Genomic DNA, 60,948 nt, shown 5'->3' with positions numbered 1-60,948 from the left:
CGAGTAGAATAGAAAGAAGATGGCCACAAGCTTAGATATGGCAAAGGAGAAACGCGAAAAGGTCATCACTCGCATCGCAACCTACCAGCAGCAGCTCTTCTCTACCTATAACAAAAAAGGCCAAGATCCGGCAATTCCAGCCTGAAGATCTAGTCCTAAGAAAAGCTTTCATCACTACCCGCAGAGAAGGCTCCAAAAAGATGAATCCCATCTGGGAAGGTCCGTATAAGATTAGCAGAGTAGGCGGCAAGGGTAGTTACACCCTTGCCATCATGAATGACAAAGAGATAAAAAACAGTGGAATGCTTGCAATCTGAGGAAGTACCTATGTGTGACCTCCTGCTACATCAAAGCCTGAAGACTTAAGTAGCTCGACGGACACCACCTCGCAAGCCGATGATTAGTTAGGTGTTATGCAACTCCTACCTTACAGCTAAGTTTCCGTTCATTTCACTTATTTTTCAATGAGGAATTCAAAAGTAATTTACAACTTGGCTCGGCTGCATGCTTACAACAACTAATCACTTATGTACTTCAAAATAAAACCTCGCCTTTCTTAAGGACTTATCGCAGGAATTGCGCCCTATTGGGGACCAACTATGCTCTCTTTGCCTAATTTTTGAGCAACCGGGCCTCAGAGATGGATAAGGCATATTACATAGTACGCCCTATAGACGGTTGTCCTGGAACCCCAAAGCTGCTACTGAGTGCACTAAGGTAGCCTATGATTTCCGAAAGACTACCTACGGCTTCCCTTCGAGTAGTAAGCCACGCTAAACTTATACAACTGCACATTTTTTGTGAAAGGTTAAATAGTTAGCATGCATATATAAAGCTCTATCCATTGCCGACATGCTACGCAGTCGATAAGCTTCCCTTCTGCCAAGTGCGGAATGATCATTTAGATCTACACTAATTCCTAAAGTGTTGTGATACTTGCTACACAACCCACATAATTGGTTACATAAAAAGTAATGAGTTCTCTCGGACCTTTGCTCACAAAATTTCATACAATTGCGTACTTTTGATAAGAAAGGTTAGAGAATTTCATGACCCAAAAATCTTTAGTATGTTGTGATGCAGGCCACACGGCTCAAAGGATTGAAGAAAGCCAAGGTTAACACCCCAGTGGTCATGCGGACTCGTCTGCTTTTGTAAGTAAGGCGTCCAGCTGCTAACCCTATGGCTAACAACTCTACAGAAGTTCTACACCAATGCCTACGGCTGCATAGGCTACGTGGGCTTGTCTACTTATAGAAAAGCAGCGCACATGCCGCTGGTCTAAAGGTTAAAGGTTAGGTGTAAACAAAATAAGCTAAGATGAAGAAAAGCAAAGGAAGCAAGTTTATTAAATTTTCTAGCAAAAATGATAAACAAATAGCAAAGTCCGAATGAGTTCAAACAAAGCAAAAAGCAACAAGGAAAACAAAGAAAATCCTAAAGGCTACCTAGAAGACTACTCTTTAGCAGCTTAGACATCCCACAACTCATCGGTCACCGCACCTTTAGCAATCGCAACACTCTCAGCAGTTGCATTATCCAGCGTTTCACCCCCGTCTGCCCTGGCCTGGGAACCAACTTCTCCAACTACTTCACCAATGGAAGCCTCAAAAGTAAAGGTAAGCAAGTTTTCCAGATTAATAGAAGAGGTCTCAAAGTCTTTCCCAGCAAACTTAAAGTCAGACAGCCTACTAAAGAGATGATTTACATAACTCAGCTAGTAAAAATCAGCCTAACTTTGAACAAGTGAAGCCTTGAGCCAAGCCTTCTCACCCTTCAGCTGCTCGTTCTCCTTAAGCAGATCAACACAAACGTGTTGTAGCTCATCCACTTCCTTATTTAGATTTTCGTTGCTTTTCAGTGCACCTTGGAGTTCTAACATTTGGGGTTCAAACCTATCAACAACCTTTTTGAAGTGGATCACTTGATTATAAGTAGTAATTAACTTTTCATCCTTTGCGTGAGCAGCATAACAAAGCTCAGGAACGACACGTTCAGTATCTTGAATTTGAAGTATGTAACATCTAATCTCCTTCTATGCACTTTCATACTTAACTTGGATCATGTCAAGCCTAGTCTTCAAGTTAATGATCTTTTGGCGAGTGTTCTCAAGCTACAGAGGAATGGGGGCAGAGATATTAGACCCTTTCCAAGCGACGAGCTCAGACTCCAACTTTCTGGTATTCTCAGTAGAAGAATAAGTTTTAGTTGCCATAGCTTTGCCATCTCATTGGCAGTCTTGGTATCTTCTTGGTTAAGAAGCATAGACTCAGCTACCAAAATCGTTAGTTTCTGCATCATAGCAAGCAGAGCAATCCTTCTATATTGGGTTGTATGCTTCACAAAGGAACTTGGGCAAATAATCTCTCTAACGCCATCAATAAGCTTGGCACATGCATCCATGTCTTCAAGCATATCTGGCTTCAAAAGTGCACATATCTTAACAGCCTCTTAAAAAACAAGCTTGGTGGATTTCTCACAACTGCCCACGCGAGCAGTCTCATTTTTCTTAGCAGGTGAACTAGTCTCAATAGCAAGAGGAACATGCCTTGGTGCCACTTTAGCAGCAGAGTCCACCTTATCGCTATTCATAGCAGCAAGCCTCTCCGAAGGTGAACTACACTTAGCTCCCAACTGACGTTTTGGCACAAATTTGGGCACTGGGGGCACGACGAAACCTCTACACTGAGCAATTATATTAGCAATTGCACTAGCTACCTTTGGCATGGAAGGCATCATCGGCTCAGATCTAGCGACCTCATCTTTCTTCCTATTGGAAAAAGTCAAGTCAATCACAAGCCTATCGGTAGCAAGCGAACCCTCACTAGCAGTGGAGGAAGTCTTCGACTTCTTCTCAACTGGCATCTCTTGAGAAGGCGAGGAAGATCTCTTCTTTCCACCTTCATCCACAGCAAGCTTCACAACAACGATAAGATGAGCTAATGCCTCTGCCTTGATCCGGTTTATCTCCTCTCTCAAGGGCAGCCCACCTTTCTCCCGGCGAAGAGGACTAAGCAGTCAACGCCATTCATAATACTCAGCTGGGATGCCTAAAACAACATGCATGTTCTTCATATCTAGGGAAGTCTTGGGAGTTAAGTTGAATTATGAATTTATATACACAGAGGAGGACAATTAACAAATCAGAGAGCAACTCAGCAAAAACACAAAGTAGCTTAGAGACTAAGTAGTCTACTTACTGGTGATGAAAATTGTCAGAACGCACAGCTCAGAGGAAAAATTAGACTCCCACTCTCCATTTATCTCTAAAGTCTCATTGGCCTAGTCATGATCTCTCTTACTTGAACGATCAAATAGCCTATGGTGGGATCACAGCTGCCCAACTCCATCAATATGGCCTATGTCAAAGAAGTACCAAAATTCGTTGACAGTTAGATCCAAGTCAAAGAATTGGCTTAGATTGAGGAATCTCACCATCACACGGACCGCATTAGGAGAACATTAAGTGCAGGCACACTTTATGAAGCAAAGCACTTTTGGAAGAAAAAACGCATAGGAAAAGTAAATCCCAACATGAAATAGTAAGGGTGAAACTTGATGGCTTTTCGAGCCCTACTACATGGCTCATGGATGCTACCCTCCTTGACACGCTTCACACACACCCTAGAAAAAATGACGTGTCTATATGCTTCAAGGAAATCTCCAAACGAGTCATCGGAGCTAATTTTGAAGTGAGCAACCTTGAAGTAGCCCATTTTACTTAAAGACCCACCTTGGTGATACAACGGTGACACACCATCGTAACTCTTATGGCTTGAAGAAGACATACTTCAAGAAATTCTACAAAGATACAAGGAAGAATTATTAGACGGCTATAAAAAAAAAAAGGGTAACGCACAGGTTTTATGGCCTAAGGACCAAGCCACAGCCCAAGACCACAGGAGCCCAACAGCTGTGCCTGGCTCTACGGCTTGGTCCATCTCTCATCTAGGCCCAAAAAGCCTTTCAACCCAAGTTAGCATGAAGAAGGGGTAGGCGTCCCCATGGCTCTCTTAGTCTATCACTCACATAAGCCAAACCCAGCGGCCCGCAAGCCCAAGGCCTCTTTTTCTTCTTTCTGCATACGAGCCTGAGCCCAGCAAAACAGGAGGCCCGTGCCTCCTTAGCATCACCATTGTAGGCCAGGCCCAAAGCCCAAGCTGCTGCACTCACACGCCTGGCCCATGCCAGGCCTAGCCCAGTGCCCCAACGCTCCAATTAGCTTCGCCTAAATCGAGCTACACCTGGCCCAACCAGCCACCGCCGCACCGAGCTAACATCAGCTTGCCATCCACAGTAACAGTACCATAGCCTTTCCAAGCCACATTTTCACACATCCTTGACCCTCGTCGAGGTAAATTTCATGTCTCGAGGCTCCCAAAAATTAAGAAGACAAGGAAAATTAACTTTTTCTTACCTTGGTGCGGCATGAAAGACGAGGAAAGCAATGAAAGACGTCCCTTTGCATGGGCAAGTGTAGAAGATTGCTAAGACCACCTCCAATGATGGGCTAAATGCTAAATTGCCCGCCTAACCATCTCCAACCCATGCTAAAACATTGGGCTAAATGCCAAATGTTAAAGCTGGGCCAAATACCCCACCAGAATTCCCCTCCCCCCGGGGCGCTACTGGACTCACTGGCCATTAGGCCAGTCTGGGCCCATTCATGCTCCAACGCGCCCCACGCGGAGCGCTTGCAATTCGTTCCTGACAGGGGTAGTCCCGCTGTCAGCGGTTTGTTGGCCACCCAATACAGTCCAACGGCTACATTTTCAATCCGATGGTTGGTTTCATGGGCCGTCGGTTGATCCAACGGTCCAGATTCAAATTTGATTTTTTTAAATATGTTATTTTAAAATACATTGAATCCAATGGCTGAGATTGAATATAATCAAATCTAATGGTAAAAAAAAAATTCTAACGGCCCAAATTTAAATCCAACGGCTAAAATAGTTTAAAAAAATTGTTTAACTCAAAATTCACCCAAAACTCTATAAATACCTATGTATTTGTTCAAACATCCACACAAAACTCAATTTTCTCTTACCATTCTTCCAATTTATGTTTCTACCATTTCTTTCCATTTCCAAATTGTTCAATATGGCAAGAGAGCATATTAGAGGTCGTACTTGGACCTGTGAGGAAGATGTTGCTCTATGCTTGGTATGAGTTTTTGTTAGCGAAGATGGTGCAGTTAGCACAAATCAAAATGAGAAGGTTTTGTGGGATAAAATCATTGCAAAGTTTCAAGAAAACTGCAATGGCGGCGGGCGGGATGGTGGTGGTGGTGTTTATGATCGGTGGAAGACTATCAACAAAGCATGCACTTTATGAAAGGGAAGCTTGGAGAGAGACGTGGTTGGCATGGCTAGTGGAAAGAGCCCCACATAAATTGTGAGTTTTGTTCTTGATATTTTATTTGTCATGTACATAATATTATGTTGCAACTAATTATTTTTATGTATTTTTTGCATAGGGTGACAAAACAATGGAAATTTACAAGACAAGAGTAACACCAAAAAATCAAGTTTTTAAGTTGCAACATGCTTGGGACGTCCTCAAGGATTGTCCGAGGTTGGGAACCGATGTGGACCAACAATGGGGAAGATTATTTCAACGTGAAGCTGCACAGACAAATGCCGGAGATGAAGGTGTCGATGAAGGTGTCAATGAAATGACCCCATCTCCTTCTTTTGCAAGGCCCCTGGGAAGAAATTAGCAAAAGGAAGCAAAGAAAAAAAGGGAAGTCCCAAGATCCAATGAGTGGACACTTTGGTACCAGAATTGCAAAATTGAACGAAACTCATAGCACTCGCCAAGAAGAAGCAGCCTGAATGCGTTTGCAAATGAAGGAAATCTCAGATAGGGAGGAAAATAAGTTTGAAATTGAATTCATGATAAAGGACCTCAGCAAATACACTCCAGAGAAGAAGAAGTTCTTACGTGGTAAGTAAAAGGAAATTATGCAAAAGTCTGCCTCAAGGAGTATGTTTCAAGATGATGAATCCTCTGAACCCTATATCCCAACATTTAAACTGAAGTCCATCACCAAGTGAAGATGGTGGATATGATTGTTAAGTTTATGTAGTGTATGAATTATGTGTTTTATTAATTAAGTTTATTAATTGTCGTTTGTATTAAGTTTATGTAATTTATTAATTATGTGGTTTATGAATTATCGGTTATATTAAGTTTATGTGGTTTATGTACTTTATTAAATTTATGTCTTATTAATTATCCAATAATTTATGTCTTATTATTCCACACTTTGATGTAGAATAGATGCCTTCAATAATTCAACCTCCATTCAATAATTTTTCCAACATACTAGACAAAATACTTTGCACAAGAAGACACTTAAATTTATTACTAGAAAATAACAACATAGTACACTTAAAATTTTTACATAAATGCTTAAGCAACATCATCAACGTTCACCTTCTTGGCACCATACATGCTCAACCAAATTCTTGCAGAGTGTGTCATGACATTGAGGAGCTTGAATTCTATTTAAACGTCTCATATACTCACTCAAGGTGACCCTATCTTGTCAGGTGTCATATGTGGTTGGAGCGAGATATTCAACATCTCTTGCAATAGCTCTCACATGTGTTGGTTGGTCATCATCTACATTTTCGTCTGAATCTTCTTCAATTTCGATGTATTCATCTTCCACAATCATGTTGTGCAAAATTATGCATGTCATCATGATCGAATGGAGGTCTTCGGATTGCCAAAATCGTGCAGGCCCTCTAACAATGGCCTATCAAGCTTGTAGGATCTCGTACGCTCTTTCCACATCTTTCCTGTAAGACTCTTGCCTCTGCGAAAATAATTTCTTCTTTGCACTATTGGGATGAGAAAAACTTTTGATAAAGGTAGACCAACTAGGATAAATACCATCAGTTAGGTAGTAACTTAGCTCATACCTATTACTATTTACCTTGAACTGAAATTCTGGTGCCCATCCATTGACAACATTATCGAACAAAGGAGAAAACCAAAGAACGTTGATATCGTTGTTTAATCCAGGAGTGCCGAAGAAAGCATGCCAAATCCATGTGTCGTAAGATGCCACAGCCTTGAGCACAATGGTTGGCTTGTCATGATAGCCTTTGAATTGGCCAGCCCAAGCAATAGGACAATTCTTCCACTCTCATTGCATATAATTGAGACTTCCTATCATGCCAGGGAAGCCTTTTTTGTCTACCTTGCGTAGAAGCCTCTTCAAGTTTTCACGATTTAGGTTACGGAGGTATGTGGCTCCATATATGCCTTCAATTGCCTTACAAAAACGCTCCAGGTTCTCAATAGCAGTACTTTCTGCAAGTCGGCAATACTCGTTAGTTGAGTTTGCAGAGCACCTATTAGCTAGCATGCAAAAAGCAAATGTGAGCTTCTGACAAGGTGATATACCTTGTCGGCCTACGACATCTAGCCTCCTTGCAAAGTAGTGATCATAATTGACAACTGCATTAAAGATACTTTCAAAAAGCTCTCTCCTCATCCAAAACCGCATCCGAAAATCATGAGCAGGAAATCTCAGACGCTCGATGAAATAATCTTTCATCATTCGATCATGACTCTTCTTTATCACACTGCACATATGAACGCTCCGTGACAGAACCACAATGGCTAGATTCGCCATGGTGGTCAGATTGCATAAACGAGTTGATAAGTTCAACTTCGGCGTTGAACAATTCTGCATCCTCAATCTCGATCCTTGCTTGGTATTTTGCCATCTGCATTGTTATGCTACACCTTCTTCTATCACCCATTGATGAGATATTGAGGATTTTTAGGAAACAAAAACTCTTTGAAATTTGAAAGATTGTGAATATAAAGGATGATTGAAGGTTGAAAGATTGTGTAATCAATAAATATTGGACATATGTTTATATAGATGATGATTGATGAAAGTTGAATGGTTGGTGAAAGTTGAAAGTTTGGTGCTGAACGGTTGGTGAATTGAAAGTTGACCAAGGTTGAAAGATTGGTAAAAGTTGAAGGCTTGCTTTGTGGAAAATTTAGTGATTTTTCAATATTTATCGGAATTTAAATTTTTTTATATTAAAATGTTCATAAAATTAATTTACGATGCTCTACATATTTATTTATTTTTTAAATTTAATTTAAGAAAAAAAATAGCCTAAGTTCATTCTTTAATAATCCCAGGCTAAAATTTTAGGTCAGAACAGTTGGAGTATAAAAACTGTTTCTAGGCTAAAAGCTAAATTTTCTGGGCTAAAATATTTGGTTTTTAGCCCAACCATTGGAGATGGTCTAAGGGAGGGGAAACAAAATATCCTCTAGCTTTATCTCTCTTATAAGGTAGAATAAATTGCTCTTTGAAGTTGATTTAATCATCTACTTACGATAGACTCAAATAGACTTTGGAATTGATTTATTTCTCTTTCCTAGAAGGATCTAATTTCCAATTAATGTGGGAATCTACATCAAAATAGGAAACAATCTTATGATTCCTAAAGCAATTGAAGATATTTACACATGCTGCCTTTTCTTGCGAGCAGCCCAATAAGTGTGGGGGTATTTGTGGAGCCAAAAATAATCAAGAAAGTTATGGAGGCGAAATGTGGACTTTTGGGTAAAAGGACAAAATTACCCTCGAGGCACACTGGGATTCCTACGCACATGCAATGGACAATAACAGCTTAATCAAGGAAGAGTCAATGGTGATCAAAATGGTATTTATTCAAATCTCTCTCATCACTCCTCATCAAATCCTTATTCAAAAGGTAACTCCCAAATTTCCTATTTAATTTAGGATTAATTGCCATGTTTATTGCAAGATATTATTTCACATAATATCTTGCAATTATTCACACAATTTCACCATATATGGCCGGCCACTCCTCTATAAATAACCCTATTCTCCCACCAAAAAGTTAAGCCATTTGCTACCCACAAATTCGTAGACACATTCTTTTCAGAATTCTAACTTTGACATCGGAGATTCTTCGGCCAAAGCCCCCCATTTATCATGGGCGTGTGAGGCTTTTGGCCTTAATCTTAGGTGTTATTATTTTGTAGGTGCATTTTCATCAAAGAAGAAGACGACGAAAATTTTCATCAACAAGTTTGTTTAGGGTTTAGGTTGTTTTGGGTTGCGTAGGTTTGGCGAGAGATTTAGCTTAATTTTTGTAATGTGAATTTCCAAAATGCTAGTGCAACTTTTATTTGTGTCAGATTTTTCCTTTAGAGCTTGTGTTCTTTGTTCATGTGTCATGGCGGTGTTAAAAGGTGGGTCCTCTGAGTTTTGTCAGCACTTAACAACTTGTTAAGAGAGAACTAATGACTACACTTAGATTGAGCTAATTTCGAAAGGTCATTGTACTAAATTTGTGAAAGTAAGATGCCATAAATACCAGATTAAAAAAAAAAAAAAAAAAAAAAGAGCTTTTAGTTTTGTAATTACTAAATAAGTTTTCAGTTAAAAAAAAAGTGAATAAAAAATTGAAAAAAGAAAACAAAATCGGTATCAAACGCCGAAGTGCTTCTAGAACTAAAAGCGCATTTTCTGATCACATTTGGTAGAAAATTTTTGTGTGATAAAAAGCACTTGAAGTGATATGTGCTTTTTTCAAAAAGTACTTCTAAAAATATTTTTATTAAAAATTTCAATATATTTCTAATTGAAATGCTTCTAAGAAGAAGTATATTTTAAAGAAGTTAATTTAAACGAGCCCTAAAGAGTAAAACACAAAAGTGAACATTTAATTAGCTATAAGCTTGATCCCTTCAAAAATAATTTTAAAAAAAAGAATTAACTTGGCTCCTCAATGGATGAGGAGGAGTTCCACCCAAGATACTTTGTTACTAACTTCATGCTCTTGATTGGAATCATTCATATATAAATCATTCTATAAATATTTTTGCTCAAAAACAAAAAAATCATTCTGTAAGATATTATTTATGCTAAAAATCAATATTGTGCCTTTATTGGCGTCCAACTTTAAACTAAATTCACCCATAGCAATAAGTTCACCCAATCATGTTTTAAAAACTTCTAAACTATTATAAGTTAACCCCCCACAAATATCCTTATTGAAAACCTAATCTCATGAACCCTAAAATATGTAAGTTCACCCGCTGAAGACACCCACATGTTCTTTATCGCATGAACGTTGTGCATCTCTATTTCAAGTGCATTTCCCAAGCATCTTGATGAGCTGGTCCAATAATATTTCAGCTCTCTAACCCCATCACAATCATGAATATTGCTTCTCTTGCACATGGAAAACCCAATACTGCCGGGTTGGCTGAATGCTACTATTTGGAACTTGTCGTGGACATTGTCATCATATATATTTTTCAGCTCTCTTGAGTATTTTGTAGCTCCATCTATATTTCAAGATAGTCAGTAACAACCGAACATTGTCCTCGTATATTCAGTCAGTGACCACTGACTTTTATTTTTTCATTCAGTGGATAGGCACCGAACGTCTGTTGTGTTTAAACATTGTTCTGCGATCTACTCAGATTATGCTAGATTCATCCCTCATCGAGCAAATTAGCAAGAAACTGTAAAATATATTAAGGAGGAATTAACTTCACATCCTTCATTTTACTATTATATTGATTAAAATCCTATTCACTTTCAATTTTTGATCAAGGTCCTTGTGTCACATCCCGGCCCGGGGGGCACCACTTCCCGGGCCCGATCCACCACCGTAGCACGATATTGTCCGCTTTGGGCCCCAACCACGCCCTCACGGTTTTGTTTTTGGGAACTCACACGAGAACTTCCCGATGGGTCACCCATCCTGGGAATGCTCTCGTGCGCTACTCGCTTAACTTCGGAGTTCCTATGGAACCCAAAGCTAGTGAGCTCCCAAAAGGCCTCGTGCTAGGTAGGGATGGGAATATACATATAAGGATCACCCCTGGGCGATGTGGGATGTCACACCTTGGGTATTAATAACATCATTAACTATTTGAATAATAAAATATTTTTATCTTAAAATATATTCCTTTAGTGTTAAAAATGTTACAATTAGTATATCTATATTTATGGCTAAATTTTTTATCATATATTTTATTTTCAGTTTGTACCTATTTTTAATTTGCAAATCTTTTTTAATTTGTACCAATTTTCTTTTCATTTTTAATTTGTACCTATATATTAGTTTCTTTTTGTGCCCATATTTTTTTAAAGTTTTATTTGTATTTGTACCCATGTGTTTACTGTGACAACCCGTCCCAAAAACATTTTAACGTACGTGTGAAAAGACGAAATTGCCCCTAGTTTGATTTCTTTACGTTTAATTGTCGTTGTGAGCTTTGTTGGCATGTGTGGAACCACACACACACACTCCCACACTTCTCTTCCCCGAGCCCCATTTCTCTTCCCTTTCACCATAAATGTACGGACAAACACACAAGCACACTAAACACTCACAGATCGAAGAAACTAAACCCATATTCGAACTCGTGGAGCTTGTAGGAACCCAACCGTACCATTTTCAGGTAAGAATATCAACGTTTTCACGTCGATTTCACGAAGTTCGATTTTGGGTACTATTCATGCAAACGTAATTTCTCACGTTTTAGGGAAAATGAAGCTTGTAGGTAGCTTGGTGAGGTCCCAAGGAGTCTCGGAGTAGTTCGTTTGAAGGAATTGGACGTCGGGATCACCGTATTCGAAGTTGCCCGGAATTGGATTGTGTGGACAGGTGAGATCTTGTGGTTTTTAACCCTTAAAAGTGGTATATTTGTGTTCTCCTAGGTCTAAGCTTCAATTTGGTAGTAATTTCATGAAATTTGGACGAAAAACGATCGAGATATCAACGTTTGAAATTTTTCCAGTTTTCCGGCACCGGCGACCTCGCCGGAGTCTCGCCGGGGAAGGAGATGGAATATTCCGTCAAGTCTGACAGAATATTCCTGACGCCGTTGATGGAATCCGTTAGAACTAACGGAATATTCCTAACGGCGTCAGTTGACGCCGTCAGCGTGCCAGGCACGTGCCTTGGTCGGCGCGTGGGGGCGCGTGCGACGGTGGAAAATTTTTCTAAAAATTTGGGTGTGATCCTGAGGTTGTGTAGAGCACGTTGGTATATTCAATTGTCCAATTTGAGCAATGTATGAGAAGTTATTACGAAGGGAAGGTCATGTACTTTAAAATTAACGTTTTTATAGTATTTTCGCATATAGGTGAGACGTATCCCGAGGACGAGCGTGGTCACTCGAGGCAGGGGGGCTACGACCCTTCCACTTATCAGTGAGTGGGCTTTTGGTTTTCCGTATATACCTATATACTGATATTTTTCCCAGAAATTAATTTAAATGTTTATTAGTTATATGCCATGCATTATATTATCGTCTTTTATGCATTATTAGTTGCATTACTGGGAGTATATATTTATATTCATATGCATATTTGGTGCTGTGGACGCACAGGTAAGTGCCAGGTAAACGTGATTTAATACTTGCATTCAATAGTGATTAGAGATGCTTAGAGAGCTCATAACCTCCACCTCCAGTGTTAGTGCTCCCGCCCAGAGTAGGGCACAGTCCTTCACGTGATGTTCACCTCCCGCACCACACGCTCAGCTTGGATCCAAGTTAGGTGCACAATCCTGTCGTACAGACCACTTTAGGTGGTTCCGACTTGTAGGTGACCCGCGGTTATTCGCACAGCCTTCACGTGATCGTAGCACTAGAGCGTTTATATGTATTACACTCAGGCCTGTCGTACAGACCACTTTAGGTGGTTCCGACTCGTGGGCAGGTTTAGTTATTGTGATTGAGATTTGAGCTCTAGATGCAGCCGCACAGGTCACGTTAGGTGACTCCGGCTGCCAGATTATATATTATTGATGTGATTTATACCTGAGCACTTGCATTTCATTCTGAGGTTCCGACATGGCATATTCTTGAGCATGATTGGCATATCTATATATACGTACATATGTTTACTTTCTGGGAAGTATACAGGTTTTACGGCGAGGGGTTAGAACTTATTTTGCTAAATGGTTTTTGAAAAGCTTTGTTTTTGCCCACTCACACTTTTGTTTTGCGCCCCTCCAGGTTCTAGCTAGCTAGCATTTTTGGTGGTTTCCCAGAGGGCTTTCCCGGCATTTCTGATAGATGATCACCAGCGTAGGGCCACCTTCGGGTGTATTATTGTCGCATCTTTCCTTTTGGACTGCTTTAGGCGTTTTGGCTCTAAACTTAGCGTCTCACTTACGCTAGCACTTATTACTTTTAACTTATGTATGCTAGTTTTTATTTATTCGTACTTTTACGTTACTATTTTATTAGCTTCCGCACTGTGCACATGGTTACGTCACCTCCGTGTGATAGCCAGCACGTCCTGATCTCGGTCGGGGTGTGTCAGTTTGGTATCAGAGTGTAGGTTTGGCAGTCCTGTGTCTTTGTGAGTATTCTAATGGTTTTGGTGTCTTCTGTCAGAACTATGCCACCTCGTCGGGAACCACGTCGCTCTGCTGAGCCTAGTTTCCCTGATATTGCTCAGCTGGGGGAAGCTATTGCTACAGCTATTCAGTCGGCGATCCGCCCTCCCTAGATGACTCCTCTGGAGACTATGTATAATTTGAAGTTGGATAAGTTTGAGGGTAATGAAGGTCATGAGGGTGCAGAGCGATGGTTAGAGCACATTGAGAAGATTTTTCGTGTTCTGAATAGTCAGGGGAATCTTCCTGTCGAGAAGTGGGCAGAGACGACCTCGTGGTTTCTGGGTTTGGAGTCTGCAGCCTGGTGGGAGCAGGAACTTCGTCGTTTGACTCCAACTGAGAAGACCGGTTGGGATGTTTTCATTAAGTTATTCAAGAGAAGGTTTGTGCCCCCTGAGTACATTGATCGTAAGAAGCAGGAATTTACTGAGTTGAAACAGAGGAAGCTGACAGCGAATGAGTACTATCGGAAGTTCACTGATTTGTCTCGCTATTATCCTGAGATTGCTGGTAATCCGGCGGAGATGCTTCGTCGTTTTCGCTTAGGAACTAAGAAGAAATGGCGTTTGATGGCGACCACTACCCACTGTGATACTTACCAGGACTTTTATGAGGTTCTACTGAGAGTTGAGGATTCAGAAAACATGTCGAGCGAGAGTGATGAGGAAGAGAAGAATGGTAATCAGAAGAAAGACGATAAGGGTAAAGGTCAAGCATCGCTCGGGCCTCGTCCGACTCAGAACTTTAAGAGAGGTGGTACGAGTTCTAGCTCTTCTAGCGGTGGTTTCAGTGCCACTGGTCAAGGACGTGGAGGTAGGTTTGCTGGTGGTGCTAGAGGCTAGAGACAGGGTGATGGTGGCCGAGGTAGGGCCCCACTTTGCCGCAAGTGTAATAATCGACACTTTGGTGAGTGTAGACGTGGCAGCAGTGGTTGTTTTACTTGTGGGCAGATGGGACATCGAGCTGCGAATTGTCCCCAAAGTCAGCAGCAGAAGCCGCAGCAGACTTTCTTGCCGCCGCTTGCGCCGATTCAGCAGATTCAGGGTCCGGGTAGTTACGGGCAGGCAGGTCGAGGTGGTGCCTGTCACTATTAGGGTGATGTTGTTCCTTATGCCCCAGGACAATATCAGTATCCCCAGGACCCATATTCTCAGGTGGTTATCCTCCGTATTCTGGCGGCTATATGCCGTATCATCCAGCTCTAGTAGGCGGTTCTCAGTGGTTTCAGGGAGGACAGTTCCAGCAGGGAGAGATTGCTTCGAGTAGTGCGGGGTCTTCGAGGCAGTCTGGTCAGCCTAGTCAGGGGCGTGGTACTCAGAATCGTGGTGGTCAGACGAGCAGAGGTCGCGGTGGACGACAGCAGACCCAAGGACGTATTCATAATATCTCGCTGCAGGATGCTCAGAACAATCCAAATTTGATTATGGGTACGTTAAATATACTTGGTTATTTTGCTAGAGTATTAGTTGATTGTGGTGCTACACATTCTGTGATATCTCATACATTTGCTCAAGTGACGCAACCTTGCCCCACACCTCTAGGGTACGATTTAGAGTTCGCTATGCCTAGAGGAGAGAGATGTATTGTAGATCGGGTGTACCCAGGGTGTCCAGTGATAGTTGAGGGTGTTGTTATGCCAGCTGATCTTATCCCGTTAGATATTGTCGACTTTGATGTGATTCTGGGCACAGATTGGTTGCATTTCTATCGTGCCAATATTGATTGTTACGGGAAAATAGTTACGTTTCATCATTCTGGACTACCTGTGGTTACTTTTGTAGGTGAGCAGAGTGGGGTGAGACATGGCGTTATTTCGGCTTTGCGAGCGAAAAGGTTGTTGTCTAAAGGTTGCCAGGGGTACTTAGCTCATGTGGTATTGGATGAGGCTCCTCCTAGTAGAGTTGAGGATGTGAGGGTAGTCAAGACACTTTCCCGATGTTTTCCCGAGGATTTGCCTGGTTTACCACCAGACCGAGACATGGAGTTTACTATTGAGTTGCTTCTAGGTACGAATCCTATTTCCTTGACTCTTTATCGTAAGGCACCCGCTGAGTTAAGAGAATTGAAAGTTCAGTTGCAGGAATTAGTGGACAAGGGTTTTATTCAGCCTAGTACTTCACTGTGGAGAGCTCCAGTATTGTTTGTGAGGAAGAAAGACGGAACTTTGAGGCTATGCATTGATTATCGGCAATTGAATCGGGTGACGATTAAAAAGCGTTATCCATTGCCACGTATCGATGATTTGTTTGATCAGCTTCGAGGTGCTTGTGTATTCTCCAAGATTGACTTGAGGTCTGGATATTATCAGCTGAAAATTGGTAGGGATGACGTTCCTAAGACGGCGTTCAGGACTCGTTATGGTCATTACGAGTTTCTGGTTATGCCATTTGGGTTGACGAATGCACCAGCTGCTTTCATGGATTTGATGAACCGAGTATTCCAGCCATATTTGGATAGGTTTGTTATTGTTTTCATTGACGACATTTTGGTGTATTCGAAATCGAAGGCGGAGCATGTTCGACATCTTACTTTGGTGTTGAAGAGGTTGAGGGAACACCAATTGTATGCTAAGTTTAGCAAGTGCCAGTTCTGGTTAGACCAAGTTGCGTTTTTGGGGCACGTCATTTCTGCTCAGGGTATTTTGGTAGACCCTCAGAAAGTAGCAGCTGTGGAGAATTGGGAGCAACCGCGAACCGTCATTGAGGTGAGAAGTTTCCTTGGTTTAGTAGGTTATTATCGACGGTTTGTGAAGGATTTTTCCGTGATTGCTTTACCACTGACGAGGTTGATGAGGAAGGATGTTAAATTTGAGTGGGGTGATAAGTGTGAGCAGAGTTTCCAGCAGTTGAAGCATTGTCTCACTCATGCACCAGTTTTGGCACTCCCGGACGATAGTGGTGATTTCGAGGTTTATAGTGATGCTTCATTGAATGGTCTGGGATGTGTGTTGATGCAGCATGGTAGGGTGATTGCTTATGCTTCGCGACAGTTGAAACCTCATGAGTTGAATTACCCTACACATGATTTGGAGTTGGCCGCTATTATCTTTGCGTTGAAGTTGTGGAGACACTACCTTTATGGGGAGAAATGTAGGATCTTTACAGATCACAAGAGTCTTCAGTATTTTTTACTCAGAAGGAACTTAATCTTCGTCAACGGAGGTGGATGGAGTTGCTCAGCGATTACGAATGTACGATTGATTATCACCCGGGTCGTGCGAATGTAGTTGCTGATGCACTTAGCAGGAAGTCTCAGGGCCGCATTAATGCGTTGTATGCGAGTCGTATTCCTCTTTTGGCGGACTTGCTCTCTACGGGAGTGAGATTAGAAGCAGAAGATCGAGAAGTGGCTTTACTTGCTAATTTTCAAGTTAGGCCAATCTTAGTTGATCGAGTGCTTGCAGCTCAGGTAGCTGATGAGCAGACTCAAGAACTAATCCAAGCTCGAGATCAAGGAAGGAGGAGAGACCTCAGAGTTCGTGATTCGGATGGCATGTTGATGCAAGAGGGAAGAATGTTTGTGCCGAATAATTTGGATTTAAAGAAAGAAATTCTCGATGAAGCACATATCTCGGCTTATGCCATGCATCCAGGAGCTACAAAAATGTATCATACCATTCGACCATTTTATTATTGGCCGGGTATGAAGAGGGAGATAGCTGAGTATGTGAGTAGGTGCGCTGTTTGTCAGCAAGTTAAAGCAGAAAGAAAGAAGCCATTTGGGTTGTTGCAGCCGCTTCCCATTCCAGAGTGGAAATGGGAAAATATTACCATGGATTTTGTGTACAAGCTTCCGCGTACACATAATGGTTTTGATGGCATTTGGGTGATCGTTGATCGGCTCACTAAGTCGGCACATTTCATTCCAGTGAGGGAGAAGTATTCTTTGGGCCAATTAGCGGAGTTGTTCATTTCGAAGATTGTGAAGTACCATGGTGTCCCTGTGAGTATTGTCTCGGATCGTGATCCACGATTTACATCTAAGTTTTGGGTGGCTTTTCAAGAAGCTTTGGGTACGAGACTACTTTACAGTACGGCGTATCATCCTCAGACAGACGGACAGTCAGAGCGAACCATTCAGACTTTGGAGGATATGTTGCGAGCTTCGGTGTTGCAGTTTGGTGATGCTTGGCACCAGCGGTTGGACTTGATGGAATTTGCCTATAATAATAGCTTTCATTCGAGTATTGGCATGGCGCCATTTAAGGCATTATATGGTAGAGCTTGTCGCACACCGTTGTGTTGGTCTGAGGTTGGAGAAAGAGTCTTAATGGGTCCGGAGATTGTTGAGGAGACTACTCAGAATGTTCAGGTAATTAAGTCTAACCTGAAAGCAGCCCAGGACAGGCAGAAGAGCTTAGCAGATCGGCACGCTACGGATAGAGTGTATGAGGTCGGAGATTGGGTATTTCTGAAGTTTTCGCCGTGGAGAGGTGTTGTGCGGTTTGGGAAGAAAGGCAAGTTGAGTCCCAGAGTGAGTTGGTGAGGTAGCTTACAGGTTGGAGTTGCCTCCGGAGTTGGCTAGAGTGCATAACGTGTTTCACGTATCCAAGCTTCGACACTATGTTGCTGATCCGTCTCACGTGATACCTCCGCAACCCTTGGAAATTAATCCAGATTTGACTTATGATGAGGAACCGATGACGATCATCAATTGGAAGGAAAAGGTTCTAAGGAACAAGACGGTGAATTTAGTGAAAGTTTTGTGGAGGAATCATTCAGTCGAGGAAGCTACGTGGGAAACAGAAGATCGGATGAGAGATTTGTATCCTCGGTTGTTCTTTGACCACTAGGGGTTGTTATTAGGTTGTTTTGAACTTCGGGATGAAATTCTATTAAGGTGGGTAGGTTGTGACAGCCCGTCCCAAAAACATTTTAACGTACGTGTGAAAAGACGAAATTGCCCCTAGTTTGATTTCTTTACGTTTAATTTTCGTTGTGAGCTTTGTTGGCATGTGTGGAACCACACACACACTCCCACACTTCCCACCTGTCCCTATCCCTTTCCCTGTGATTTCCCCGAGCCCCATTTCTCTTCCCTTTCACCATAAACGTACAGACACACATACAAGCACACTAAACACTCACAGATCGAAGAAACTAAACCCATATTCGAACTCGTGGAGCTTGTAAGAACCCAACCGTACCATTTTCAAGTAAGAATATCAACGTTTTCACGTCGATTTCACGAAGTCCGATTTTGGGTACTATTCATGCAAACGTAATTTCTCACGTTTTAGGGAAAATGAAGCTTGTAGGTAGCTTGGTGAGGTCCCAAGGAGTCTCAGAGTAGTTCGTTTGAAGGAATTGGACGTCGGGATCACTGTTTTTGAAGTTGGCCGGAATTGGATTGTGTGGACAGGTAAGATCTTGTGGTTTTTAACCCTTAAAAGTGGTATATTTGTGTTCTCCTAGGTCTAAGCTTCAATTTGGTAGTAATTTCATGAAATGGACGAAAAACGATCGAGATATCAACGTTTGAAATTTTTCCAGTTTTCCGGCGCCGGCGACGTCGCCGGAGTCTCGCCGGGGAAGGAGACGGAATATTCCGTCAAGTCTGACGGAATATTCCTGACGCCGTTGACGGAATCCGTTAGAACTAACGGAATATTCCTAACGTCGTCAGCGTGCCAGGCACGTGCTTGCGCGTGGCCGGAGCGTGCGGCGGTGGAAAATTTTTCTAAAAATTTGGGTGTGATCCTGAGGTTGTGTAGAGCACGTTGGTATATTCAATTGTCCAATTTGAGCAATGTATGAGAAGTTATTACGAAGGGAAGGTTATGTACTTTAAAATTAACATTTTTATAGTATTTTCGCATATAGGTGAGACGTATCCCGAGGACGAGCGTGGTCACTCGAGGCAGGGGGGCTACGACCCTTCCACTTATCAGTGAGTGGGCTTTTGGTTTTCCGTATATACCTATATACTGATATTTTTCTCAGAAATTAATTTAAATGTTTATTAGTTATATGCCATGCATTATATTATTGTCTTTTATGCATTATTAGTTGCATTACTGGGAGTATATATTTATATTCATATGCATATTTGGTGCTGTGGACGCACAGGTAAGTGCCAGGTAAACGTGATTTAATACTTGCATTCAATAGTGATTAGAGATGCTTAGAGAGCTCATAACCTGCACCCCCGGTGTTAGTGCTCCCGCCCAAAGTAGGGCACAGTCCTTCACGTGATGTTCACCTCCCGCACCACACGCTCAGCTTGGATCCAAGTTAGGTGCACAGTCCTGTCGTACAGACCACTTTAGGTGGTTCCGACTCGTAGGTGACCCGCGATTATTCGCACAGCATTCACGTGATCGTAGCACTAGAGCGTTTATATGTATTACACTCAGGCCTGTCGTACAGACCACTTTAGGTGGTTCCGACTCGTGGGCAGGTTTAGTTATTGTGATTGAGATTTGAGCTCTAGATGCAGCCGCACAGGTCACGTTAGGTGACTCCGGCTGCCAGATTATGTATTATTGATGTGATTTATACCTGAGCACTTGCATTTCATTCTGAGGTTCCGACATGGCATATTCTTGAGCATGATTGGCATATCTATATATACGTACATATGTTTACTTTCTGGGAAGTATACAGGTTTTACGGCGAGGGGTTAGAACTTATTTTGCTAAATGGTTTTTGAAAAGCTTTGTTTTTGCCCACTCACACTTTTGTTTTGCGCCCCTCCAGGTTCTAGCTAGCTAGCATTTTTGGTGGTTTCCCAGAGGGCTTTCCCGGCATTTCTGACAGACGATCACCAGCGTAGGGCCACCTTCGGGTGTATTATTGTCGCATCTTTCGTTTTGGACTGCTTTAGGCGTTTTGGCTCTGAACTTAGCGTCTCACTTACGCTAGCACTTATTACTTTTAACTTATGTATGCTAGTTTTTATTTATTCGTACTTTTACGTTACTATTTTATTAGCTTCCGCACTGTGCACATGGTTACGTCACCTCCGTGTGATGGCCAACACGTCCTGATCTCGGTCGGGGTGTGTCATTTACCGCCACATGATATTGTATATTTAGTCAATGATAAAAAAATTACATATGGTATATTTATGTTTTATGGCTAAACTTTGTATCATATATTTATATTTTTAGTTTGTACCCACTTTTAATTTGCAACATTTTTTTGAAATTTGTAGTATTTTCCTTTTAGTTTTAATTTGTACCCATATATTAATTTCTTTTAGCGCCAATATTTTTAAAAATTCATTTGTATTCATAATTTTTTTAATTTTTTATTTGTACCCTAATTTATTTATAATGTACTCATTCTTCTTTATTAATGTACCACTTTGTTATATGTGAAATGTATCATTTTTTTTGCAAAATGTACCAATTTTTTTAACACTATGAATACATTCTTTTGCCATTTATTATTTCTTATTGTTACATAGTTTTTATCCATTTATTCAATCAAAATGTTTGAATTTTTTTATTGTAACCGTTTCTATAATGAGGGACTTCATAAAATATCAAACAATTAATGTCAAAACTATAAAAATAAAAATATTAATAGTAATATAATGAGGCGTACAAAGTCAAGGGACTTTGATCAAACTTTGAAAACTATTAAGGTTTTAGTTAAAGAATGTTAAAGATTAGGGACTGCATCCAAAATATCCCATATATTAATTTCTTTTTTTGATTGTATTGTTAACAAATACCAAATCTTTTTATATTGATATGAAATTTGTATGAATGTATTGATATGACTTTCTTCTTCAAAACAGAAGAAAAACAAGAGAACAAGTGGGTTTCGACTTAATTAAAATAAAAAAAAAATTAAATAAAAAAAAAAAAAAAAAAAAAAAACAGAGATGGCCAGTGGCCACTAAATAAAAAAGATCAAATAACTCTAAGAAGGCAACCAAAGACCTGATCCTATTCTAAATCATAAGGCTACCTATCCTAAACCCTAAAACGCTACTGCATCTGCTGCATAGTACATGAAATTTTAACGGAAAAAACCTGAAACATTATGCTCCTACCTCACTTGAAGAGTGAAGACTGCCAACCAACGACTACTTAGTCCTGATCCTCCATTTGCCACCGAAATGGCTTTTCTATTCACCAATGCATCAAGAACTGTCAGAATGCTGTGAACTTGAACTACGGCTAGGGTTTTTTTTTTGGAAGGACTTGCTGTGAACTTGAACTACGGCCAGGGTTTTTTTTGGAAGGACTAGGAACTGAAGGTAAGCTTCACGGTTTTTGGTTGGAATACGAAACTGACGTTGAGGATAAGGGTTATTTCTCGAGGGAATACAAACAGTTAAGGAGGAAGAAGGATGGGTGTGTGTAGGGATGGCAACGGTTCAGTTTGAGGACGGAAATACTATATCCATCCCTATAACCACGAAAATTAACCATATCCATAACCATACCCACCGGGTAACAGGATTCCCATTAGTTAACGGTTATATCCATCTTCGTCAATACAAAAAATATATTCGTCCAATTGACACATGATAATTTAGGAAATATTAATTTCGTCACTACATAATTGATGATAAAATGATTTAGTGATTAGATTTTGTAAAGCATAAAAATTAAAGCTAAACATTGATAATGTTGGCTAATCTTTGATATCTCCTATAAGTACCATTGAATTATCATATATTTTGATTCATATAAAAAATTTTGAACTTTCCCACAAAATGCAACTCACACAATGCAATTTTTATATTTTCAAGGTAATGGATTCGGTGAATAATGAATATATATATAATATATATATATATATATATATATACTATTTAATATTTTAATATTACATAATTATATTATATTATTCGGTTCGGATTCGGGGACGGATACAGATTGGAGACCCCTATGACCATATCCAAAATCATAACTGAATAATATTCACCGTTTTTCCCCTTACCCAAAATATACCCAAATTTTCATACCCAAATCCAATCCATTCGGTCGGTTATCCGCGGTTATCAGGTCTAACGGTTAGAATTGCCATCCCTAGGTGTGTGTTGGGCAATGTATTAAAAGGTGAAGGCATAGGTGAGGCATCACATGGATAGCCCCGCCTAGGCGTTCACCTCACGGTATCTAAAATTTTAATATATATTATATATAGTTATATTTATAAAATAGAATACTTTGAAAAACCAATATAATTATAACTAAATCAAAGATAATAACATCTTCTTCATTATTAAGTCTGGTTATACTTAGAAACTATGTCATATAGTCTTAAAATGTTGTATTTTTTTTTTGTAAGTAATTATAGAGAACTTTGATAGAAAAAAGGCTGAGTGACCACAATTATAGGAAATTTCGATGAAAATAAAGGTGGAAATTCACAATTACAGGCAATTCAAGGGAAATAAAAATTAAGTGGAGCAATTATAGGGAATTTAAAATGAAATAAAAGTTGAGTGAAGCAATTATAGGAAATTTAAAATGAAGCAAAGGTTGAGTGGAGCAATTATAGGGAATTTAAAATGAAGTAAATGATGAGTGAAGCAATTATTATAGGGAATTTAAAGGAATAGAATGACTTAATGGAGTAGTTATAGGGAATTTGAAGAGAAATAAAAGAGAAATATGATTATATGATGTTTATCTTTTTTTTTTTGTTGGAATGGAGATTATCCATAAAAATATGCTTATCTATAAATAATAAACACAAAAAGATGCTTATCTATCTATCTAATAAATAATATAAAAAAAATTGAATAAAAAAAAAACTAATAAAAAGGGCTTGAAAACTTTGAGTTTTAATAATAATGACAAAATAAACGGTAAAGTGAATAGTACCAGGATTGACTTTTTAGTGTAAAAATGTGATTTTTTGTTAAAGTGAACAATACCGGGTGCTTTTCATTAAAGTTCTCATAAAAAAAAAGATGGTGGGGTAATACATGTTAGCAAAGTGGGGACTATTTAAATTTCAAAGAGAACAAAATTATTGAAAAACGAAAAGTCAGGAGAAAAGAAAGCCCTCGCCGTTTGCCTTCTTCATCTTCTTCCCTGGTACGGTTTTGCAACTTAGGTTCATGGCTGGCATGGCTTTGGTTTGGGTATTTTTTTTTTAAAAAAAAAATAAAGGCAAAAAAGGGAAAATACAATGCCCGGACACCCTAATGTGCACTTCGTCGACACCTTACACTGCACCTGGAAAATAGAGGCGGCAAGCTACCTGCCCAGCCTTCGAAGCTGCCTAGGTGAGCCTTATAAAACACCGGTGTTGGGTTTACATACTAATTAGATTGGGATTTTTTGTAATTTTTCAATAATTTTTGTTGTTTTGTCTTTCTGTTTAAGATTAAAATAGGACCAGTATTATTAAAAAGTGTTGTTATTTTCATTCTAATTTCTTATTTTTTTACTCACTTTTTAATGAAATTTCAAGTACAAGTTGACTGATAAAGGTTGGTGCGAAAAGGTAACTGGAATAATGGATTGTGAAAAGAATGAAAAATGTAAGTCGGATTCGCAAGAAATACATAAAGAATGGAGATAGAAGGAATTATAAAACGAAAAGGAATGGATGTCCCTTCACAATTAAAAGGTAAGAAGTGGTGCAGTCAGAAAATTACAATAATGGGGCCATGAACAAGAAGCTTTTGAAAACTAAATATACTTCCATTTATAATTGGCGACGACATGTTCTCATATTTTAGTAACGTCGTTTCGCAATCAATAGAATCAAATACATTTTTCATTGTATATAACCAAGTTATCATCCAACCATTGATTTCCACTCATTTTTATTGTACACAGCCAAATTATCATTTAATCATTGATTTCTCATATAATATGAATTCTTAACAATATTGATCACTAGAAAAAGTCTCCCTATTTTGGAACGGTTAGTGTTTTGTTATGTTTAAATTAAAAAGAGATTAATAAATAGTTTGTCTATTATGCTTGCCTCAGTTATTGTAAGGGTCATATATAAAATTTAAAGGGAAGATATTTAAAGTTGGGGTCAGTGGCAGCCAATGCTCCCATGTTAGCTCTGTAAAAAAGAAACAGACAACAAATGATGATTGGAAATTTATAGTTATTGGAGTGCATAATCATACAACAGTAGACTATTTGGAGGGTCATTCATTTGCTGGTAGATTATAGTTGGAGGAGACTTTGTTATTAGGGAAATAACATTTCAATTTTGTAAGAATAATAGTGGATGGAGAAATAGCATATTTGAGGTTATTTTAGGAATAATAGTGGGTAGAAAAATAACATTTTGTTGCAGTCCTATTGGATTAGGAATGTGACTGTGTAAATCCTAGTGTATCTAGGAGTATCTTGTATATTCCCTTTAGTAGTTTAATTCCTATTAGAATCCTAATAGGGTAAGAATTTAACCTCCCCTACTACTATAAATAAAAGCACAATGGGGTGATACAACACACACCTCAGAATTACATCTCTCTCTTCTCTCTCTATTGTCGTCGATCGCTCTCCTCTCTCTATCCTAAATACAGTTCAGTCAAATAGGCCTACAACACGTTATCAACACGATCTTGTCAAAAGCTAAGGAACTAAAGGATCATGGAGGAGGTTTCTTCTACAAAATCAAAGGCTTTCAATTATTTTCTGTCAATCATGTTCTTTTAAAATAAATTAAGATATTTGAAAAGACCTTGAAGTATGAAAACATTCCCTATGATGCATGAACCCTCTATATTTATATTTTCCTTTCAATTATATATATTGTACATATATTCATATATTTTATCAATATATATTAGCATTTGCCCACACACTTTGTGTGTATGAACACATTTTTTTAGAAAATGAGAAGGAGAGAGGGAGAGAGAGAACGTGGGGGGAATGAGAGGTTTTTGTTTTTGGTATTTTTTTTCTTTTTTTTTTTTTTAAAAAAAAAATATTGGAGCTATTTTAACATCACCTGTAGGTAAGGTTTCAATAAAAAAAAGTAAAATTTGGACATGTAAAATTACATTATTGCCTATCATTTTTTTTGTGTGAAAGAAAACTAAGTAGTTTTTTGACCCTCTTTTGGTTAACAAAGAGAGTTTCATTAATTAACAAAGATACTTGTTCATGCAATACGTAATTATGCTATGTGAAATTTGTGAGTGAAAGCATCGAAATTAATTTAGAAGCAATTAGGGTTTTTTAAACCCTAGGATTCATAAAAAAAAAAAAAAAAAAAAAGGGATATTTTGCTGTCGAGCCGCAACCTCAAGCAGCTTCGTCACTGGCCACAAGCCGAGTTGGCTAGCCTGCAGCCACACCACCACCTTGGGATGGTGTCGTTTTGATGCTATGGACCATCGTGCAGCAGCCCCGTGGGCTTGTTGCCTCTACACAGACAACTAGGCTTCGACCTGGGTTGGGTCTTCCATGGGCAGCCTCGAGCCCACCAGCAGGCTTGCAGCCTTGTTAGACCATCCTCTGCAGCCTAGCCCAATATGCCAGCAAGCCTTTGTGCTTGCTAGGCTTTGTCCTAGCCTTGGACTACGATTCAAAGCCAATTTCTTGACTGGCCTTTTCACACCCAAGCCTAAATTTGAAGCTAGCCCGTAGCTGGGCTTCGCGCATGCACCCATGGCCAACTTCCGACTTGAGCCATGTTCCCCCACACCACTGGGCTTATCCCAGACCCCGGGTCGTGGCCTGCAGCTGTGATTTAGGCTGCACCCGTAACAACCCATGGCCCAGTAAACCCTTTTAGGGCCTTGCCCTGCACACGACACCTAAGCCCACCATGATTGGCTATGGTTTTTCGAATCCAATCCTATTTTTGGCATTCTCTATAATTTTAACCTAAATGTTATTATTATTATTTTGCTTCTACAATCGACTTTGTATGGTCCGATCTATTGAATTAATTAAAGTGACCAGTAATCCATTAATCTGACAATTAATCCAAAATTATTGACATGAAGTTCACTTTTTGACAATTAACGATTCAATAAATTATTTCGTTTCTTTGAATCATTGATTATCTTTCGTAGTCCCGATGCACTCACACTTGGATTCCTGAAGTAATCCACAAATCCACTACACTTTATTGTATATTGTATTATGTGTTCTTGCAGGTACCCCTATATATGAACTGGGAGTTCATAACTAAATTGAACCTGCAGTTTCGAATTTAGTGCCTTTGAAACCTGAAGTTTTCATTCAAAACTTACCACATGAAACCTGTAGCTTTCATGCTCAAATTAAACCAATACATGTCTATAGAACCTGAATGTTCTATGATATATGTCTATGGATTTCCGTATGACTAACCACGTTTTGTTGTACCCTCTATTTTAGGACATGTCGAACTTGAACTAGCTCGAACTCATTGCTCTAGAAGTCTCTGGAAGAAACTACCTAAAGTGGGTTCAAGATGTGAAGCTTCATCTTAGTGCAAAGAGTCTTAGAGCTACTACTGAGGAACCTATCGATGATGAACCCGTCGACGAAGCTTAGAAAGCTACTACTATGATCTTCATCCGTAGACACATCCATGATACACTACATGTGAAATCCCGTTTCTAGATTTCACTATTATAATCTACGTATTTGTATTATTGAGATTTTATATTATTTTTCGAGAATTTATATTAGTTTATTTGAAATTAGATTTCAAATAAACTAGTTACGAAGAGTGAAGTTTGGAAAGTTATTATTTACTCAATGACCTTTTGAGGTCACAAGTAACGTTTTCGAATAGGTCTCAAAGCCACGAGCGCATAGGCGAAAGCCGTTTGTGAGTCCGAATTATAACAGTATAGTTACGGACTTTTGAAGTTGTGAAACTATAGATTGTGGAAATTATTTTAATTTCCACTTAGGGGTAGAAGTGGCCCAAAACCCTTTTTGGGGATGAAAGGATCAGCCATCTTACGGGGAAAAGGGGACCAAGGAGAAAGGGGAGAAAGGGAGGAGCTGCAAATCAACGAGGGAAAAGAAGGGGGACGAATCGGAGAAGGGTGTGGACGAGTGCAGGGGGGCCTGCGGTCTTCTACTCTTCCTATTTTCCCACCTAAACTCAACTTCTCTAACCACTATAATTTTCGATTTGCTTAGTTTCGTTCACTTATAAGGTGATAGTGATACCCCCATCATTTATCAAGTCTCAGCCTTGGGTTTTTGGGTTCAAAAAGAAACCAAACGAGTTCTTGATCCAGCTTCAGCAGCATGGTATCTATAGTTTCTAGCTTTCCGAGTTCAGATTATTGGGATAAGGTTTTCCACTTTGGTTTCTTGTCATTGGATTTGGATTGCTTTGGTTATGTTATTTTGATTTTTTTTTCAATGAGTTTTGTTATTTCAAATTGGCATGCTTCAGTATGGATGAGAGATAGTTTTTGAATCAAAGAACTAGAATTCCCATAATTAAAGATTGGAAAATGTATTTCTTAAGATACTATATATCTGCATAATTATGATTATTAATTTACTGTGAGAACATACATTTGGTTGAAATGCTTTGGTTGATTATCGTGCTATCATGGGGAGATTAGTGAAGCAACAAGGGAGGTGCTCTCTATTTAGTTGTCACCAGATCACACTGTCTCTGTAGATTATAGAATTTGTGAGACTTGAGCTGCAGTCTTTGCACCATGATGTTGCACATATGGTAGTATTGAATTAACTCTTTTACACTATTGGGAAGTGTTTATTGATATTATCTCCTTGGAGTAAGACCTCGTCAAATAACATCTCTACTTTCTTTGCCTCGTCAAATAACATCTCTACTTTCTTTGCACCGAGCTATAAATACTTGTGTTATGTGGTAATCTAATAGTACATTAGTGCATGCTGGAAAGTCCCTAATAGCTTTAGTTTAACTATACTTCTACATTTCCAACCCTCAAAGATGTATATTGGTCTTGATTATGTTTTCCGGATGCCTTCAACTGTGGTACGTTAGTTAACTATTCTACAAGTCATGTGGGATTAAAAGTGGGTTCAAGTTTTATTCTCATGCTCCTTCCAAGGTTGTCTTGCTTTCCTGTAATTGCTATGCAAGAATGTGCTACAAATGGATTTTTTTTTTTTTTTTTTTTATGATCTAGTTGCTATTAATGAAGTCCAAACATTTATGTTTAAGAAAAAAATGTTGTGTAGTTAGCATGGTTTCACATCTCAGTGATAGCTCCGATGGATCATTACTCATATCATGTTAAATATTGTTCCACAAGGGAACAAGATGTGTGATTACCAATAGGTGGCATTTTACCATTTATGAAGACAAACTCCGTGCACAACATTTGGTTATTTCTAGTTATGCAGTGTTACATAGTAGATGGTTTGATTTGATATAGGTTTATCATTTCTGTGAGTGACTTTAATATAAGTGATATTGGTGATTATTCTATTTTCGTAATTATCATCCTATGTGGATATGATTTGGTTTTATGAATATGTTTCTATTGAATTGTTATTTCCAATACTGAGACATTGATTTAAGTTTATGAAATGAGATTTGACATGTATATATTGATATGGTTTGATTGGTTTGCTTGGCATGTTGTAATGAAATGTGAGGAATAGCGGTAGACCGTTAACTCGTGGTGATGGGGATTTGTTGCTTCGATATGGTTTTATCTCCCGTTTCGTTGATTCATTCTAAATTTAGTATTTGTGCCTTATTTCCCTTGGTTGAACTTTTGTAAATTAAGTAACTTGTGCTTGTCTCATTTCTTTGAGCCATTATATATATGGTTGTTGGCCCTCCGCGATTCCGTTGAGTGATGGTCCGGAATCGTATCCACTCGGATTCCATTGAGAGATGGTCCGGAATCCCTCATACTCCGCGATTCCATTGAGTAATGGTCCGAAATCGTATCCACTCGGATTTTGTTGAGAGATGGTCCAGAATCCCTCCTACCCAGCGATTCCGTTGAGTGATGGTTCAGAATCGTATCCACTCGGATTCCGTTGAGAGATGGTTCAGAATCTCTCCTACTCCCCGATTCCATTGAGTGATGGTCCGGGATCGTATCCACCTTGGGTTTCATTGAGTTTGAATTGAGTTATAAAATATGTTGGACGTCTGAGTGATTCCTTCGGAAGTTTTCATGATTCGATTTTGATTTCATAAGGTATGAATTTAGAAGATATGGGAATGATTGTTATTACTTTGATCAAATTAATTAATTAGTGCGGCTAGAGAATGGTTTGTGTTTCGTCGGTTCTTAAATATGATGTATGTTGTGAATTACGATATCAGGATGAGACATAATGATTTATATGTTGGATGGGAGAGAAATCATGTTTTCATAGAGGTTGCTTATGTAGCTTGAGTCCAGGAACTACATGTTATCAGGTTATAATAAATGATTGAGGAATGCTATGTTTTCTTTTTGAACTTAGTGGAATAAACGTCTGATTTTGTGTTAATGAACTACGAATGGCTTGATCCCTATTTGAGGGTACGTAGGCAATCTAATGAGGAGGTTAGATAGGTAAACGAAAAATTTCTTTGCGATTTGATTCTCGAATTGTGATTTGCCATATTTCTGAGACGGGTTATGTGAGATATACGAGTTTTGAGTGACGTCACGTGTCGATCCTGGACGTATGTCAGGATCAGGGCGTGACAATGCAAACTGAATACCTCAGCAAAGGAGGATCCACGTACCCTCTGGCTTGCTCTGGCCGATCGTTTTATCACCAGAAATACATTTACTTTCCTGAAGCAAGACACGACTGGCAACATTTACGCTTCCAAGACTTTAAGTCTGTGAATGAATACAACTCTGAAGTTTGTAAAATATGATCACTACTTAAGTTCTATAAAGATGACTTAAACAAACAGGATCTCCTATAGAAAAGCTATTTGACTTTTAATGCCACCAATATTGTCCTTCCATAATAATATAAGGCACATAAGTTCACCAAATTTTCGAATTTGATATTTGTTTTACTTGTTGCTGAAAAGCAGAACCAACTTTTGATAAAGATTCATCAAGCTCGACCTACTGGCTGAAACGCTACGCCTGAAGTGCATGTGACCAATTCTAGTTGCCACAACCGACGGAAACCTCATCGTGGCCGTGGAAATGGGTGGCAAGCCCTACCACGGGCCCAAGGTCAACAAAACAGAGGCCTACCCAAGGGAGGAAATTTGACCCAGAAGCACCAACCTTTTGCCCCTAAAGCCCCAAACTTCAAGAACAAAGAAAAAGCTACCGTTCAAATAGCTTCCATTGAAATGGACATGTTCTATCGTTGCGGATCAAATGATCAGTGGTCATGCGTATGCTGAGCTATCCCTGAGGCTATTGCTAAGTATCATTCCCGTCGTGAGTCTAACTTTGCGGTTGTAGAAAATCCCAAAGATACTACAACAACTCTGGAGGTTTCAAATTTTCAGGAGGCATCTGCTCCCATGGAAGAATAAAGTTTTATTTTTATAAGACATGTTAGGGCATTTACACCCCTAATGGTCGAACCCCCCCTTAAATTTTAAGACGATGGTTTAATTTTTAGACAATTTTTCTAAGACTTTAGAATTATTTGTTTGGTTTTGGTTTGTTTTGAATTATGGATATTATTTCTTGAATTGTTTAATTAAATGAATGGAATTGTATTTACGCATGTGACCGATTCAATTAATTTATTTCTAGGTATGACTAGTGGGGAAGTTAGTTGTTTGCCTGATAGTGTTACCACACACACCATATTGCATGAGAAATGCTATTTTACTAACTTCGTACGTAAAAATGCACCTTTGATAACCCTTTTAGGCCCATCCAACCTGATAGAAGGATACGGAAAGGCCTGTATTATATTGTCCCATGGTACTAAATTAACCATTAAAGAGGTACTTTATTCTCCACGTTTCAGAAGAATGTTGTTGAGTTTTAGAGATATTCGAGATAATCAATATCATGTTGAAACCATTGAAGAGAATGGTTCTGAATTTCTTTGTATCAATTCTTACGAATATGGCCAGAAGCGTATTCACGAGAAGCTGGAACGTCTAATGAGTGGATTGTACATAATAACCATTCGTGCCATTGAGAACCATCACGTGGCCAGCCCTATGGTTGGATTCCAAAGCACTCTTCTACTTTGGCATGATCGAATGGGACACCCTAAACGAGATATGATGCGCCGTATCCTCAAAGTATCACATGGGCATCACTTGAAATCTTATCTCGGCCATCTGCTTTGCAAAGCTTGCTCCCTGGGGAAGTTAAACATTCAACCCTCACTTACATAGAGTATTTATGACCCCCCTAAGTTTCTTCAAAGGATTCAAGGGAATATTTAGGGACCTATCCAACCAATATGCAGACCATTTAGATACTTTATGGTGTTGGTTAATGCATCGACGCGATGATCACATGCTTGCTTATTGTCCACACGCAATGCTGCATACTCTAGCACAAATTATTAAGCTAAGGGCTCACCACCCTGATTATTTGATCAAGTCGATTCGACTGGATAATGTTGGAGAGTTTACATCATAGACCTTTTGTTGGGATTGAAGTTAAACATCTTATAGCCCATGTTCACACCCCAAATGCCCTGGAAGAAGCTTTCATAAAGCGCATTCAAATGATAGCTCGAACTTTGGTTATGTGAACCAATTTGTCGGTATCTGCCTGGGGCCATGCAATATTGCACACAGCTTGGTCTGCATAAGGCCTATTGTACCCAACCTCATTCACCATTACAGTTAGTTACTGGATACGAGCTTGACATCTCGCATTTACGTGTGTTTGGGTGTGCAGTCTATGTGCCAACAACGCCGCCACTACGTACCAAAATGGGTCCTCAGAGAAAAATAGGAATCTATGTCGGTTATGATTTGCCATCCATTATTCGCCACTTAGAACCCTTGATAGGAGATATTTTTACCGCACGTTTTGCAGATTGTCACTTTGATGAGGCAGTCTTCCCATCGTTAAGAGAAGATAAGATCACTAACGTTCGTGTAGAATGCCGTAAATTATCGTGGATTACTCCCACTATGTCTCATTTATATCCCTGTACCCTCAATCTGAATTGAAGTGTGACATATTTTAGATTTTCATATACCCGCTGCAAACGCACATGTAAGGATGAACGTATTTAACGTATGATGTAACACTACCTTGGAAGGCTGGACCATCCCCGAGGGTGGAACAATCGCACCTCCCATACGGCCTAGTCCACTGGTGGCTAACGAATCACCTTGTCCTACCCTGAAGCGTGGTAGGCCCCCTGGTTCAAAGGATTCATAACCCCAAAAGAGGAAAATGGCACAAACTAGTGACCCTAGTTTGAATTAGACCATTGCTTACTGATATGTTCCAACACATGAGATTATTCTAGATTACGGTGATGTCTTAGATGAGACATACCGAACTCCCGAGAATCGTGAGATTTTGGTCCATTATGCAGTATTGGATGAGGTTTGGAATCGGAATGAGATGATTGTCGATGATGCATTCGTGTAAACCGCTGTTTTTGACATTATGCTTAGTGATGACATTCAACCACGTTCCATTGATGAATATTGATGTAGAACGGATTGGTTAAACTAAAAACAAACAATTCAGGTCGAACTCGATTCGTTCGCGAAACGTAAGGTGTTTGGGCCTGTAGCTCCTACTCCACCACATGTGAAGCCCATGGGTTATAAATGGGTTTTCATGAGGAAGTGTAATGAAAAGAATGAAATAGTGCAATACAAAGCACACCTCGTAGTGCAAGGTTTCTCTTAACGTCTAGGATTGATTACGAGGAGACGTATTCCCTCGTAATGGATGTCATAACATTCCACTACCTTATCAGTTTGGTCGTTTTTGAAAAATTGATTATGCAGCTTATGGACGTGGTAACCACGTATCTCTATAGGGATCTAGATGCGGAATTGTACATGAAAGTTCCAAAAGGACTTCCATTGACTGGTTTAAATAGTTTTAGACCACGAAACATTCTCTCGATTAGATTAAGGAGATCACTTTATGGATTGAAACAACCTAGGCGGATGTGGTATAACTGTCTGAGTGAATATTTGATAAGTCAGGGTTATGTGAACAACAAATTATGCCCATGCGTGATCATAAAGAAGTCACATTCTGGATTTACGATCATTGCAATTTATGTCGACGACTTGAACCTCATCGGAACTTCCACAGAGCTTGAGGAAAACTCGTTATTTGAGATGAAAGATCTTAAGAAAACTCGTTATTGTCTCGGCCTAGAGATCGAGCATTGTTCGGATAGAATTTTAGTACATCAATCGAACTACACACAGAAAGTGTTGCGACATTTTAATGAGGATAAAGCAAAGCCTTCAAGTACTCCTATGGTCATTCGAACTCTATATGCTAAATGAAATCCCTTCCATCCCAATAAGGATGAGGAAGAGATTTTGGAGCTTTAAGTTCCATACCTAAGTGCAATTTGTGCTTTATTGTACTTGGCTCAATGCACTAGACCCGACATCTCATTCGTTATTAATCTTTTGGCTAGATACAACAATGCACCTATAAGCAAACATTGGAATGGTGTTAAAGCCATTTTCTGCTATCTCAAAGAGACGACGGATTTGGGCTTGTTCTACACCCATAAATCCTCGAAAGGAGTCGCCACCCTTCTAGGTCCTCGGGTTGATTCTAACCTCGTTGGTTACGCTGATGCTGGTTATCTGTCTAACCCACATTGGGCACGTTCACAAATGGGCTATGTCTTTACCGTTGGAGACATCGTTATATCTTGGACGCCTACCAAGCAAATGCTAGTTGCGACTTCTTCGAACCATGCTGAGATTCTCGCTCTGCGTAAAGCATAGTGCTTTTGGTTGAGAGTAGTTATGGAACATATTCGAAGCACTAGTGGTTTTACTTCCGTCGTTGACTTTCCTATGACGATCTTTGAAGACAATGCAACATGTATTGAGCAGTTAAAGAAGAGATGCATCAAGGGAGACAACACCAAGCACATAGTGTCGAAGATCTGTTATTTTGACCTGCAACAACAACATCAAAACATTGAAGTTAAGCAAATTCGTTCCCAGGACAACTTGACCAATCTCTTCACTAAGTCATTGCCCAAGTTTACTTTTGAGAAGCTCGACCAAGGAATCTATATGCGTAAATTATCTGAGTTGAATTGCTTGTAATTCTCTTATTTGGAAGTTATATCTAACTTATGGGGAGTATCCTGAAGCATATTTACTTGATTTTAATGTACTCTTTTTCCTACGATTAGGAGCATTTGTCCTACTGGATTTTTGCTACCTAACGAGGTTTTAACAAGCCACCCATCCTGGGATGATCATACTCCGTTGAGTTTACTACTTTCGTCCTGTTTGTCATTTGTGTTAGATATTATGCATACTTCTCACTTTTCTCCTTAGTCTATGGGTTTTTACCTACCTTAGGTTTTATCATAGTTAGGTTTTGTGAGTTTTACTACTCATGCATACTTTCTTTTAAATTTGAGACCCGCATTCACCCGTTGTGCCGATGACTTCATCAACTGTTTTACCTTATCTGTTGAATATCTGATGCAGTGTTTTGTTTGAGTATTTACACACTCAAGGGGGAGTGTTGCAATCCTATTATATTAGGAATGTGATTGTGTAAATCTTAGTGTACCTAGGAGTATCTTGTATGTTCCATTTGGTAGTTTAATTCCTATTAGAGTTGTAATCTTAATAGGGTAAGGATTTAACCTTCCCTACTGCTATAAATTAAGGCACAATGGAGTGATACAATACACACCTCAAAATTATATCTCTCTCTTCTCTCCATGTTGGTGCCGGCCCCTTTGCCTCTTTGTCCTAAATACAATTTAGGCAAATAGCCCTACAACACATTTTAATTTTTTAAGATTTTATGGTGAGCGAGATAATAACATGAATAGGGTGGATATAGCAGAACTCTATTAAAATATGAATCTCACTTAATTAAAGTTAGGTGTCAATAAAAAGACTTAAATCAATACATATGAGATCGCTTACAAATTGTGTATTTATATGTTACAGTTGATTTATTTTAAATTAAACATTTACAACATTAATTTTACAAAATAAATTATAAAATCTACAGTTCGATCGTAAACACAAAATATCTGAATCTGTCAAAATATCTAAAGGTGAAACCCTCCTCAATCTTAACGAGTCAAACATTCCTCTAATAATAATATGAGGCCTCGTTACACTGCACGGCAACACCCGCCATCTTTAGTTCTTACCCGGTTCAAGCCGTCCCGTTTCAACAGGGTCGCAATCGTCGCAATCGTCGCAACGCTAATATGTTCCAACGTCCCAGGCCATCAGATTGATTCTCGGATTGGCTGAAGAAGAAGGACCTCAAACGGGTAAACCTAATTTCGACCCCTAATCCAATTCTCTCTCCGTATTGCTGTTTCTTCCTTGCACATTTCATCTTTAAATTATACGTTTTGTTCTGTTTGGCTGCTGGGAAAACCGTTGGGAATGAAAAGATTGGGTATTCCAATAGCAATAAAATTTCCAGGAAAAGGGTTCCTCTCTAATTGAATGGTTATGCGAAAGATGCATCTTTGAATAAAATTGGGTTTTGCGCATAGGAGAAATGGACATACCATTTGAATTGCACTTTGTGGGTGCTTATAGTTTCTTCCTTGATAATTAAGGTTGTGTTTGTTGGACATGATTGGTTTGGATAAGATAAATCACTAGACTCGAGGCATGGTGGAGTAAATGGATGTCTAACTTCGGAATTTGGTCAAAGTTGAAGGTAGAAGATGAGTAATCATGAAGGTAAATTGTCCCTCCTAATCCCCATTGAAAATGGTAGGATTAGGACCGATAAATTTAATGAATACTCCGTCTTCTACCTTCAACTTGGACGAATTTTGGAAGTTTGTCATCCATTTATTCCATTAGTATGCCTGAATCTAGTGAATTATCCCATCCAAGTTAATCAACAAAGGCAGCCTAAGGGTATACTGTTGGCAATTGGGAATCTGAAGTAAATTCTTGTGGGGATTTAAAGTTCCTCAATTGTATGAAATCGTGTTAGTCTCTGATGAACCATGAGAGTCTTTACTAAAAGTTTGACCTTAACTGTAACAAAAAGAAGAAGAATAAATTGGTACTTGGTAATTGTTGGTAACTTAAAAACAGGTTGGGTCTAGATGGTGTTAGAAAAATATCCAATTAGTCACGTTGGTCCTGGGGTGTTGTTGCCATATTAGAAGTCTAGAAGAGGCATTTTGATGCCCCACGATAGCGAAATCAGTCCTGTTGTAAATTTTTATCCCAAAATTAAGAGGATATGATGAAGCACCGCACCGCAGTCCCTATTAGCCATTTGAAGAACATTCATGTCGGAAGGCAAACAGTAAAAATCGTTTGAGCATCTGCTTGCAAAGTTGTATGTTGATCTATAAGGGTTTGCTTGGTTTAACATGATTTTCGTAAGTTCATAGATTTGCTGGTCTACTTATAAGATTTGTCATATGCACTGTTTTGTCTGATAGGAATAAAGTATATGATCATAATGTGTGATTTCATCAGCCGAGAGGCCATTGTTTTCTCAACATTTTTCTTTGCTTACATCCTCTTTTCTGTTTACTATTTCTCACTTCTTTTTTTATAACTTTATATTCGCATGTTTCAGAGTGAAAAGCATAGGTCTGATCAAAGTTGTATTTGACTCATTACCCAAGAATGGCATCATTAGCTCAAACTCCATTCATGATGTCTGCCAATAATGTTCGCAGAGTCCACCCTGCAATGCAGAAATCAGTGAACACATCAAATACAATACATATACCCACCTTTTCTCACATTCGGATAAAACTTTCCCCTGTTTGCTGCACAAAACTGACTCGCTGCGAGCCCTCAGCTGCCTCATACGCCCCCACGGAGAGTGCTGGTGACAACTTCTTGAATAAAACCTCCAACATATTTGAAACCCTTTCTTCTATTAGCAATGATGAAGCACCAGAAACCAACAGTGAAACGCTTACTGATGCAAGTAATCAGACAAAAACGGAGTTTCAGGTCCTCAAATGGCCAATGTGGCTCTTGGGCCCTTCTCTTCTCCTCATCACCGGCATGGTGCCAACTTTGTGGCTACCAATATCTTCCATATTCCTTGGCCCCAACATAGCCAGCCTGCTTTCCTTGGTCGGACTTGATTGTATATTTAATCTTGGCGCAACCCTTTTTCTACTCATGGCCGATTCTTGTGCTCGGCCTAAACAGCCAGAACAAGCCTGTAAAAGCAAGCCCCCGTTTAGCTACCAGTTTTGGAATATGGTTGCAACCGTGTCTGGATTTATCGTTCCCCTAATAATGGCTTTTGGATCCCAAAAGGGCTTCCTCCAACCCCAGCTGCCTTTCATCTCATTTGCAGTTCTATTGGGCCCCTACCTTCTGCTTATTTCAGTACAAATTCTGACAGAGATGCTGACTTGGCATTGGCAGTCACCGGTTTGGCTGGTGACCCCTGTAGTGTACGAGTCTTACCGGCTGTTGCAGCTGATGAGGGGACTGAAGCTTGGAACTGAGCTCAGTGCACCAGCATGGATGATGCATACGATCAGAGGACTAGTGTCGTGGTGGGTACTGATTCTTGGCATGCAGCTGATGAGAGTTGCTTGGTTTGCGGGTTTCAGTGCTCGAGCTCGTAAGCAGTAGCCGCCTTCTGCTGATGACTAGTTTCTGGTGATGTGTACCCCATCTCGGAGAAGAAATGACTCTGGCTTTTAATGTTGTTTTGTGTTGCAAGTGAAGGAATGTGTGGTTTATCACCTTATCCTTTGCTTTGTTCATATTAATGTTATCAAACATTAAAAATGAGATCATTTTTATTCCATGACATGACTGTATTCGCATACCAAACGAATGTTATTTTGGACATTCATAAATAGTACGAATGCGATGTGTTCATAAAAAAAATAGCATTAATGACGAGTTCAATATCATTTTATTTCTCTATTTCTTATTGTAAATTTGTAAAACGTTGTACGAAAATAAATTTCTTCACGTGAAAGTTCTGGCACAAGAATCATAAAGCGAAAATGCACATGAAGGGATGGACGGTTTTTTTCCTTGGGTATGAATTGATAGATTTACATGTTTAAGGGTGCATGCATATCAAGTTACCAACTAGTTCTTGGTCTAGTAATACTTTTCTTTTGAATGTTAAAATAGGTCCCCAATTCGAATCTCTATTTCATCAATAAGAAAAGAAGATTCAATTAGGGCTTGGAAGAATTTTAGGAGAATGTAATTAGTTAGGATTTTAAAAGATAGTCTGAATTTTGAATGGGGTAATGGTAGAGAGACTACATTTCTAAACTAAATTTTGTAAACTAAATGATGTGAATGTTGATGATTGAATTATTACGTAAATATTGATTAACATGCTTATTTTTTATTAGTCATTTTGAATGAGTTTTGTATACTTCACAAAGACATTGTCCCTTTGAATGAGTTTTGTATACTTCACAAAGACTTCACAAAGACATTGTCCTTTTGAATGAGTTTCGTATACTTCACAAAGACTTTTTCACTTAGATTTCAGTGGAGTTGGTTTAATTTTATCAAAGAGTTTGATAAATTTTTGTAGATTTTTGTGGATTCGTATCGACTTTTTAGTGGTCCATTTAATAATGGCCATTTTGATTAATTTTAGTAATTGAAATGCCGGGTGGGCCATCATGTCATTTGTGATGTTAATAGTGGTTGTGGATGTGATGGTGGCGTGGCCGTGATAGTGTTAGTAAAGACAATGGTACGATGGTGGTAGTAGATACGGTGTTGGTGGCGATGAAGACGAGAATGGATCAAAGAAAAATTGCATAAAATCATCTACAATCAAAGGAAGGTTAGAGGTTTTTCAATAAATTAATATTTTAATAAACAATGCAGAGTCATATTTCTTAAAGCAAATCCAACGGCGGTGATAGTCCAATGGATCGGGGACCATTTAATTGCAATTGCCTCCCTCCCTTGCTCCACCCCATGAGGGCGATTGGGCTCGGGAGCAGCCTGAGTGAAAGGGGAGGCAAGGAATCCACAGCCCAAGAACCTTAGGCGAGCTAATGCAAGGCTGATGTCATGGTGACATCAACCACGTTATAAAATTAATATAAAATATTAATAAAAATTAAAAATTAATAAAAAATTTTAAAAATTAATAAATACAAAAAGTAAAAATTAAAAAAAAATTTAATTTTTCTATAAATATGTTATCATTATTTTCCAACTTACACCACAATTTTATATTTCTCAAATACCCTGGGTTGTAATTTCTTATTTAATGACACGTAGTACAACGAGACCGATTAAAAATCCTATTTGAAATTACAAATAAATTTATTTTTTTATTATTTTATAAAATAAAAAATACTAATATTTTATTGCCTATTGCCATGACTATTCAATTAGGGGTGAAGATGCAAAAGACAATTACTATTCAATAAAGGTAGTTACTGTTCAATAGGAAGTTGCCCTAAAGGGCCTTGATACGCTAGACTTGCTCTTACCATCTCCAACCAAGGGCCAATAGCATAGCTACAAAAAAAATGACAATACGAGTGCTAGCGTAAGTGAGACGCTGAATTCAGAGCTTAAAGCCTACAGCAGTCCAAAAGAAACGATACAACAATAGTGCACCCGAAGGTGACCCTACATAGGTGAGTGTCTGTCAGAAATGCCGGGACGTCCTCTGGGAAAACCACCGAACCCGCTAAGCTACTAGAACCTGGAGGGGCGCAAAACAAAAGCGTGAGTGGGCAAAAACAAATTCTTTGAAAACCATTTCATAAAATACATTCTAACCCCTCGCCGTAAAACCTGTATACTTCCCAGAAATTAAACATATAAACGTATGTACAAATATGTCAATCATGCTCAAAGGTATGCCATCATAATAATATGCAAGTGCTCAGGTGTAAATCACATCAATAGCATAACATCTGGCAGCCGGAGTCCCCTAAGTGACCTGTACGGCTGAATCTAGAGCTCATAACCTGCACCCCCGGTGTTAGTGCTCCCGCCCAGAGTAGGGCACAGTCCTTCACGTGTTGTTCACCTCCCGCACCACACGCTCAGCTTGAATCCAAGTTAGGTGCACAGTCCTGTCGTACAGACCACTATAGGTGGTTCCGACTCGTAGGTGACCCGCGATTATTCGCACAGCCTTCACGTGATCGTAGCACTAGAGCGTTTATATGTATTACACCCAGTCTTGTCGTACAGACCACTATAGGTGGTTCCGACTCATGGGCAGGTTTAGTGATTGATCCTTAAATGTATATTCTTATCCCTACCTAGCACGAGGCCTTTTGGGAGCTCACTGGCTTCGGGTTCCATGGGAACTCCGAAGTTAAGCGAGTAGCGCGCGAGAGCATTCCCAGGATGGGTGACCCATCGGGAAGTTCTCGTGTGAGTTCCCAGAAACAAAACCGTGAGGGCGTGGTCGGGGCCCAAGGCGGACAATATCGTGCTACGGTGATGGATCGGGCCCCGATTGTGGTGGGGGCCCGGGCCGGGATGTGACACAAACATAATTTATTATTTAAATTTAAAAACTACAACTTCAATTTAAAAATTACAAATTAAATTTAAAAACTACAACAACTTAAATTTATAGGAAAAACAAGCATGGAGTAGGCATTTAAGTTTTATGTTGTTAAATGTTTTTTTTTTATGTTGTATAATTTTTATATTGTTTAATGTTATTTAATGTTGTTTCATGTTACTTAATTTAATTTAACTGTAAAAAAAAATTCAAAAATAACGGCTAGCTAATGTTAGCTAGCTAGCCGTTGCAATTTGAATTGTGGCCCCACCTGGGGCCGGCTGGCTAGCTCATTTGGACCAGCTGGTTGTCCCTTTTTTATCAAGTGGCGTCCACGAGCTCTTTGGCCTGGCCATCAGTTGGAGACGATTTTCAAGCTATTTTTAGCCATCTGTACCCTTCGGTTGGAGATGGTCCAAGTTCCATTTGAAAATCAACCGATTTCATCACTTTTTCGTTATTATTCAACTAAAGTCACTGAATTTTTTAATAACTTAAAAATTTTCATAGGCTCTATATAAATGTTAATTGAATATATTCAAATTTATGAAATTTTAAATGTTTGTAAAAGTTCGGACGCTAAAGTTAATATACCCGAATTCTTATAAATTATTCAAAATCCTAATAGGATATTTGTTTTTTCTGCTTAAAAATGGAATCAATCAGTGACTTCGACGATGCACCATCATGCAATTCATCAAAACTAGAAATCAAATTTAGAATGTACCATGTGAAATACAGGTCTAAAATTTGTCTCAATGATTGAGCATTTCAGACTCTCACTCATGAGTGATATATCCTTGATTTAAATGAAGCATTGAAAATAGTAACCACCTAGTACTACAGTTTAATGATATTTATTTTTACTCGTAAGTAAGCGATTATTACTAAAAATAAATTTGAACCACATTAATAGTAGTCCATTATGAGGTTAATTTAAACCATATTAATGTAGATAATATCATTTGAAAAAAAAAAAAAAAAAAAAAACACAAAGCGTTGAAAACAGTAAGAACCAAAATTTCTTGTCCTTTTGTTTGGTCAAAGTATATATTGTCATTCATGACTTGGGCATTAAGTGATTCGATAATTTGTTTCTTCAGGTAATCAAAAAGACAAACCTACCCTTCAAACTCCAATAAAAGTACAGCTTTGATCTGAACCGAAGGAGCCGGTGACAAACCAGGTGCAGAAAGACAAGCCAACGCAGTCCCACGTTGTTCCTTCCCCTCTCTCAAATCATCCGAATCTCTTCCTCTCTTTCCCCCTCTCGACCACTCCTTGCCACCGGAAAACCGCTCACCCCGCCGCAAAACCACCATCCCCTCTCTCTTCTCCGATCGCTTCCGATATGAGCACCGGCGAGCTTCTCAGCATCGAACCCCAAGAGCTCCAATTCCCATGTACGCTCTCTCTTTAACTGCTTCTCCTTTACTTGCAGATCCGCCTTTTTTATTTTTTACTCTTTCTGATATTTTAACTTTCATTTTTTTGATTAATTTCTTTGGATTTGAATGAAATTAGTTGAATTGAGGAAACAGATCTCTTGCTCTCTGCAACTCTCCAACAAAACCAACGACTATGTGGCTTTCAAGGTATTAAATTTTCACCCTTTTATACTTTTTCACCAGAGAAGTTAATTTCTGGGTCTGTTCAATTTTGACTGCTAGAGATTTGCAATCTTGGTTTTGTTGTAATTTTGTGGTCTTTTAGGTAAAAACAACAAATCCCAAGAAGTATTGTGTTAGACCAAACACTGGGGTTGTGTTGCCAAGGTCCACATGTGATGTTATAGGTATACCCTCCATACTGCAATTCATTCTTAATTGCTAATTATTCGCATAATTACGATATCCCGATGTGTTAACATGTGAAATTTGTATGTGGGTTAAGTGACAATGCAAGCACAAAAGGAGGCGCCTTTGGATATGCAATGCAAGGACAAGTTCCTTCTTCAGAGCGCCGTTGCCAGCCCTGGGACGACCACCAAGGACATCACTGCAGAGATGGTAGTTATATGATTTCTATGCGACCTTGTGTATGAGTTTTTGAGTTTACTTGGCTATATTTTTTGTGTAACTGACTTGTCGAAGTATATAACATGTGTTTGCGCAACTGGGTTTTTGTATTTGTTAATTTTTAGTTCATAAGGAGTCGGGGCATAATGTAGAAGAGTGTAAGTTGAGGGTTCTCTATGTTGCTCCGCCTCGGCCACCATCGCCGGTTCGCGAAGGTTCAGAGGAAGGTTCATCACCCAGGGCTTCAGTGGACAACGGGAGTGCAGCTGCTTCTGAGTTCAAAGCTGTGAGTACTTCTTGATGGATCAGAAAAGAAAGAGAACAATTTGGTTTTGCCCTTAACTGTATTAAATAATGATTTCGTGATTATTTTTGGTTTTAGGCTTCAAGAGCTTTCTCTGAGCAACACGAGCCTCAAGATAACTCGTCTGAGGTATACTTTTTATTTTTAGACTAGGTGGTATATTGAGTGTTGAACATTAAAGGTTTATGTAGCTGTCAATTAATGTTGGTTGTTTTTGCATGATTTGCATCTGTGTTTATTTTACGAGTACAATACAACATTTTTAAACGTCTAACCCCATCCAAGTGTGGGGCCCTTCACGTTTAGCATCCACTAGAATTTGAACAGTTCATGAACTCCTGATTCAGAATTTACCTTTAATCATCATAGCAAAGCATTTTAATGCCCTGGCAGACCTGAGGGCGGGTGTATTAGTTGTATCTTATGAAGCTGTTTTCAGATATTTTAGCGTATAGCAGCGGAGAGACCCCTAAGACTTCCCTGGCTACTTTTCCATTAGATTTTGTTGTTCATAAATCTCTATTTGTAAGTTACCATTCCTCAGTTATGAATCCCTCCATTTACACAAGAAACTGAGGTAAGACTAATAATTTCAGAATTTATGATGACTCAAGTAGTTTGCAATTCTTGTATTCATTCGTGTAGGTTGAAAATTCCCTTTTGGAGAATGCCCTTTTCACAATATTGTATGGCGAGCTTGAGCATTATCTCAATTGAATTATCCCTTTCAAGTTTCTCATTTAGACTCGCTACTGCTGATAACCATTTTGGATGTCCATTGTCCTTTAATCGACATTGTATATTTGTTTTTAATAGTGAAGGATAGTTTTATGATGGAATGAATTTGTGGGGTTGCAGAATATTGACGTTGGCGGTATAAGGTTGTTAATATAATTTTGTAATTGCAGGCAAGGACATTAATTGCGAGGCTGACTGAGGAGAAAAATTCTGCCATTCAGCAAACTAACAGGCTTCAACAAGAACTGGTGAGGAACTTTTTGCTTCGGTTGTTTTAATGTCTGAGTGGAACATGGTCGTTACATGTGATGTCTTTACAAAAGAACTAAAGATCTTGAGAAGTTTTCAAGATTTTAAACCCTCACAAGAATACTAATTTGAGCTAGTTGACCTTTGTTAATAGTGATATGTAATTAGTGTACTAATTATGATCCAGGAAGCTTATTAAAATCTAGAAAGCTTCTTAATGATATTTTAAATTGCATGAACCCTAGATGTTTAAAGATTTGACATCGTATAGCTGTTTTGTCAAATCTTATCTGTCAGTATTTGATAATTCTCGGAACCAACCATTTATGGGACATCACTATACCGCCAGTTTTCAAATTTTTAAAGCTGTGTTACAATTCTGTACAGACTTAAGCATCTAGGTGAAAGTGAAACGAGATTGTTGACTTGTGCTAATGCTAATAAAACGTCATATGCAGGCTGTTTTGAGGCGCGGGGTCAACAGGAGTGCTGGCGGTATTCCATTTATCTATGTTCTTCTAGTTGGCTTGATTGGCATTATTTTGGGGTACATTCTGAAGAAGACATGACCAGGCACCTAACATTCCCGGGGCACTCCCTTTGCTGGACAATGAAATGTAAAAAAAGAAGTAAAAAACGAGAAATTGAATGCGTGGTTGATTAGTTGCAACTTTTGTTTATGGTATTACCAATCTGTATTGACACTGAGAATGTTCTGAAACACATTAGACGTAGCATTTTCTCATTGTATTAGACACCTTAAAATTGGTTCTGTTATTGACATGTAAGTCGAAAGTTTTCCGTTGTGCGGCCGCCTCCTTTGTGAAAATATTTGTGTTTTCTTTCCCGAATCGAGGATTGGTTTTCTACTCTAATGTTGGACGAATTGTAGGTTCGATTTCGATTTTTCAAAACATGTTCTCATGGCCGAAGTGTCTCAAATGCAAGTTATTACAAAGTTTGCTCTCACACTGTCGAATTTCAACCAATGCAAGCTTTAACCTAACCGATATATACTCTTCATATAAGAGCATTACACGTCCTGCTACTAGCTTCCTAAAGTCGATATCTTAAAATCGTCATGCAGCTTTTGAACCAATCTAAACCCATTTGATGTGCATTGTCCAATTCTTACTAATTCTTGCAGAGCACAGCGCCGTCGCGCATGCTAGCAACTTTTAATTCATATTCTTCGAAGGCATCAATCCACTAAAATTGTTTTGAAGCATCAATCCACAGCAGCTTTAGAAACACATTCTACCAAACACTCTACTCTATTTTATAGCTGATTATTCTTACAACACAGCATAAGCAACTTTTGTAAAAAGCACAATACCAAACTAGCCCTTAGCCTATTATTTACAAACTTCACAGAAATCTCTTTACTTGGTAAAATTCGAAATATCTATCGTTCCTAAGTCACTACTTACACCAAAAATTGGCAATTGATCTGTTCCTTTTCCATATTTGATTTGCTTTGAAAAAAGTGTTGGAATGTAAGCTGTTTTGTAACCTTGAGGTTTCGAAGTAAAGACCAAAGTGTTTCAAATGTGCAACGGCTAGTTTATATTTAAAGTGCAAAGGCTAGTTTTTCATGAGAATAGTAGGTAGAATCCTAGTCACTTAGAACAAATGTAAGGTTAGGATTAGAACATGTGAATGGCTGAAATTTACATATCTCTAATTGTTGCCTTCGGGGCAGTGTACCTTCTGCGATTTACCCATATGTCTTTGTAATGGATTGCACATATAAGACTAACAAGTATAAGATGCCATTACTAGATATCATATGAGTTTCAAGTTACAACACATCCTTTTATTTTTGTTTTATTTTCATGCAAAATGACAAGGAAAAGGATTATGTGTGGGCTCTAAAAAATGTTTAGTAAGCTTTTGGGAGTTGATAATCATCCTATGGTGATTATATCAGATAGGGAGTTAGAATTAATGAATGCTATACACATTGTCTTTCCAAGTACTTCCAATCTTTTGTGCGTGTGGCATATTGAGAAAAATAGACTTGCATATTGTAAAACTCATTTGGAGGGAAGAAGTTGATTGGCTTGATTTCATTTCTACTTGGACAATTTTAATCCAATCTCCTAATGAAACATCATTCAATGAAGCTTGGAGTAGTTTTGAAGTTAAGTACAAGGAGAAGAAATTTGCTTTGACATATATTCTTAGTACTTGGCTTCCATACAAAGAAAAATTTGTAAGTGCATGGTCTGAGAAAGTTACACACTTTGGTAACCGTGTTACTTCAAGAGCTGAAGGTGCACATGCAACGTTCAAAAAATATCTTCAAGTTTCAACCGGAGGTCTTCACGAGGTTAAAAAAAAAAATATGCATTGCTATTGAAAATCAATTTCAAGAAATCAAAACTCAACTTTCAAGCGAAAAAGTTAGAGTTGCACACAAGTTTCGACTTTCCTTCTTCAAAAAAGGTTGTTACTCATGTATCTAGGTTTGCATTGAATGAGTTATATAATCAATATGAAGCATCAAGTTCATGTAATCTTTCACCTTAATGTGAGGGTCATTTTCTCAAGACAATGGGTCTTCCAAGTGCACACAAGATTAGAGAGATGAATATTGAAGTCTTGCAACTAAATGACATACATCCACAATGGAAGATTGATACAAGATTGTTAATGAATGTCATGCAAGCTTAGACAGTGAACAAGATCAAATAAGCGGCATTCTATTGGAGTTTAAAGTATGAAAAGTTGCCCCTTACTCAAAAAAGAGAATAACAAAATGCATCTTTGTGAATTTCTTGATACTTCTCTTCCCTTAATTCTTGAACCTAATGATAAATCTCACAAAGGTCATCCGGTAGGGTCTAAAAACAGAAACGAATCAAGCTCTACAAAGTGTGTTCCTTCAAAGTTTGAAATAGTGGAGAAGGCTTGGAAACGTGCTCGATATGTACGTTATTATTATTTATTTATCTTTTAACATTCTCTACTATGGTCATGATTATCTATATATACGTGTAAATTAATGTTCATTGTTTATAGGTGTGAGGAGCATAATGATTTGCCAAAGAAACTTTTTGTTAATTGCTTAGATGCGTAAAGAACACACGAAGGTACACACATTTTTGTTTATTTTTCCAATAAAAATACTAATCAAGTTTCTAATTTTCTTTCCATTTGTTGACATGTTTACATTTAGTTGCAGGTTGGAGTGAATAGGTTGATTCATATCTTTTTGGTAACATTGACATCTTCTTTTGAAAACAAGATTAAGGCCAACCATAGTGCAGGCAGGATGTGAAAGCTTGTAACGATATATGATTTTTTTTTTTTGGGGGCATGAGTATGCTATTTGGGGATTGAAGTGTATTTGGATTGCTTAATAGTATCATTAGGTAATCGTTTTAGTTGACTCCAAAAAAAAAGGTAATCGTTTTATTTTTATTTCTTGCTGAATATATATATATATATATATATATATAGCTGTTTTATATTTTTTTCGTTAGGCAGTAGAAGACCTTAAGGTCTTCTGGTTAGGCCTTCTATGGTTTAGTGTTTTATGGTTGGGCGTTTTTAAAAAAAAAAAAAAAAGTGTAAAACAAAATAATAAATGTATTTTAAAATTCCAAAGATCAAAAAGAAGGAAGGGCATATATAAAAGATCACAACAATAAATATGTGTCCAACTAAGACAATAGACAAACTAACACACTTTGAGGCTTTTCATGGGAGAAAGCCTTCTGTGAAACACTTGAAAGTATCCGGAGCTGTGTGCTATGTCTACGTACCTACTTAACTAAGGCATAAATTGGAGTAAACTAGCAAGGAATTTGTGTTTGTTGGGTACGGAAATTGTGAGAAATGATACATGTTGTTCAATGTCAATACACAGAACATCATAATTTTAAGGGATGTAGTATTTGATGAAAAAGCAAACTGGAGTTGGGAGAATAACACTGAAGTAAAAATTTCAGTATCCTTGGATGGTGATTCTTCTAACAGTATGGACTCAGGAAGAACCTAAAATGATTACTGCAATTCAAGAACCTGCTCAATCTCTTCAATCCTTTCAAATGTCAACACCTCAAACTACAAGTGGGAATTCTCAACTGACAGGTTCACAGAGACTCCAAGTTCAACTCCTTACAGAATGAGGAGTCTGAGTGAAATATATGCTTCCTGCAATTTTTGTATTGTAGAACCAGAAAACTTCGGCGAAGCTAAGGATGATGTAGCATGGTAGAAAGCTATAGAGGATGAAATTGCAGTTCAAGAAAAGAACTCAACATGGGAATTGGCTAATAGACCACATGATAAGTCTGTTATTAGTGTTAAGTGGGTCTACAAAACCAAATTAAATTTAGATGGGTCTGTGTAGAATAACAAGGCAATACTTGTTGCCAAAGCGTACTTATAGTAACATGGAGTTGGTTTTAATGAAACCTTTGCACAAGTGGCAAGATTGGACATAATTAGAACCTTAATAGCTTTGGCAGCTCAAAAAGATTGGAATTAGTTCCAATTGGACGTTAAATTAGCCTTCCTCAGTGGAGTAATGGAGGAAGAGGTCTATGTTGCGCAGCTTGAGGGTTTCCAGACTAAAAAGGTAGAAGACAAGGTATATAGGTTGAAGAAGGTCTTAGATGGTCTAACGAAGTTCAAGTGAAGATATCTTATATACCAAGAAACAAGGCAACTCTAATATGTTCATAGTGTCCCTTTGTGTTGATGATGTGGTGTCACTAGCAACAATGATGGAATGCTCAATGAGTTCAAAATGATATGATAAAGCAGTATGACATGACAGACTTGGGCTTATTGCATCATTTCTTTGGTATAAGAGCGGTGTAGAATGATAGTGGAATCTTCATACATCAAATGAAGCATGCCAAGACTGTTGGAGAAATTTGAACTCAAGAATTGCAAACCAATGTACACTCTACTTGTGTCAAATGCAAAACCATGTCAAGATGATGAAATTGAAGCTTTGGATCAAAATTTGTATAGGAGTATTGTTGACAGTCTCCTCTACTTGATTGCAACAAGACCTGACATTATGCAAGCATCAAGTCTACTCTCAAGGTTCATGCATTGTCTAACAAAACCTCACATGGGAACTACAAAAAGTGATTGATCATGGAATTCATTATAGAAAGGGTCAAACCACAATTATTGTTGGCTTCGGTGACAATGATTGGGGAGGTAGTGATGATGATTCAAAAAGCATCTCAAAGTATGCCTTCACCTTTAGGTCAGGTGTGTTTTCATGGGTTTCTGTCAAGCAACAAAATGTTGCATTATCAACTGCAGAAGCTGAGTATATGGCTGCTGTAGAAGCAACATCTCAGGTCATTTGGCTCAGATTTGTGCTAAAGGATTTTGACGAAGTTCAATTGGAAGTTACATCACTGATGTGTGACTACATGTCAGCGATAACAATGATGAAGAATCCTGTATTCCGTCACAGAACAAGGCACATCAAGAGGAAGTACAATTTCATCAGGGACAATTGCAACAAAATGTGATTCAACTACTTTACTACAAAATTAAGGATCAAGTGGCTGATATCTTCACCAAGCCACTGCCTAAAGAGAGGTTCACATATCTGAGAGGTCTACTTGGTGTCAAGTCTAGAAACATCTTAAAGGGGAATGTTGGAATGTAAGCTGTTTTGCAGCCATGAGGTTTCGAAGTCAAGACCAAAGTATTTCAGCTATGTAACGGCTAGTTTTTATTTGAAGTGCAACGGCAAGTTATTGATAAGAGTACTAGGTAAAATCCTTGTCACTTAAAACAAATGTAAGGTTAGAATTAGAACATGTGAATGGCTGAGATTTAGACATCCAGTTGTTACCTTCAAGGCAGTGTACTTTCTGCAAAAATTGCAGATAAGAGAATGTTTGTCCGATACTGATAAATAAGAATGAATAGCAGCAGTTTAGCAGCAACGTTTTGCTCACTGAAATTTTAGCCAAATTCCTTTTGTTTTGTTTCAATCTTACATCATAATCTCTCCCTAAAATCCAAACTTTAACAAAAAAGTGAATGTACCATGGTTTTGATCACTTTAATGCCTTTCTTAGTTACAATACTCGCAACGAGACTCCATAAAGAAAATAAAAACAAAAAGAAACAAAGAAAAAGTATACCAGTTCACCAAATCAAAATTTCCACACAGAAAAAGCAACTGTTTTCCCTGCGACCCAGATTTTGTTTTTACACTCACTAAATCATCGTCATCCTCGTCATCCATAGCCTCTTCCTTTTACCAACGAGACGAAGAAGGTCCCTTTTACTCCTCTTCAAGCCTGTATTCCTCGTCATCCTCCAAGACTTTGGCTTTCCCCTTCTTCTGCTCTTTTTACTTCTTTGCATTTAGGCCTTAACCCATTACAAGCGATTTTAGGCAGAGCTAAAGCCTCCATTCTCACCCTGTTCTCTGCAATTCTTAATAGCTTCTGATTCTCGTACTCTGGCACTGCTCCCGCTTGTTTTTGCCACCATTCATGGGGTTTCCTGCATCCTCTGATTCTCTGCGGGAGGTGTCGGAGACGGAAAATGATTCTCTCCCTTTTTTTTTTCCCTCTCCTTCCCTCCTTCCTATTTGAACGATCACGGTTAAGCCACGTCAACATCTTATATTAATTTTTTATAAAAGAGAAAGACAAAATAGAAAGTGTGAGAAGAGGATATGAAAGGAGATGAAAATAAGAAGGAAGAGAATCCTAGTACGTCGGAGACTTCTTCGACGTCCAAGTCAGAGATCGAACTTTGGCATCTTTGAGCTGTGAGATTATTGAATTATGGCAAAAAATTTCAAAGAGAGAGCGAATTGGGTATGGGCGCCTTAAACTGCCAGACGTAGAACAATGACGAATTAGATTTTGGACTGTCACCGTGACATTTAAAATTTACTAGCCTCTCAGGTCGGTTTTTCAATCACGCGCCCCACACGCCATTTATAAATATTTAATTACGTAAGCTAGAAGCAACTTCTAAACTTTTATTTTATTTTTGATACTTTTTATTTGTCAAGATACTTTTGTTATGCACACAATTAAAAAACTAATCAAATAAAAATGTCTAAAGTTAATTAGAAATTTGTGAGTCGCATAACAAGTTTGATCGAAAAAAGTCTTTTGCGCGGATGTCAATCCATGCGGAGAGGCTAGTAGAGTTAGACTACTATTACATCCAAGAAAAACATAGTTTGATTACAATCTAGCACCAAAAAAATAATAGACAAAAAACAAATTAGAGATTTCACTCAAGAATTTACAAAAATCGCTTAATGTGATACAATTAAGTGAAGTTACATAAATTTATAGGATATTTGTTAATTGTTTGGATCCAATATTACGCTATTAGCCCGTGCAATCGAGGCCTTTGAATAGACTGAGTTCTAGGTTGTTGGATGGCTCCAAAAATAAAGAGATTGTTCTTGACATTACTATTGGTTTATCATAGTAATTATCTTGAAAATATCTTTGGAACTTGCAGAGTTGTGGCGTGCGTTGGATTCTATCAAAGTTTAAATATCTATTAATTAGTTTGGTTTGGGATAATATTTCAAAAGTTGGATGATGACCGTGTATGCAGATTATCCTTTGGATTATTAGCAAATAATAACGAGATTAGCATGCCTTGGCTGGTGAGGTGATAATGGTGATTTGACCAGGATGGTTTGTATTAGGGGAAACGGCCAAAGCATCTTAAGATTGCATTGAGTTTTGACAGATTCATTCCAGAGGTAACATTGCAATTGGCTTGCATGGCTGCATTTGGACAAACAACATGGAGAAATGAGTCTTTTGGTTGGAATATGAAGCATCACCTAAGGCACTCCTTTCGTTTGAAGTTTGCAAAGGATAAGATCGTAACTCAATATAATATTATTAGAACAAATATATAGAGTTATCATGTGGAGTTCTGCTACATGGCCGCTAGGCAGATATGGAGGGTGTATATATAAAGGTTTGGGAAAAAAAAAAGGGTGCAAAGGACCTTCAATTCAACACACAACTCAACGCTTTACGTGAAACTCTCGTTTATGCTAAACCTTCTCATACCCTGAGAAAATACTAAATTCCCTAACCTTCATCAACATACATTCAATTTGAATTAAAGTCATTGTGGTGACAACCAAGACATTCAGTTTAGATTAACATTGGAATTGTAAAATTGGTCGATCTAAGAGAGCCTTCAATTTGGATTAACAACACTACTTTTTGTTTGGTTGATTATCTATCCATGTATCAGCCGGCAAGGAGTCTTTGGTTCTTCGCCAAAAGAGGTCATCTCATCAGCTTTCTCAGCGAAGTTAGGCGTTGTATGATTGGTTACTCACAGGTGCATTTTAGAGTTCGACCTTCAAACGGCCGAAACACTTTCACTGTAAAGACACACATCTCTTCTGAGTATCTTTACCCTTATAGCCTAATTCCTATTCAATGCACCTATATTTTCACAGATATAATTGAGGCATAACCTTGCCTTTCAAAAACCCTAGGTCGAGAGGGTTCCTTCCTCGATTGAAGTTGTTCAGTGCGGAAGTCAACAACATGATTCGCCACCGCATTACCATGTTCATCTCATCTGTCGGATCGAACTCAATTGTGAACTAGAATGCCCGCATCAACAGAAGAACATAATTAGCTCAATAGTTACTAGGTCTGCTTGCCACATAGGCTTTGTAATTTCTAGGGTCAACATTTTGGCATGCTTAGTGAGACCTAAGTTCTAAAACGACGAAGTTCATATGATATATCAAGATTCCAATCCGGCTTCATTATGCGATTTGACGAGATCCAAGCTCAATTAGAGAAACACATTCAAAAGTGTGAGCAAGATAAAAAAAAAAAAAACATGGGAAGCGAGAAATATTCTTGATGCACATGAGGAAATGAGAAAGTACATATCACTTTACAAGAACAATGGGTAAACCAAGGCAGCACCCTTTAAGTACACAGCTAGGGTTGAATAGTTAGAAAAAAAAGAGAACCTAAACAAGTGATACCATGTAAAACCTAAACGAGTGATATCATGTAAAATTATGATTATTGAATAATTTGTATTTGATAGCACAAGATACATATACATATATATACAAGTCTATGACTTAAAGTACAAGTAATTCAAATTTCATAGGGATTTACAAGACCGAGCCTAATAGAATCCTAGCTGAATTCTTCTGTAGTAACAGTAACTGAAGCAAAAAACCCATGAAAGTATGGAAATAACAAAGAAGATACAAAAAAAATTATACGGACTTTCCTTGTTCTTCAGTTGTTGTCTCTTTTCCTCTTATTTGATTTTGGTAAATCAAAAGTCAGCTTCAACTAACACTTTTGAAGTAGGCGTTAATCGCTACAAATTGTATCAGTGGTTTAATTTCGACATTAAAACGATCTACACTCAATATCTTTATAGGCTTAAAAAAATACCATTAAATTAGACATAACACTCTTAAATTTCTAGGATTAAGTACTTAAAACCCTCCAATTTTTTAGTGCCATTCCAAATTGGTCTCAACCTTTTGAAACATTCCAAACAAGTATCCAACCTATTGAAAATGTCACATCCGCTAATCCCCAAATAATTTTTCCGTTAAACGTTCATATGACAAAAATGGGTCTCACTTTTTAGCTTACTTGAAGACAAATAATAATAAAAATAACTTTAAAAAAAAGAGAGGAAGATGAAAAATATAAATAATAAACAAATTCATAAATAAAATGGAAACCAAAAATAAAGATTGGTAAATATCAAGCCTCCGCCACCTCCAAGCTCAATATACGACCACCGAAACTCCATCCCAACCTTTATACTTGAAAGCTTTGATTGACCTACTTGGTGGTTGGAAAATATTAAGTTCTAGGGTGAGTTAAATTTGATAAGAGGAAGACTCAAAAAAAGTAGGGGAGAAAGAACCTAGGCAAATATTGATTATCACTATCCTAATCCTGATATTAAAGAAGAAAGAACAACCCGATCGAGTAGTGGCCACCACATACAAGCTTGGTCTGGTTCTATTTTCAGTACTTGAAACCTATTGTAAGCTCTGAATTAGCAACTGAATCAACAAGTGCATCTGCCACCAGATTTGCCTCTTTGATACACTACAAGTGAATCAGCAAGTGCATCACCCACCCACACCCCCACACACTTCTCTCTTCGACCCGTTTCTCTCTTTACCAAATGGATTACTTCAGTCTCATATATATTATATGTATTTAATTTTAAAATTATGTGGATCGTCTGATTGGTTGAGATTTAAATCTCAAATCGTTGTTTTATAATTAACCATAGTTAACCTCTCTTTCACCTCACCTCACTCTCACTGTCTCTCTCACCTGCTTCGCCTCCTCCATCCAAATCCAAATCAAGCTCTCCTCCTTCCTCTGTCCTCCCACATCAGTGGGATCACCCAAATTCGTCGCCTGAATCGCGACTTCCACCCGCACCAGTCCTCAATCCTCAGTCTTTACCCGTGAATTCGTCCCCTGAATCGCGATTCCACCCACTGTCCACACCACCTCGCCTGAATCGAGCTCTCGGTCTTAGTCCTCACTCCTCCTCACTGCACAAGGTAAGAAATTCATGCAATAACTCAACCAAAGTTCATGGATATTGTTTGATTTTGAATTCGGTTAGTGATTTTGAATATGGGTTCTGAAATAGGACTTTTGAAAACGGTCTCTGAATTAGGGATTTTGGATTAGGGTCTCTCTATACCTATCTCTCTCCCTCTCTCACTGCTCTCATATCTGGGTTTTTCCTTTGTGTTTTTTTTTTTTTTTGAAAAACACCAACACCACCCATGCATCATATTTGAGTTCACGTTTTTTCATTTCGAGTTTATATCTTATGAGATCTAACATATATATTTTGTGTCTCGCCTCGTTGCATATGGATTTGAGTTTTCATGCATGCAATTTTGGATATGAATATGATGGATTTTTGGTTAATTCATACTGTAAAGTTTCTCGGTGACTAGTTTGGTCAACCCGACCCAACCCATATTGGAGCGGTTTAGAGCCTTGTTCTCTCTGTCTCAGCAACCTCAAAGGCCCTGCCCTTGTCACGCCCCCATTGCCGGTTCATATTCTGTATTTGTATGGAAGAATTTCATATCTATTATTATATTTACGGAGTCATGTTGCTTAAAATTTTAGGATTTTGGATCTTCAATTTTTGGAAAAGCGTAAATTTTTTTTTAATGATTTATTAGGAGTTGTCTTGATTCCACCCCTCCCCCAATAAGTATTTATTCGTTTTTTACTTTTCTTTTATGGTGTGGCAGCATTGAAAAAAGAGGATTTAGTAATTGGATCTAGGTAGAGATGAAACCAGAAGTGAAATACAAACAAATGGATTCAGATGTGAAGTTCTTAAGGTGCTAATGTTTAATCATGTTAGTTTTATTATTTTTATTCTTATAGGAACCATATAAGTTTCATCATGGAAAATGCAATATCGTTATACTGTCTATGCTAACTTAAACAAAAATTTACTAGGTATGTGATTAAAATAGGCATCTCACTTTGACCATAAATAATATGCATACTTATATATTTCTTTGATTCAGGTGACCATGAGCTGAATGTATTATCTCCAACCCAAAAGTTACTTTTACAACCCGAAGTGAGGAATATGAATCTTTGATATGGCAGATCTGGAACCTGTAGGTAATGATTTTAATTAACTCTTTTTAGTCGTAATTTTGGACTGATTGTGTTTTGAATTTGACTATATTTGTGTTGGCTTCTGATGAATATTGTAGTCTATGTTAGCCGAGTGAGTCTTTTACTCACTGACATCAAGCTAGAGATTATGTCAGTTGGCCTTCAACAGTTTTTAGCCATGGTCGTTGCTAATAGCATCAATTCCATTTGGTCAATTTCTATGGTTTGTTACAAAACGTAACCTGGTCTTTGTGTTTGAATAATGGAATCAAAATGAAGATGATAATATTTCTGCACCAAATTTGAACCTTAAGCAATTAGCCATGTAACCTTATGCAGAGTCTTATGAGTCTGAATAATGTAGTAATGCAGAGTTGGTTGTTTTGGAGGGTGGACTTATTTTTATTACTTGTGAACTTATTTTTGATGAGGAATACTTGTATACTTTTCGCATCCATTGTTGGTTGTTTTGGAGGGTGGAGTTGTTATATAAGAATCATCTTAAGGCAAGTGGTGGAAAGACCCTTGAAGCAAATAAGAGTCCTCCCACAAAGGTATTCCCTTCTTACGTTCTTTATCCCTTCATTTTCTTTGCTCTTGTAAATTGTGTGGTTTTTCCTTATCTTTGCATTTGACATTCATGACTTCTGTGGGGGACCATATACTGCATGTCATCTGGTTAATTCGTTTCTGGAGCAACAAAGATTTGATGAGGTGCAAGGCTTGTTGGGGAAGATGCATCTGTCCAAAAATATTTGCCTTCAGGTTTTTTTTGCATTAGAGAGAAGATATGTAAAATTACAATATATGTTTGTGAGATTCAAAAAGTGAATGTTGGTTTCAGTAGAATACTAATTTGAGCTAGTTGACCTTTGTTAATAGTGATATGTAATTAGTGTACTAATTATGATCCAGGAAGCTTATTAAAATCTAGAAAGCTTCTTAATGATATTTTAAATTGCATGAACCCCAGATGTTTAAAGATTTGACATCGTATAGCTGTTTTGTCAAATCTTATCTGTCAGTATTTGATAATTCTTGGAACCAACCATTTATGGTACATCACTATACCGCCAGTTTTCAATCTTTTAAAGCTGTGTTACAATTCTGTACAGACTTAAGCATCTAGGTGAAAGTGAAACGAGATTGTTGACTTGTGCTAATGCTAATAAAACGTCATATGCAGGCTGTTTTGAGGCGCGGGGTCAACAGGAGTGCTGGCGGTATTCCATTTATCTATGTTCTTCTAGTTGGCTTGATTGGCATTATTTTGGGGTACATTCTGAAGAAGACATGACCAGGCACCTAACATTCCCGGGGCACTCCCTTTGCTGGACAATGAAATGTAAAAAAAGAAGTAAAAAACGAGAAATTGAATGCGTGGTTGATTAGTTGCAACTTTTGTTTTTGGTATTACCAATCTGTATTGACACTGAGAATGTTCTGAAACACATTAGACGTAGCATTTTCTCATTGTATTAGACACCTTAAAATTGGTTCTGTTATTTACATGTAAGTCGAAAGTTTTCCGTTGTGCGGCCGCCTCCTTTGTGAAATATTTGTGTTTTCTTTCCCGAATCGAGGATTGGTTTTCTACTCTAATGTTGGACGAATTGTAGGTTCGATTTCGATTTTTCAAAACATGTTCTCATGGCCGAAGTGTCTCAAATGCAAGTTATTACAAAGTTTGCTTTCACACTGTCGAATTTCAACCAATGCAAGCTTTAACCTAACGGATATATACTCGTCATATAAGAGCATTACACTTCCTGCTACTAGCTTCTTAAAGTCGATATCTTAAAATCGTCATGCAGCTTTTGAATGACACCCAATCTAAACCCACTTGATGTGTATTATCCAATTCTTACTAATTCTTGCTGCTGCACAGCGCCGTCAGGCATGCTGCAACTTTTAATTCATATTCTTCGAAGGCATCAATCCACTAAAATTGTTTTGAAGCATCCACAGCAGCTTTAGAAACACATTCTACCAAACACTCTACTCGATTTTATAGCTGATTATTCTCACAACACAGACAAAAAAACTTTTGTAAAAAGCACAATACCAAACTAGCCCTTAGCCTATTGTTTACAAACTTCACAGAAATCTCTTTACTTGGTGAAATTTGAAATATCTATCGTCCCTGAGTCACTACTTACACCAAAAATTGGCAATTGACCTGTTCCTTTTCCATATTTGATTTGCTTTGGAAAAAAGTGTTGGAATGTAAGCTGTTTTGTGACCTTGAGGTTTCGAAGTAAAGACCAAAGTGTTTCAAATGTGAAACGGCTAGTTTTTATTTAAAGTGGAAAGGCTAGTTTTTCATGAGAATAGTGGGTAGAATCCTAGTCACTTAGAACAAATGTAAGGTTAGGATTAGAACATGTGAATGGCTGAAATTTACACATCTAATTGTTGCCTTCAGGGCAGTGTACCTTCTGCGATTTACCCATATGTCTTTGTAATGGATTGCACATATAAGACTAACAAGTATAAGATGCCATTACTGGATATCATATGAGTTTCAAGTTACAACACATCTTTTTATTTTTGTTTTATTTTCATGCAAAATGACAAAGAAAAGGATTACGTGTGGGCTCTAAAAAATGTTTAGTCAGCTTTTGGGAGTTGATAATCATCCTATGGTGATTATATCAGATAGGGAGTTAGAATTAATGAATGTTATACACATTGTCTTTCCGAGTACTTCCAATCTTTTGTGCGTGTGGCATATTGAGAAAAATATACTTGCATATTGTAAAGCTCATTTGGAGGAAAAAGTTGATTGGGTTGATTTCATTTCTACTTGGACAATTTTAATCCAATCTCCAAATGAAACATCATTCAATGACACTTGGAGTAGTTTTGAAGTTAAGTACAAGGAGAAGAAATTTTCTTTGACATATATTCTTAGTACTTGGCTTCCATACAAAGAAAAATTTGTAAGTGCATGGTCTAAGAAAGTTACACACTTTGGTAACCGTGTTACTTCAAGAGCCGAAGGTGCACATGCAACGTTCAAAAAATATCTTCAAGTTTCAACAGGAGGTCTTCACGAGGTAAAAGAAAAAAATATGCATTGCTATTGAAAATCAATTTCAAGAAATCAAAAGTCAACTTTCATGCAAAAAAGTTAGAGTTGCACACAAGTTTCAACTTTCCTTCTTCAAAAAAGGTTGTTGCTCATGTATCTAGGTTTGCATTGAATGAGTTATATAATCAATATGAAGCATCAAGTTCATGTAATCTTCATCTTAATGTGAGGGTCATTTTCTCAAGATAATGGGTCTTCCAGGTGCACACAAGATTAGAGAGATGAATAATATAGTTTTGCAACCAAATGACATACATCCACAATGGAAGATTGATACAAGATTGTTAATGAACGTCGTGCAAGCTTAGACAGTGAACAAGATCAAATAAGCGGCATTCTATTGGAGTTTAAAGTATGAAAAGTTGCCCCTTACTTAAAAAAGAGAATAACAAAATGCATCTTTGTGAATTTCTTGATACTTCTCCTCCCTTTATTCTTGAACCTAATGTTAAATCTCACAAAGGTCGTCTGGTAGGGCCTAAAAACAGAAAAGAATCAAGCTCTACAAAGTGTGTTCCTTCAAACTTTGAAATAGTGGAGAAGGCTTGGAAATGTGCTCGATATGTACGTTATTATTATTTATTTATCTTTTTATCTATATATACATGTAAATTTACCAAAAAAACTTTTTGTTAATAATAGCTTAGATGTGTAAAGAAACACGAAGGTACACATATTTTTGTTTATTTTTCCAATAAAAATACTAATCAAGTGTCTAATTTTCTTTCCATTTGTTGACATGTTTACATTTACTTGCAGGTTGGAGTGAATGGGTTGATTCATATCCTTTTGGTAACATTGACATCTCCTTTTGAAAACAACATTAAGGCCAACCATAGTGCAGGCAGGATGTGAAAGCTTGTAACGATATATGATATATATTTTTTGGGGGGCATGAGTATGCTATTTGGGGATTGAAGTGTATTTGGATTGCTTAATAGTATCATTAAGTAATCGTTTTAGTTGACCCAAAAAAAAAAGGTAATCGTTTTATTTTTATTTGTTGCTGAATTATATATATATATAGCTGTTTTATATTTGTTTGGTTAGGCAGTAGAAGACCTTAAGGTCTTCTGGTTAGGCCTTATATGGTTTAGTGTTTTATGGTTGGGCGTTTTTTTATAAAAAAAAAAAAGTGTAAAACAAAATAATAAATGTATTTTAAAATTCCAAAGATCAAAAAGTAGGAAGGGCGTATATAAAAGATCAAATAGTAGAAGATGAATAAAGTGTTAAAAAATGGATAGGGTGTGGAACAAGTATTTAAGGATGTGTGAATATCACAACCAACTAAGACAGTAGACAAACTAACACACTTTGAGGCTTTTCATGGGAGAGAGCCTCTGTGAAACACTTGAAAGTATCCGGAGCTGTGTGCTATGTCTACGTACCTACTTAACTAAGGCGTAAATTGGAGTAAACTAGCAAGGAATTTGTGTTTGTTGGGTACGGAAATTGTGAGAAATGATACACAGAACATCATAATTTTAAGGGATGTAGTATTTGATGAAAAAGCAAACTGGAGTTGGGAGAATAACACTGAAGTAAAAATTTCAGTATCCTTGGATGGTGATTCTTCTAACAATATGGACTCAGGAAGAACCTAAAATGATTACTGCAATTCAAGAACCTGCTCAATCTCTTCAATCCTTTCAAATGTCAACACCTCAAACTACAAGTGGGAATTCTCAACTGACTGGTTCACAGGGACTCTAAGTTCAACTCCTTACAGAATGAGGAATCTGAGTGAAATATATGCTTCCTGCAATTTTTGTATTGTAGAACCAGAAAACTTTGGAGAAGCCAAGGATGATGTAGCATGGTAGAAAGCTATAGAGGATGAAATTGCAATTCAAGAAAAGAACTCAACATGGGAATTGGCTAATAGACCACATGATAAGTCTGTTATTAGTGTTAAGTGGGTATACAAAACCAAATTAAATTTAGATGGGTCTGTGTAGAATAACAA

General features: G+C 38.1%; 4 protein-coding genes across 4 annotated transcripts; 3 read left to right on the top strand and 1 right to left on the bottom strand.

Annotated features, from left to right (window-relative positions):
* Positions 1-6,766: 6,766 nt before the first annotated feature.
* On the bottom strand, positions 6,767-7,648 carry LOC103964555. Its single transcript, XM_048566803.1, has 3 exons — positions 7,417-7,648; positions 7,211-7,323; positions 6,767-7,099 (listed from the first exon to the last, which is right to left on the bottom strand). The coding sequence occupies exons 1-3, from the start codon at positions 7,646-7,648 to the stop codon at positions 6,767-6,769; spliced, it is 678 nt and encodes a 225-aa protein (XP_048422760.1).
* A 6,357-nt stretch (positions 7,649-14,005) lies between these two features.
* On the top strand, positions 14,006-34,177 carry LOC125469456. Its single transcript, XM_048566802.1, has 3 exons — positions 14,006-14,114; positions 14,387-14,486; positions 33,859-34,177. The coding sequence occupies exons 1-3, from the start codon at positions 14,006-14,008 to the stop codon at positions 34,175-34,177; spliced, it is 528 nt and encodes a 175-aa protein (XP_048422759.1).
* A 1,374-nt stretch (positions 34,178-35,551) lies between these two features.
* Positions 35,552-38,201, top strand: LOC103964541. The gene is made up of 2 exons (XM_009377483.3): positions 35,552-35,709; positions 36,996-38,201. The coding sequence occupies exon 2, from the start codon at positions 37,046-37,048 to the stop codon at positions 38,018-38,020; it is 975 nt and encodes a 324-aa protein (XP_009375758.2). The 5' UTR covers positions 35,552-35,709; positions 36,996-37,045; the 3' UTR covers positions 38,021-38,201.
* Positions 38,202-42,108: 3,907 nt separating this feature from the next.
* Positions 42,109-45,025, top strand: LOC103964542 (vesicle-associated protein 1-2). Its single transcript, XM_048566908.1, is given in 8 exon segments — positions 42,109-42,313; positions 42,435-42,505; positions 42,624-42,705; positions 42,804-42,938; positions 43,054-43,214; positions 43,311-43,361; positions 44,141-44,218; positions 44,678-45,025. Coding segments are annotated over 8 exon segments (741 nt in total). The 5' UTR covers positions 42,109-42,261; the 3' UTR covers positions 44,789-45,025.
* Positions 45,026-60,948: the final 15,923 nt, after the last annotated feature.

This window comes from the organism of the source record quoted next, unplaced genomic scaffold (genome assembly GCF_019419815.1).
Source record: "Pyrus x bretschneideri cultivar Hongxiangsu unplaced genomic scaffold, Pyrus_bretschneideri_v1 Contig43, whole genome shotgun sequence".
In the NCBI taxonomy this organism is placed as follows: domain Eukaryota; kingdom Viridiplantae; phylum Streptophyta; class Magnoliopsida; order Rosales; family Rosaceae; genus Pyrus; species Pyrus x bretschneideri.
This window is presented reverse-complemented; position numbering and strand designations above follow the sequence as displayed.

Excerpts from the sequence above, each read along its gene's own strand:
- LOC103964555 (XM_048566803.1), bottom strand. The coding sequence starts at position 7,648 with ATGGCGAATCTAGCCATTGTGGTTCTGTCACGGAGCGTTCATATGTGC. Across the intron at positions 7,324-7,416 it reads AGATGTCGTAGGCCGACAAG|AAAGTACTGCTATTGAGAAC; the intron begins GTATATCACCTT and ends GCCGACTTGCAG. Across the intron at positions 7,100-7,210 it reads TGAAGAGGCTTCTACGCAAG|CCAACCATTGTGCTCAAGGC; the intron begins GTAGACAAAAAA and ends TATCATGACAAG.
- LOC125469456 (XM_048566802.1), top strand. The coding sequence starts at position 14,006 with ATGGCGACCACTACCCACTGTGATACTTACCAGGACTTTTATGAGGTT. Across the intron at positions 14,115-14,386 it reads TGATGAGGAAGAGAAGAATG|ATGGGACATCGAGCTGCGAA; the intron begins GTAATCAGAAGA and ends ACTTGTGGGCAG. Across the intron at positions 14,487-33,858 it reads TCAGCAGATTCAGGGTCCGG|ATACAACAATGCACCTATAA; the intron begins GTAGTTACGGGC and ends TCTTTTGGCTAG.
- LOC103964541 (XM_009377483.3), top strand. The coding sequence starts at position 37,046 with ATGGCATCATTAGCTCAAACTCCATTCATGATGTCTGCCAATAATGTT.